At 38.4% G+C, this 58,279-nt stretch overlaps 3 protein-coding genes across 4 annotated transcripts; 2 read left to right on the forward strand and 1 right to left on the reverse strand.

The window, feature by feature from the left end:
- Nucleotides 1-9,527: 9,527 nt before the first annotated feature.
- On the reverse strand, nt 9,528-14,135 carry vgll4l (vestigial like 4 like). Its single transcript, XM_057356854.1, has 5 exons — nt 13,971-14,135; nt 11,728-11,851; nt 11,371-11,605; nt 10,523-10,604; nt 9,528-10,394 (listed from the first exon to the last, which is right to left on the reverse strand). Exons 1-5 carry the CDS (start codon nt 14,035-14,037, stop codon nt 10,084-10,086), a joined length of 819 nt encoding a protein of 272 aa, XP_057212837.1. The 5' UTR covers nt 14,038-14,135; the 3' UTR covers nt 9,528-10,083.
- A 5,208-nt stretch (nt 14,136-19,343) lies between these two features.
- On the forward strand, nt 19,344-36,429 carry syn1 (synapsin I). 2 transcript variants are annotated; one of them, XM_057356897.1, is made up of 13 exons: nt 19,344-20,372; nt 20,912-20,969; nt 21,905-21,996; nt 22,296-22,452; nt 23,119-23,208; nt 24,792-24,854; nt 25,022-25,164; nt 25,305-25,379; nt 26,296-26,398; nt 26,509-26,640; nt 31,139-31,211; nt 31,339-31,906; nt 32,795-36,429. In XM_057356897.1, exons 1-13 carry the CDS (start codon nt 20,065-20,067, stop codon nt 32,934-32,936), a joined length of 2,004 nt encoding a protein of 667 aa, XP_057212880.1. In that variant the 5' UTR covers nt 19,344-20,064; the 3' UTR covers nt 32,937-36,429. The 2 variants fall into 2 exon arrangements, with proteins under 2 accessions (XP_057212880.1, XP_057212881.1); XM_057356898.1 differs by having other exon boundaries at nt 19,345-20,372; nt 32,833-36,429.
- A 9,082-nt stretch (nt 36,430-45,511) lies between these two features.
- Nucleotides 45,512-55,414, forward strand: unm_hu7912 (un-named hu7912). Its single transcript, XM_057357485.1, has 2 exons — nt 45,512-45,740; nt 50,959-55,414. Exon 2 carries the CDS (start codon nt 51,004-51,006, stop codon nt 54,193-54,195), a length of 3,192 nt encoding a protein of 1,063 aa, XP_057213468.1. The 5' UTR covers nt 45,512-45,740; nt 50,959-51,003; the 3' UTR covers nt 54,196-55,414.
- Nucleotides 55,415-58,279: the final 2,865 nt, after the last annotated feature.

The following is a 58,279-nucleotide window of genomic DNA, read 5'->3' on the forward strand; positions in this document are numbered from 1 at the left end:
TGGCCCACTTCGACCCTGACAGTCTGCCTATTGTCACCTGTGATGCCTCCACACAGGCCCTGGGAGCAGTGTTGTCGCAGGAGCAGGACGGGGTGGAGAGACCAGTAGCATTCGCCTCCAGAGCTTTGACACCCACAGAACAGCGCTACTCTGTGGGTGAACGTGAGGCCCTCGCATGTGTGTGGGCAACAGAAAGATGGCATCTCTTCCTATATGGTCGATGTTTCACCCTCCGTACGGATCATCAGGCTCTGACCACGCTCTTGTCAGCCTCTGGCTCAGGACATAAGCCCTTGCGTCTGCACAGATGGAGTGAGCGTCTGAGGCAGTATGACTATCAACTCAAATTCATGCCAGGGAGGGACAATGTGGTTGCTGATCTCCTTTCTCGATCAATTGATGCACCTACACCAGTAGCCTCACCAGGCAGTGAGGAAATGGAGCCAGAGCTCATTCAAATGCTCCACGCACCTCTGCGGGCGTCGGTCTCCCTGGAAGAGCTGCAAAGGGAGTCTGAGTGTGACCCCACACTAACAACACTCCGCAAATATATACGCTCGGGCTGGCCAGCGCTTGTGTCTGAGGAGTTAAAACCTTTTGCTAAAATTCAAAACGAACTGTCATGTTGGGCCGATGTCTTTGTCTCAAGAGGCTGTTGTACCATTGTGCCTGGGAGCCTGCGCGCACGAGTCCTATCAATGGCACAAGAGGGGCACTTAGGCATTGTAAAGCTTAAGCAAAGATGCCGGGACCTGGTCTGGTGGCCGGGCATTGATCGCGACATTGAAGGACTGGTCAGAGACTGTGAACCGTGTCTCCTTAGTGGAAAGTCTGGACAACCTGTTCCAGCCCCTTTGCAGCCTGTTCCATGGCCATCTCGTCCATGGGAGCACCTTCAACTAGACATTTGAGGGGAAATTCATGGTCGCGGCATTCCCCATCACCAGCGCTTTCTGGTGGTTGTGTATGATCTCCACTCTGAATGGCCGGAGGTAGTACCAGCTGGAACGGTGAAATCACAGACCATCACACAGATACTGGAGAGTCTGTTTGCTCGCTGGGGCATGCCCCGTGCCATTACTACGGACAATGGCCCGCAGTTTACTTCTGCTGACTTCTCCACCTCCCTCTGCAGTAGAGGAATCAAGCATATCCGAGCTGCATTTTACCACCCCCAGGCAAACGGCGGGGTTGAAAGGTTCAATCAGAGTCTCAAGAATGGCATTCGTGCACACATGGTCCAGGGGTACACATTTCAGGCAGCACTCAATCTAACGGTGATGCATTACAGAGCTAGTCATCACACCACCACCCAGGCTTCTACTGTTTTGCTCATGCTTGGCCGAGAGATGGAATTTCCATTGAACAGACTCAGACCACAAGAACTGTTACCAGCAGAGGCAGGCAGCACCTGGGCAGCAGCCAAAGCTGCTGTAACTTCAAACCAGAGACAAATGAAGGACAACTTTGACAAGAGACATAAGGTCAGGCAGAGTGAGATAAGAGTTCTGGACTGGGTTCGGGTCCGGAGGCCCTGCCGTAGTAACAAAATGTCATCATTTTGGTCCACACCCCTCCAGGTGGTTCGTCAATTAGCGTCAGCTACATTCTTGTTGAGCGATGGCTCCCGCTGGCATGCTAGTAAACTAAGGAAGGTGGCAACCCCTTTCTCCCCATCTACGTGCTCACCGGCGAGGGAGCCTAGTGTTGGAGCCGCACAGAGCGGAGCTCTTCCGCCGCCACAGCCATTACCAATGGCAATGCGGCCATGGCCAGGCCTTGCGTTTCAAGGTTCCCCTGTCAGGGGGGTCCCACAACTATCTCCGCCAGCAGTAGGGTCCCGACCCCTTCGGCCACTGATTGCTGATACTCAGGATGCCCAGGATGGGCCACAGTCGGTACCATCGGAGGGTCAGCCGGTTCGAGCAAGAGCTCAACCTGCATATCTGAAGGACTTTGTTACTGACTTTCATGTTTAGGTGCTTCGCCATCTCTTTCTGCTTATAGTTCCTGTACACAGAGTTTGTTTAGTTCTAAAAAAGGGGGGGAATGTTATATCCTGCATGTCCTGTGTTCTGCCGCTAGGTTATGTGGTTATCTGATGTGCGTGTGCGTTGTGAGGGTGAGTGGCACAAGATAGTAAAAATGAGGTGATCCGTTCAAGCCGTGTGTGTGACCTTCAGAATCAGAATCAGAATCAGAATCAGAATCACTTGTTGTTTATATAACTCGCCTAAGAAAACACAACACCCGCATATCACCATCGCCACTGCAGATGGCTTGGCAGCCGCCACGGAACAGGAAGCAGACAATGTTGTGGCTGTGTCCAAAAAGAACACAGCCAACTGTGACCGCAATATTTTGATAGACATGTGCTCGCAGTGCGGACGTGCCGTATCCACGAACACTACTTCAGCATGCTGGCGACCCAGACATGTGATGCAGGTATCGTGCCTGTCAGGCTCGAGGACGAGGCGGTCACATCCAAGATTACAGCGGCGAGACATGACTGGCGACAAGTGCAAGCTGTAAGAAATTTCAGCTCTTTTAGAAATTTTCTCTAGTAGACACCTTTGGCTCGCTACCGAAATGCCCAGGGGAAGTCGCACGCACCAGGACGAATCCGCACCATCTTCCTTTTATACCTGTATGTACGGGGTGGAGACTGGCATGCCATGCCATTCGCCAAGTTCATTGGCCTTTTAAAAGTACAATCAGAGATGATAGGTTCTCAATCAAACCCCATTCTATCGACACAATGTCGAGAGACTGACAGAAAGGGAAACTGTATTATCTTAAAGCAAGAATATTTACTGATAAGACAGTTTACGAAACCTATAGACCACTGGTTTACAAACAGCAAACTACCAAAATCATCCCCCTCAAATATTGTTGCAATAAACAAAATAAATGAATAAATATTAGATTAATAGTAGCTCACAAGTACGAGCATAAATGTGGGAAGACAATAAATGTCCCATTAACGGAATGCATGGTTGAATTTAAATATAAGATGATCTGAGATCTGAAAAACATGATTCACATCATCACTATTAACTGGCTTTTTGAAGAATTACTATTAATAGTAATTTCAATTATGAATATTCATTAAAAAAAATATGTTTTTTTTAAATCACCTACATCTGGAGTGCTCGCCTTTGGCATTTTAATCATGCCTCATAAAGTAAGATTTCAGACCAAATCACAGAAGTGGTCTTTTGAGTAATGAATGTTTGCAACACTGTTCAATTGTCTAGCATTACTACAAAATACAATTTGTGTTTACAAGGTATTCCATATGCAAAGTGGTGAGGCCAACAGGAGGTCGGTTTATGACTCATAAAGCCTGATTATTTCCACAATGCAACGGCCCACAATGACATTGATACTGACTAAATAAATTGCCACTCCCGAAATAACCATCAATTACATGCAATTTTACAAAGCCTGTTAATTATATAAATAAAGTGCACAATAGGTACTGTAGCTAAAAATGAATTGGAAAAACTAAATAGCATGTAAAAATGTAAATAAGAGATTATGTTGAAATACCACCTTTACTAAAAACATCACTTATCAAAGATAATGACATGAGAATAGTTGTGGTAGGTCAGAACAACTGTAAACACAAAAGGAAAGAGAAGTTAAAACATCACTTCGGTGCCTAAATTATCTTCCAAGATTAATCTTTGCTGTAAAGGGTACAATACAAATGTACTATCCAATGCAGTAGGTTTAATTGTTCAACGTACTGTTGTATACATTTTTTCTTTGTTTTGACAGTGAAAAATTGTGGTGATTTCCCTGTGTGTAAACAAGTCTATTTAAACAACAGTTCACACAGGTTGGCAACTATAAGATGAGAACAGGTTTGTGCTTGCCTGAGGCAAAGCAACGCCATTCCCTAGAGTCACGACCCCTGTGAGCATCTCTCACCAATGACTCTTGTCAGAAACCTTTTCAAACAGACTCTCATTGATTTCAGAAAGTACTCAAGTTGTGCAACTATATAAATGCATTTGAAATCACTGGCTTAGCTTTTTTAAGTACTGTATTTTTTGCGCGTTTAATAGTGCACAAGTGTGTATAAAAAGAACCTTCCTAGTACTGCAGCAAATATAGGCTACATGCAGGTTACATGAACGCATTTGGTAAAACATTTTTTGAATGAATAAAAAACACGACCTTCATGTTACTAGCACAACGTTCAATCAGTTTAGCTACAATAGAGCCTTTTTAAACATATTTGGATCTTTTATTCACATTATAGGCCTAGCATTTAACAAAGGCAAGGTGCTGTCACAAACTATTAGATTGAGGGTGTGCAAAAGGCAGATGACAGTTAATGATTTAAATAGATGACCTATTGATTAGTCATGTTAATTGCTACTGATTTAAACTAGAATCCATTTATAAACGACTTACAATAGATGTACAACAGGCACAGTCTGCCTCGAGCAAACTGAAGTTAAGAAAGCTGTCATGCTTGAACTGAAGCTGCAAACTACAGGTTATTATTAGCCTGGACTTTTAACCACAACACCACGCTCGGAAACGTTACGTTTGATGATCAGCAACACAAGGCAATACGTACAATGCCCACTAGATGCCAGTAAAATACAAATTCATTCATTCTGTTAAGTTTGTTTTTTAGATCTACCTTGTGTGTGCGTGTGTGTGTGCGTGTGTGTGAAAGCGTGTGTGTTTTATTGCTGTCTTTCATCATTATCATCATCATCATTATTTAATACTATAATTACAAAAGAAGCTAAGAAAAAGTAGAAAGATGAAAGACTTCAATTTTTTGTCCTCTTATATTCTGTTATGCATTTACCTAGACTGACAGGTTAAAGAAAAGTGATCTATACATTACTATACGTTCAGTTATATTACATTCTCTAAATTTAAGTGACCACGGGTTGGAATTATATCTTTCTTAACCAACCCAGGCTAATCCGATTAGACTGTGTTTTGTGATAAACCATGTTCCTTCATCTTATTTGGTAGTGCATTGTGTTAAAGGGACAGTTCACGACAAAATACAAATCATGTTTTAAAAACAGAGAAAGATATTTGTAAAAATGCACAATTGACCACCATAGTATGAAAAATTACAATGGAAGTCAAAAGTGCCCCAGAACGGTTTGCTTTCCTACATTCTTCATAATATCTTCTTTTGTGTCCAAAACACAAGCAGTTTTCCCTACTATGGTAGTCCATGGGAACTGTTTGGTTACAAGCATTCTTCCAAATATCTTTCTCTGTGTTCATCAGAACAAAGTAATTTATACACATTTTGAACATTTTCAATTTTTTTATTTTGGGTGAACATTACATGGCAAAAGATTATGGGTTTGATTCCCATACTGATCAAATGAGCAGCCAGATGCTTTGAAAAAAACGTTTGCTGAAATGCATAAATGTAAGAACCATATCGTAATTCATAGGACTATTTCTTCATGTGGAAATATTTTCTTTGAGGTATGTTTAATAGTGGTCATATTATATTAAGTTTAGCACATTGAACATGCATTCATGCTTGTATGTGCTTATAAGTTTTTTTGCATTGGATTTTCAATGTTTCAGAATTATTTCCACATGCAGTTAACAAAAGACAAAGCAAACACAGTGACTGTTAAACTTGAGGCAGCATGCAAAAACCCCCTTTAAAAGCAGTTCACAAGAAACATTCTGTCAATCAATACATCTAATTTTTCCCTCCATATGCTGTTCCCTCATCCACCCCTTTCCTCCCTCCATTCTCTTGCCAAACAGGATCGGTAGGATCTCTCAAAGCAATTTTCTCAGAAGACTGGAATGTCTGTGTGTGTATGTGTGACCCAGTAGGCTTGCTATGGCCTGCAAGGTGCACTTCCTCAGTTATGTGCAACCCCCCAACCCTTGACTTGTGTTTTCTTTACTTAAGTGCCTTTAGGAAGGAAAGGTAGAGGAGTGATACAAAGAAATAATACCGAACCACAGAATGTTCTTTTGACAAAATGATTACAGTGTCCTGTGCTCATGTCAATTTATCACACAGATGTTCCCTGGTTTCCATGGCAACGCAGCCAAGCCTGAGGAGCAGCAGACAGTTGATGTGTCACCAGTGGAACAGACTGCGCTGGTGCTGACTTACCTGTCTGTCAGACTCATAAAGGTTAGGCTGAATGTCTTATTGAACCGTGATCCTCAGGAAGTGAGTCAGAAAACATGAGCACTTCATTAATGGAATCATGCTGGGTGTGCTAACACAACTTGTAATGGTAAAGTCTGCAGCAATCAGAAGCCTTCGACCATACATTTTTAGTCCTTACAGTAAATGAATAACAAAGGACATCCTTGCATATTACCTAGTCTGGTGAATTTTATGAAATTTTTTACTTTTTAATAACTTCATTTTATATTTATGTGTTTATTTATTTATATAAAATGTTCAAAATATAACAAATATCAATTATAATCGTATTTATATAATCGTCTACACTGTAAAAATATTCTGTAGAAATTACAGTATTGCTGGCAGCAGTTTGCCAGTAAATTACTGTAGATTTACATCAATGTAATTTACTGGCAACAGTTTTTCAAAGATAAATGAACATTAAACATTAACAAGTCTTTAACTTTACAGAAATAAACTGTAAAATAACAGCCTCATGCAACGCATTTTGCGAACCAAAATTAGAAAAAAAGGTTGATAAGGATTTCTCGTTCCCAGAATGCTTTGCATGAGGCTGTTATTTTATAGTTTTTTTTCTGTAAATATAAAGACTTGTTAATGTTTAATGTTCATTTATCTTTGAAAAAACTTTTGCCAGTAAATTAGATAAATATAAATTTACAGTAAGTTACTGGCAACTAGCTGCATAACTACAGCAAAAAATTTACAGTGTACATAAAACAAAGCCTCTACATTGCATTTTATTCTAACAAAATGTCCATTTAAAATAAAATGGCTAATTTATTCTCTCCTCATGGTTACACCCTAAATGTGAAAAGAAATCAAATTAAGGGCCGTGACTAAATGTCAGAAGGGATCTGTTTCAACACATGCTATTTAGACATGGAAAGGTAGGTGTGGCCCTTTTAAAACCTGCTTCTCCTCCGTTCGACACGTCTAAAATTCAAACGCTGAAAACTTTTAATCTACTTTATATGCCGATGTTATGCGTGATCGTCGTTGAGGGATCATATTCTGAATTTAGAGGAGCCCACTCATTCACCAGTCCTCCTTCCTTTGACTTGAGGAATTATAAATACACAGCACAACAAGCCACAGTATGTGTAGCCTGAGGGAAGTGGCTCAATTACAGCAGCGCTGACATGCAAGATAACAGAGGGAAAATGACAGCATATATGCATGCTTAGATCCTCACCTGCAGAAGAAGAAGCAGTGAAAATTGTTCTAGAGGGAAAAATTGATTTTAATGTCCAGATAGAATCGTGCAATGGAATGAATAAGAGTTAAAAGAAAAAGAGTTGTTCACAAATTAGAATGAATGGTAATACCTAAATGAAAGGAAACAATGGGGATTAATTGTTATTCAAAAACGTATTTAAACTATAATACATTGTTTACTGTGCTTATAAAGAAATGAGATCACTTTAATATCTCTGTTTATTCTATTCAACAATGTTTTGTTGTATTATTATTCTTAAAGGAACAGTTCACCCAAAAATGAAAATTCTGTCTTCATTTACTCCTCAAATTGTTCCTAATCTGTATAAATTTCTTTGTTCTCATGAACACAGAGAAAGATATTTAGAAGAATGCTTGTAACCAAAAAGTTCTTGGCCACCATTGACTACACAACAGAAAACATTTCTTTGTACATTTCTTTCTTCTGTTAAACATAAAAGAAGATATTTTGAATAATGTGGCAAGGTAAACAGTTCTGGGGAACATTTAGTTTGTAATTTTCCTATGGTAGTCAATAGTGGCCAAGAACTGTTTGGTTACAAGCATTCTTCCAAATATCTTTCTCTGTGTTCATCGGTTGTCAATTGTCTCATTTGAATGTGTTTTATTTCTCTCTAACATTTTAACTTTTTTGCATTTAAGTAGCATGAAGGAATGCAGAGTACTGTTAATCCTGTTAACAGCATCAATGTTTCCAGTGATAATATCTGTGGTTGCTCTCTGCTAGACAATGATGTCATCTATACTAACCTTTCATTTGTCTTAAAGCTGCCTTGAGGTGTCCACATTCCACCAGGACATCATGTTACTGCAACACCTCAAGATTTGAACCACTGAGCATGAGTCATTTTGTTCTCTGAGAAACATTAGACTCTCCCTTGGATGAGGCCGGTCAAGCCTTCAACGCAGTATAGAAGGCAGGGCTTTTGGCAACAACAAGACTCCTTTGAACTCTAGCTTCAATGGCTTTTACTCTGCCTGTGTGCCAGCAGAACTTCATTCAAACCAGTTCCTCGGCTTCATGAACCTGATCTTGTGATTGACAAGTTTTGCATTTAATCTTACTGGCAGTTGATTTCTTTCTAGAAAGCATGGAAGTTGTTTTCTATTCACTGTAAACAAAAGAGGTCAAATCTATCCGTGATTTAGCAGTTGGCACGGTAACTTAAGGTAGAAGCAAATGTAAACAGAACTTCTTTGTCAAAACAATCTCAAGGTCCCTTAAAATCCTCTAGTAAGGGTAATGAATAAAATTATTTTGTTCAATTGATTTCTGCAGTAGGCAAAGCAGCATATGACCTTATATAGCATGTTTGTAATCAGCATGAGGAGTAAATGTATAATAATCTAAGTACAAAGATATTTGAACTTGCTACTTTGGGTACTTTAAGATAAACTATTTATGAAAATAATGTTGTTTGCTTGTCCCACAGAATTTTTTTTAATTTTTTTTCTTCTAGTCAACATCATTTTCGGTTATGCTTTCATTACCAGTAAAACATGACATTCAATCAGAAAAAATGTTAGACAGGTTTTCGCTTGAATTTCGCGTCATTGAATATTGTGAAATGTGGTCTCTCCTGGATGTTTAAGGGAAAATAACATTAGCAGCAAGTTTATTTTAGTTTACTAAAATTGAAACTATAAAAACATATCCGTTTATTGAAGTGGAATAAAATATTGGCCTAAAATGATTTGAAAGTCTAAAACAAAATTGAAATGTTACCTCAGAATTAAACTGAAATAAGTTTAAGGCACTAAAATTATGATAATAAACCAAAACTAAAGTAAAATAAAAAGAATTTAATCTTATATACCAACACAAACAATAAAGAAATAAAAAATAAAATGACAAAGCATATAAAAATGATAAAATTGGACCTAAAATGAACATAAAAACAAAAATAAAAGCGAATTAAAAATATTAATAAAACTACAATAAAGTTAGAAACAAAACTTTAATAACTCTTACAAGCAATAAGGTTTCATCAGCCGAAGTTAACTTCTGGTCTGTGTTTCTGTGTATTGATTCTTTGCAGAGGTTGATTCTGAACGAGTTTGGTTTATTACGTTTGCTTTTGTTTAACAAAGGAACAAATTCTACAACAAATATGTTTAAAAAAATGCTTTTATTACAAATATTTACAAAAGTTGGCCTATAATACAACTTGAAATCTAAACAGGGTTTGAAATGAACAACAGCGTTTCCCCACCTTGTGTTAAGCATTTGTTCGCTATAAAACATGAAACTTTCCGACCTAGTAATTCTTTTTGGGTCACATGATCTCGGTATACCGTCTATTATAAATATACATACAGTATCAGAATAAAGGTTAAAGCAGACATGTGAAATGTAATTAAAATTCAGTGCAATCACAGTCAACGAATAAAAACCAACAACACCCACAAAACCAACAAAAATGAAAGCCACTTCCAACAGTGCTTTGTTACCATGAAATGATCAGATTTTATTTTCTGAAAGTCTAAAGCATTGAATAGCCTCATGTAAAATTCAAGACATCTACACTGACAGGAACTGTCCAGATCCTGTTAACAATCTGCTCTCTCCCTTTGTTTTTTTTTTTCAGCAGAAAGCGCACAGAGCTACACAACATGCCTTTTGAACACAAGTCCGTTCTGTCATATCTACATCTTTCCTCTTTTCTTCATTTATCAGACCACAGGTTGGATGTGGTCGTGGTAGGGCTAACGGTCTCTTTGCAGGTTGTCTTGGGGCTCTGGGCGTAGCCTGGCGAGTGGATGTAGGTTGGACTGCTGGGTGGAGATGAGGAAGACAGTGAAGAAGAGGACGAATTGCATGAGGAAGACGAAGCTTTGAGCTGGAGCCATTTATCGCCCAGCGCCTTGGCAAAGTGGTCGTCTACAGACACGCTGATGGGGGAAGCTCTGTGGTAGTTCAAGCCAAGACTTCTCTGGAAATGCTCCTCAACGTGGTCATAACTGTGCTGGCTAACAACTTTAGAGACACAAAAGAGACTGAGTCAGATAATGACACATGTAACTCTCATCGGGATGGAAAGATATCTGCACGGACTTGTTAAAGCAAGAGTAACTAGTTATTTCACTCCACAGCATTTAACTTACTTGTAGCATGATCACAGCAGTCTCCAGGTTTTTTTGTAGACCTTGTTGCCGAAGACACGCATGTGATAACAGAAGGTCGTACCTGTAAAGAAACACTGAAGGTTAGTAAATCTCATACAGTTGACCCACATGACAGATCTACACTTGAGTTATCTAAATTTTTTATGAATAAAACAAGACACATTAACCCTAACAGTTTATGAGGGGTTTTACACTGATGCCACTATCAGGTCAACAACAGTGCTGGTGCGTTGAGACTTGTTGACAACATTCCTCCACCCATTGCTCACATTTTCTCCTTGAATCCGGCTGGATTGCATATCTGAGACAGGCAGAGACCTGTCTGCACACTAAAGAGCCACTCTCTCAGAACAAAAAAGTGCCTTCCCGCATTCTGTTGTGCCTCATGGATAGTGGGGATCAATGCTACTGTGGCCTCAGGTTAGACTCTGAGAGGTGGATGGTATAATACACCAAACATGTTCGGTCGGCACGTACCGCTGAAAGAGCAGGTGAAGGGGCGCAGGCACAAATTGTTCCATTTATTATGTATTGAAATGTTGATCTAACTTTGTTTGTGGATAGACTGGGACTTCAGCAGGAATATTGTCTAGCGGCCAATGTCTAGCATTGTTGTCTCACAGTAATTTATGTATTTATTTAATAATATTGACAATAATATTAATAATAACCAACAAAGTTATTATGAATAATTACAATAGCTTTTAGATAAATATTATTTGATAAAATACTTATTTATTCAATGTTTATGAAATATTATATTGTGCATCACATATATCTCACATGCCCTCAAATAAAGCACACTTCAGTGCCAGTGGAAAAATCACCTGTATTTGTCTGACTGTCGTAGCTTTGCTCTGGCACTCTGTTTTCTCTGGTTCTGGGCGTGGCTTCTTGATCAGGGCCAGAGGCTCATCCATGACTGGGGTGGAGTACACTGGGCTTGGGATCAGGTGAGTTGGACTGGCTGTGGGGCTCCATGTGGATGTCGGGCTTTCTGGAATACTGAACACAGATGATCTGCGAACGTTGGCCAGGCTCTTGCTAAGGGCCCTCTCCCTTCTAAAACAGAAAGGAAAAAAAATGTGCGTTTTTGTTTCTGCACGGTGAGCTACTGTAATCTAAAACCAAATGACATTTATTTGACATTGACATTGCATTGAGATTGTTGGTAATAAAAGTACCTCTCTTCCAAAGTGTGCCCTCTCTCTGAACTGTATTTGCGCTTTACTGGATGCGCGGGACGCATCCGTACCCTGTCGCTTGTCATGTGGCGAAATCTGTCTTCGCTTCTCAGGTTGGGTTGACCTGTTAAAAAAAAAAGATATTATGAATGATATTGCCACAGGGCGCTCACACGGTCTGTGACAGTCGTTTATTCTTTTGCTTGTGAGAAAGGTGTGGCAAACAGGTAAACAAGTGAGTTAATCTTGAGAATTTCATCATTGCTGGTGTATCTTAATTGTGGGAAAAAACGTGGTCGAGCCACCGTTAAATGTAAACTCCGTTAAGTGGCAAAGCGGGATGAACCGGCTCTGTGGGTATTACTGTAGAACTACCCAGCTGATTCACTGCTAACGGTAAATGTCATTCAAATGTTGGAAAACATACAAGCCAAAAAAAAAACGACATTGATGAGCATATGAAGATATCATTGGCTTGTTGTTCATACCGCTTTTGGGGGGGATGGGAAACAGGCTTTGTGGGTTAAGGCATGTGAGTTGACTCACAGCATGTTTACCCAACACGACAATAGTAACAGACTATTCCAAACTGAAATACACACTACGATTCATATGCTAATATCCTTAACTGTGTCATGCAAGGATCTTGTTATTACAGTCACAGTGCACTGGCTACACTGTAAAAAGTAATACCTTAGATCTACTCAATAAAATTATGGCAACAGATTACAAGCATTTTTTTTAAATTAAATACAATTTATTAGAAATGAGTAAATTTCAATCAATTTCAATATTTAATAAAAAAAATTGCTTGTAATCTGTTGCCATAATTTTATTGAGTAGATCTAAGGTATTATTTTTTACAGTGTATGCTAAAATACATTTTTGCATTAGGACCTTGCTCGTAATTTATGATAGATTTTGGTGAATTTAAGTAAAATGGTACCCATGCTAAATTAAACAGTAAAGACACAAAATCTTTTATTTGGGGAGTTGTTGAGCTATGGGTTGTATGAATAATGTAGGCCTGTGTATAATCCCAATCCAACAGGATATATGAAACATTCATTCAAGTCATTGAGTCATGTGACTCAAGTGAATCATAATATTTAAACCGAGACTTTCTTTGTCTTTGCATTTTGACAAGCTTACTTTTTTATCTACAAGATTATAAGGCCTCAGTTTGAATCAAGATACAACAAAATGATTGTAATATTGACTTTGAAAATGTAGTTGTCTCTTAATCCTTGTTCTTATGATTTCACAACATCCTCTTGATTCATTTTGTAAAAGCACTACTGATTTTGATCACTCATGGTATATTGGTAAATCACTCTTGAGTCATTACCACAATATATGTGTAGAGTACACAGTAGAAAACATACCATCACTACTATATCTTGATTTGTACAACACTATTCATTCGACTAATGTAAACCACCAAACAAGACCATGGCCAATGGATATCAACTACTCCACATATTTGACCAGTAAAGGCCTGTTTTGGTTTGATTGTGGATTAACAGCACTGAAGCATGTGCGCAAATGAAGTTTAGTGATATGAGACGCTATCGGACTTCAAAAGGATAACTTTTTTCAGGTGGCCAGGATGATGAGAGGCCATTGTTGGCAGAACCCTTTGCACACATGCACATACTCAAAAGATCTCCAAAGCAGTGGACTGTGACAAGTTGACTCGGCATGACAGTGGATGGGGGATTGGGTGTAAACCACACCTTAAACCTTGACTGATGACTGATTTTTAATGCCTCGGGGAAGGATATTTTTCTAGGGGTTTTAAAGACAAAACAGCCCCACATCTGTTCAGCTTTCTTTCATTTGCAGTCTAACAATTATCAACTATGTCTTCAATTCAACTTAATGTTCAAAATACCAAAGCATTACAAATTATAACACATCATACGTTTTTACCAATAGGTCAGGTGTCATTTTTAGAGGAACTTATTACTGTTTTAGCCAATTAAGATGTTTGCAATTTAAAAAAATAAATAAACAACATGAATAATGTGAATAAAATGAATGGAAATGACATCACAAATGAACACACCACAAGGTGACTATGATATTCTGTATGAATTTTACACCACATTTTGCCTGTTACTATTTATAAATTAAATCTAACAATAGCTTATTATTAAATGCACATAATGCATTGTGGAATGCAGATGTCACCTGGCCTTAACTTTAATGTTTAGCTGGTAAGATAAAATGGTGATATTTACCCTCTAAGATGTATACTTTGAAGCCACTGCTCATCCGGGTAATGTAGTGGAAATTCGTAACCGCCATGATTCCAAATCTTCAGTGTTGTCTTAGTAAGCCGTGCAATGCTGCTATCACAACTTGAGGTCTGTTTCTCTCTGAGCTTTGTGTTTTCACTGAGCTCAAGTGCGCTGTGTTTTCAATGATAATCCCTCTCTGTCTTATTATTGGCTGCGTGGAGGCCAAGCCCCTCCCTGCTCTTTGTACACTTGGGTGAACCTACCACCACAGGTGGCTTATGGGAGGAGTCAAATAAAAAGCTGTGAATTGCTTGCTGTCTATCACCCCTCCCCACCATCCATAAATTAGACTATAAAGTATTTATAATTCATAATACATTATGTTTGTATTGGTGATGTACACACAATTATGACATTACAATCTGAGGGAGATGTTTCGATTTAAAGGGATACTTCACCAAAAAATTCTGTCATCATTTACTCACCTTCGAGTTGTTCCAAATTTGTATAAATTTCTTTGTTCTGATGAACACAGAGAAAGATATTTGGAATAATGCTTATAACCAAACAGATCTCGACATAGTAGGAAAAATGACAATGGTAGTCAAATGTGCCCCAGAACTGTTTGCTGTCCTGCATTCTTTAAAATGTCTTCTTTTGTGTTCAACACAACAACAACAAATGAAAAAGTTATTTTTCCTACTATGGGAGTCAATGGGGTCGAGATCTGTTTGGTTATAAGCATTCTTCCAAATATCTTTCTCTGTGGTCATCAGAACAAAGAAATTTATACACATTTGGAACAACTCGAAGGTGAGTAAATGATGACAGAATTTTTATTTTTGGGTGGGCAGCCTAGTTTTTCCATGATTTTCCAAAGTCCCTGCTTGCTCACGGTGTCAAACGCTTTTGTCAAGTCCACATTTTTGGGTGAAGTATCCCTTTAATAAAGGTGTGGATATTATATTATATATTTGTATGTATTTGTATATTTGTACACACAGTTGATGTAAAATTGAATTACAATTCAACACAAACACTTTGTAAGGTGGCTTTAACCTCCAAGTATCAACATGCCAGGGCAGCGGGGCAAAGAGATGAATGGTTTCCTTGTTGAAAGTTTCACTTTCTTAGGAAAGCCATTTCCTGGCTTTACAAACTTTGTTGACCTTCCCGGGCTACTAGACCATATCCACATCCATTAGTAGAAAAAAAAAGTTTTGTAGAAAATGTAATTGTACCCTATCGCTTTTAACAAAAACACACATTCATCCATAAATGCAGCGATATGAGTTAACTTTAATCTACATACTTTTTGATTTTCACCATCCAACTTTTCCTTTTCTGGATTCACTCAGAATCCACAAACAAGTTCTGCTCTGTCCTTTGTTTCCTTTCTTGGAGTCAGCACCTGTCGACAGCCCCTCCCCTGCTCTAATCTAAAATCTCACCCGACTGCATTTTTCAGAGTGTTTTGCCCACCTGAGCTCTACTCATTCCACTATCTTGCCCATACATGCAGTTATGCTGCGAGTTCCTAACCTTCATGCATCAGGCCTTTTCTTTCCACGGTTCTTTTCTTCTTAGTTCTTCTTTGGCTGAAAGACAAAGACTTCGGAGTACTGAAGACAGCTTTGTACTGTGCTATCCTGTCTGAGCATGCTAAAGCCACAAATGCTTACATACATGAGTGAAAAATACACTCCCTCTGGACATACACAGTTAAAGCCAATTGCATTACAAGTAGACCATTGTAATATATGTGTAAAGTGCCACTGTAGAAAATGAAGCTGTTGAATTTTAATAGATGATATGAGATAAAGGACTAAATACTCAAGGCTGGTTACTCACAGCTGGTTTATTTTGTGACATTATCTGTAATCTGACTGCCTCTCACAGTAGGCCTACCTGCAAATTAACATTGTTATCACTGCCTGTAAATATTGACACTGCTTACTAGCTATCATTATTAGATTGTCTTCTATTTTATAACAGGGTTTCACAGGAAGCCACACACGGTGAACATTCATCAAAATAGAGCAGCGCCTTAATGAGAAAGAATTATGATGCATATCAACGGCAGAGCATCATGTGGGAAACAGTGAACTCTTGTGGTAGAAAATATGACTAGCAAATATTCAAACAGTTCATTTCTTACCACCGCCATGTTATTTTTTCTATGCCTCAGATAGATAACTACATTTTTTTTTCACAGTGCATACTTCATACTTTTGATGGCTGTTTTTAAAAGAGATAGGGTATTTATATATATATATATATATATATAAAATGACAGCAGAATAATACTGTATAGTTAACTTATAGATTTATAGTTGTTATATACAGTAGTTGTAGATCCCTTATAATAACATGTAGTTTAAACAAAATGCAGCATGGGTGCACATTAAACTTGTATTTTACACTTAATCATACAACTTATCCAAAATTACTTACAAAATCAAGGGTCTAACAAAGCGATTCACCCAGAAAAGACATGAGAATTGCTAAAATACAAAGTTCAAACCATTGTTTAGAGAAGAACAAGCTAGAAGAGGGAAATTATACATTATATTTATATTCATTGTATATCATTTATTTTTTATAAAACAAAAGCCTCAGTCAAATGTTCAATTAATAACAGAAGATTATTCCTTTCAAGAGTAAAAGTTTCCATTGTACTTTCCACTTTAATGATGTTTGCATAAAGTATTAACAATGTAAAATCGATTACAAAACAACACACGTGTATTAAAAGTGTATATAAATATATAGTAAATGCTATTGCTCACATCAGTCTATAACGCCACTTTGCAACTTTGCAGTATAAGCATCAACATACAGTCAAGGATATGCAGTTTGATGGCTGTTTTAACATGTGTGTCAGGCTTACAGAAGGTGTAAATATCTTCTGTTGTTTTGAATGTCACTGACTGATTGTCTAAACTATTCATGTGTTTGCATATCAATGCTTCGGCGCAGTCACTAACAGAGCAGCATTGAAAAGGGCAAGCTTCCTATTTGAATGCAATGGCTTAGCACTGGGGTCAATGCCAGAATTCCCTTTAATTCAATGCATATTGTGCACTGGACCAAAGCTTGAGCAACAGGTTCCAGATGATGTCGAATAAATATATTTAGGGCAGTGGGACCTGTAAAAGCATTGTGTGATATTACTAGCAGAAAGTGTGTGGAGTTAAAATATAGATTAAGTGTGCACTTATTTTTGAGTGTGTGTTTCAGAAAACAGCACAGCATTAGGAAAACTTAAAAAGTACAACAAAAACAAGTGTCAGACACTTTAAGAGGGCTGTGTGGACCTTTTAAAATAAATATTTAAAATTGTAAATATTTTAAGAGGTTCATTTATTTCCCCTCTAACAATTCCCTTTATGTTTGCATTAGACCATTAGAGTGAAATATGGAAATTAAAAATCACTCATTGGTTAGTACTTATATGGTTGTGAGTTAGGAGTGGGGGTTATAAACTAGGAATTATAAACATCAGGCCCACTGTAAAGCTGTGAAATAACTCTTGGAAAGTCACATCTCAGATTGCATTGTGTGCCTGGAGGAGTCTGCTACCCACACCTTTATTTTGTGCTAATGTGGGCATAACACACTCACCACTCAACTAAAGCATGTTAATGATGTGTTGTTTATTGAAAGGGCCTGTCTGTCTTTATAAGACCCTTTACATAAATGTGTTGTTATAAGTGTTGTCATAAGTATTGTGTTGCATTAGGTGTTGTCTACAGACATCATGATGTTTCTGCATTTAAAAGTCTGACACATTTACTGATGAATTGCCTTATAGGGGAGACAGGGGATAGCTGTCACACAAGGTCACATGGGCTATATCTCAGTGACTATTAGTTCTGCCAGGACCACTGCCATCAAATATTTAAACAATATCAATATTTAAGGTTGGTGGAATTAAACTGTTTTGAACAAACTCTTCGCCGGAAGCGCAGCAATACATGTCCCCCCGCCTGGGGAATCAGAACAGTTCATGATGCGTAACAGGATTAAATTAAAATGATCCAACAGATAAAGGCAGATATGGAGGAGATGGGGATGGAGGTGGGTTTTGAGTGTGGCACGATTAAGCAGCTGATAAGGAGCAAAGAAAGGCAACTTAAATAGGATGCAGTCCAATATGTGTTGTATGAGGATTGGTTAACGTTGATAAGCTGCACCTGATGCAAGCTTGGGTCATATGACCTGCCAGAACTAACGCCATGCTTGATGTTTATGTCTACAAAAATCTACAAATATATGTTTTTGCCAAGAATGGTAGGGTATGTTGATTTCACACATTCAAAACATCAGTGCAAACATGGCTTATATAATTTACATAATAGATTCAGAGTGTACAAGTAAGCACTTATACAGGGCACGTTTTAACTAATACAAGGGTAAATATAAAAGTTTGAACTGGTTCTTATAACACTTTTTAAATAAATGTCAGGTTTCCTTAATCTGATATTAATTTTTTTTATTTCAAGCCAGTTTTAAGGGTCATAATTTTATACAAATGATCAATCAAAAAATATGTTTGTTTAAACAATGTTTAGATTTTTTTAGTAAGTCTATACCATTGTTTTTTAAATTAGATTTTACTTTCTTTTTAAGGGATATTTTGTCAAGAAATTTGTTCAAAGGAAATGTAATTTTTTCTAGGCAATAACAACAGACATGGTGTCAATACATTCTTTCTAGCCCACACTTCAAGGTATATGCCTTTACAGAAAAATATTATCATTTTTGAAAGTAAAAACTGCAAACAAATAGTCCAAAAGTCACCCTATTAACAACATTTAAGTTAATTTGCTGTCCGTGGTTCTGAAACCCTGATTATTATTGTTCTGGGTACTGTCCAGAGTGCTGAAAATCCTTCCTTCAAATTTAGTTTAGAAATTATAACAACAGCATTATACTGTAAAAATGTGCTTTATTTTCAGTATTTGAGTGCCCTAAATTGCTGTCATAAACAAACATTACAGTCGAAATTCAGTCTAATCAGGACAATTGTTAGTAAAACTAATTTAATATTTAAAACAATAACATTGGCGTAAAACTAATCCATTTACTAATTGTTATTTATCTTATTTTTATTTAAAGAGACATGAGATTAAGGAGGCCTAAACCGGTTCTCCTTGAGCAACCTGGGGTTAAAATTTCTTTCTCAAGGGCACCATGGTGATATCTCAGTGATCCTGCGCGGATTGAACCGACAACCTTTTATTTACCAGCTCACAATCTTCAATCTGTTAATTAGCCTGTGCTGCATCGATGTCTCTGTTTCACTTAAACGAACAGAAGCCAGTGAAAAAGCCCTCTTTCCTTCCCATTCATCACATTCACATCATATCATATGAACGAACACAGCACGGACCCGTCCCGTGCGTAAATAACGCAAACCAGTTGGGAAAACGACGAGGGTCAAAGTAAAACATTGGGTGGATAACCAGGATTGGATGGTACGAGTGACGCAATCACTGCATTTACCGATGTCAACCGCACCTCCGCCTCCAAGATCCCGGACCGGATGACAGAGATTCTGACCGGAGGACGACGGGAGGAAATTTTGCCTCACCGAGTTCCACTCATGACAATTACTACCTTCACGGAGCACACTTTCTACGAAGTGCCTCGTCGCTGTTTTCCTCCGTGTCCATCGAATAGGATCTTGCAACATCCTTAACATCAACGGAAGGAGTATAATGTGCGATTTATGCCAATTGTTGATCAAGCTTCTCAGTGCTGTAAGTCAATAAATCACAATAATTAAGAAAATATTTAACCACACGCGTCAATTTTCCAGCTGTTGCACCGCAGCTGTGCATGTTGTATAGACGACTGCGATGTTTTATAGCCAAACTCGACCTTTGCTTTGAGGTGCACCCTAGAGAATTGCGTATCGACTCGTTTTTTTCCGCGTTCTTTTTGCCGACTGCTGTTCAACTAAAACACACGGGTGCAATCTAGACATTGCTGACCAGATTCCCATTCGCCTTGGATTGACGCCGTGCAGAACCTATAGAGGGCTCATTTACCGTTTCTCGTATTCGACGCATCTTTTTTCATCCTTACTATGAATTACCTGCGACGTCGACTGTCGGACAGTAATTTTATGTCTAACTTGCCCAATGGCTACATGACCGACCTACAGCGGCCTGAACCGCCGCAGCAGAGCCCTGCCCCGGTGGTGTCGCCGGGATCTCAAGAGAGGCGTCAACCCCCTAGTCAGTCTACGGGCGCCGGCTTCTTTTCCTCCATTTCCAACGCTGTCAAACAGACCACCGCCGCTGCCGCTGCTACCTTTAACGAGGCAGCCGAGAGGGGACTCGGCTCGAGTGGTGCAAAGATTCTCCTAGTCATTGATGACCAACAGACGGATTGGTAAGATCAGCATGGGAAATATTCATGTGCTTGTATATGTTGCTCAAAGGTGTGTCGTGATGTAGAAATCTCAGCATCAGCGTAAATATGTTTTTAACACATATACCTGTTAAAATAAAAGATAAGTGTCAATGGTTTGATGCTGACGACCTTACGTTAAGCTTTTAAGAATGACCTGAAGTGATGCTTATACAGGCCGAAAGGAGTTATCTAAACGTCGTGACTCATGTGTCTATGGGCCTTTCTCAATCTCCCTCACTGTCACGCGCGTGTGTATGCATTTGTGGGTGTGCCTGCGCGTGTCTGTGCGCATTTCACAAATTTGGTTCAGTTAGTGGAGAAACTGAATTACATCAATGGTCTTCACCTTTTATTGAGTGTGTTTGGGACAGGCAGAGTAAATGCACGATCCTTGTGAATTACAAACCTGACGCGTAATTCACAAGAAGTCTAGTGACACATTTAATGAGAATGTTACACCCAAGCTTTGTCAAAAAGAGCTTAGGTAATGTCATTTGCAAATGTTCTTTCTTTTTTAGGGTGAAAGTGTTCAAAGGCAAGAAGGTTCATGGTGAATTTGACATCAAAGTAGAACAGGTGGGAAGTATTCACTTTTTCAGTAGTTCAGTATTAATATGGCAACACATCAGCAGGTTTTTTGTGTAATGACTACAATGCCCTTCAAAACATATAAGCCCATCTTTTAGCTGGCAGGTCTGAAATTAATTACTCTAGAGATGATAATGTAAGGCCTGTGTAATATCTTCACTGGCATTTGTTTGCGCTTTTGAATTGGATATTGAATGGTTTTTGTTTGTGTTTTGAACTGTGAAAAGCGGGAGAGGAAAATCATCCCAGCAGTAATGAAATGCAGGATCTAGAAGATAAAAGAAAAAAATATCTATTGTGTTGATGTATAATATCACTTATATAATTAATTACTCACAGTGGCATGGGTAATGCAATTTTGCTAGAAGCTTTACAATAAGCCAAAAGTAATTTCAAACAGAAGAAACAAATTGCTTCCATTTTTTGTTTGGTTATATATTTTTGTAGTTTTACTTGTTAGACTATTAATCAGCACACATGAGGGATTTTCAAGGGATATTTCACCCAAAAATGAAAATTCTGTCATCATTTACTTACTCTCTTGTCCATTCAAACCAGTAACTATGAGTTTCGTTCTTGTGCAAAACACAAAGATGATATTTTGAAAAAATGCTGGAAACCAAACAACAGTGGTACCCATTCACTTCTGGACACAAAACCAATAGAAGTAAATAGGTACCACCGTGGTTCGGTTACCAACATTCTTCAGAATATCATCTTTTGTGTTCTGCAGAAGAAAGAAAGCTATAAAGGTTTGAAATGACAAGAGGGTACATAAATAATGACAGAATTTTCATTTTTGGGTGAACAATCCCTTCAGGGCTCAGGTGCAGTTTTGTTGTATATATTCTGACAATGTAATTTGTCACATGTATTGATGCATTCATTGATCCAATTATTGGTCATTTTAATTGATTTTTAAGGCTGATTTCTCGGAGGTTAACTTGGTCGCTCATGCAACAGGAAGCTATAGCGTGGACATTGAGGCTATCCGCAATGGCAACAAAATCACAAAGTAGGTTTTAATAGACTTGAGCTTCATGAAGGTGCTTCATCACTCAACCTTAATAATTGTAACTACTAATTTGGTGGGTGGATTTTGTTGGTTAATTTAGCAAAAAAAGACAAAGATTTAAAGAAAAGTTTTTCTATGGCTCAACTAGAAATTTGTATTAGCAATATATTTTCGAGCTACAGTATAGTATTTTTAAAGCATTATTATAAGATGATTGAGATTAATTATACAATCTTACATAAATTATTTTGTATTTTTGTACATTAAAGATTTTGTTAAACATTTCTGTGGTCATTTAGGTGTTTTAAACCAGATTTTGTTCTGGTGCGACAGCATGCGTACAGCATGGCCAAAAATGGCGACCACAGGAACATTGTGATTGGTCTTCAGTATGCTGGGATTCCCAGTGTCAACTCTCTTCACTCTGTTTACAACTTCTGCGACAAACCATGGATGGTGAGCACTACAAATTACATTACAAATTACACTAAAGGCACCAGACAGAAGTGCAAAAATAGTGACTAGTTCCATTCAAGCTTCAAGCACCTCCTCCATGTTCTATGGATTGGACAAACAGATTCGTAACTATTTTTGTATAGTGTGGAAATCTCACATTTATCCTTTAAAGGTCCAGTGTATAAAATTTAGTGGCATCTAGTGGTGAGGTTGCAAATTGCAACTAATGGCTCACTCCACCCCTCATTTTTGAAGCACTATGGTGGCTGACACAGAACTAAGATGTCGTCACGTTTTAGCTTCTTTTCCAAAGGAGATAAAGTATTTTCGAAATGCACTCTGTAGAGCAGTTTGTCCATTAAGCGCTACTGTAGAAACAACATGGTGAATTCCATGTAAGGGGGCCCGCACTGTATGTAGATAGAAATAGCTCATTCTAAGGTAGTAAAAACATGACGCTTCATTATGTAAGGTCTAAGACAGAATGTATAATGTAATTTAAACAAATTGCGTGGCCTTTTAATTTACGCGTGTGGTCATGTCTCCAATTAGAAACTGAAAAAATGATCAAAATGGCATTTATATAGTATAACCTTTTACTATTTATGTCTAATTATGACTATTGCATAATATCGGTTTGTGTTTATTTATGTCTGCGCCTTGCAGTTCGCTCAGTTGTCCAGATTGTACAAGCAGTTGGGTCCAGAGGAGTTCCCACTGATTGACCAGGTTTATTACCCCAACCACAAGGAGATGGTGAGTGTTTAACCATCTGTCTCTGTACGTCTCCCGGCCCTCCACACTAGTAAACCTTACTGCTAGCCGAAGCTATCGGGCTTCAGATGGTCCCACTGGACTCAGCACAGAGTTCCCATCTGTGTGAGGGACAGTGGCGCTTAGAAGCAGTAAACAAGAAAATATAATAAGCTCATGCATATTCACCAGCCCACTTCAGCATTGCCCCACACAACCTAACACAGTCCTGTCTAGACTAAAAATGTAAATTCATACTTAGGACAGTAAGCCTAGTTTAAAGGTGCCATAGAATGGAAAACTGTATTTACCTAGGCATAGATGAATAATAAGAGGTCTGTACATGGAAATGACATATCGTGAGCCTCAAACGTTTCCTCCTGCTTATGTAAATCTTGTGCATGCAAAAGACCACTGAAAAAGAGGCCAATACCAGCATAACACCGACTGTGACGTTACAGTCGGGATGTACGCCCCCAATGTTGCATATACCTGCCCATGTTCTAGGGCAGGCCAACCGGACGTGCACAGCTGAATCATCGGAAGTTCTGCAGGTATTGTGAATAGGGTTGGGCGATGTCTACCAAATTGGGATCGGAAGGTGTCTACAATGAAACCTCATGACGGACGATGACATCGTTGTCTACTTTTAACAAGCCGCGACGTTATGAAGTGAGGCGCGTCTAGGCGTGAGGTGCGCAGAGACACGTCTTCTTTATACAGCGCGAGCTGGGCAGTTATCATGTCAGGCGTGTGTCATCTGTACAGTGCAAGCTTCTCAGTTATAAACTCATGCGTCTTCTTTATACAACGTGAGCTGCGCAGACACGCGTCTTCTTAAAGTCAGGCGGGTCTGATTTTATCCCCTTCTTCCATGCTGTATGAGCTAGTGGCATGAGCCGAGCAGCAAAACAGCCAATCAGAGCAGAGCTCAACATTAATATTCATGACCCTTCCAAACAAGGTAATAACAGACTTTTTCATTCTAGGGACAAATCCTAGGGTTGTAAATAGACATGTAAAACCGTATCTGAATCATTTTTGCACTTAATACAGCCACATACTTTCTATGTAGATATCAGAGAACAATTTAACATATTGTATCAATGAATTCTTTGGCACCTTTAAGTAAACTTCAGGCTGACATAATGTTGTGCTACACCAGAGTTCTTTTTAGCAGAGGTGCTATTAGATTTTAATGGGAGAGACATGCTGCAGTGCCACATTATCCCCTACCGCTCGACTACAGACACCGGCCTTGTTTTCCCTCATGCATAAAAAAACCCCAAACACACTCTGCCACAATGTTTTCTCACCCAGCCTTGCCTTTTTGAATGATAAAGAGTTGCATTCTCCGACGTAATTTCTTCGGGTTTATGTTGTGCCTGCGCAGGAAGATTTTGCTCTCGCATTTCTGCTGCTGCAGCGTTAACAAATAAGATGCCTATCAAGCAACACAGAGTCTGCAAATATTGCATTTTCTCTTAATAATTAAAGAGAGAGTGCAACACATAACTGTGTGTTAACATCTGAAAAGCCTGGTATTATTAAAATATAAATATTTCATATGTCTCATTTGTTATTAGATCACTACTTCCAGCTTTCCTGTGGTTGTGAAGATGGGTCATGCTCATTCTGGGATGGGAAAGGTATAACTGATACCCATTCACAAAATAAATGATCAAATTATTCCCTTTAATTTCCATTAAAATTTCTACACATCTCATTTAACAAAAAATCTGTTAATTTTATTGTACGGATTGTTTGGTCCTATTTTGAATTACAGATGTTACTGTTTTTAAAATTCTGTATTCAGGTGAAAGTGGACAATCAATATGATTTCCAAGACATTGCTAGTGTTGTGGCTCTGACGAAAACATATGCCACATCTGAGCCTTTTATCGATGCCAAGTATGACGTTCGAATCCAGAAAATTGGTGACAACTACAAGGCCTACATGTAAGAGCTTTTCTATCATGGTGTTGTATTGACGACATATGCCATGATTTTTTCATCTTAAGCTTTTGAAACTATGCTTTATCTGATTATATTGGTTGTGGGACATCATGTAATAAATCTTCTGTTTTGTTATTTGGCAGGAGAACATCTATATCTGGCAACTGGAAGACCAACACAGGATCGGCCATGTTAGAGCAGGTGGCCATGTCTGACAGGTAGACCTTTCTGTTTTAACACATGGCATATTATACAACAGCATATATAGCTTCAACAGCAGGACTAAATAACATAGAAACAGTATTAGATAATCTGCTTGTATGAAATACCAGAGGTTAATTTTAGTCCTAAAAGGGTTTCTTTCATATATCTGGGAGTCTTCAGTTTTCTATTACATATACAGTATAAGTATTACATTTGCCTCAGATTAAAACCACAAACTAGGTAAATTGTTGACATACAATAGGACCACCATAATGCTAAAAAAATGTGCACAGAATTGTGACATAATTTGATTTTAGAAGAATTTAATGAAAAAACTACGCGCTTGGTTGTTTTTGCCAGCAGCATATTACAACCCATAGTTATGTTTTAAAGTATAGCGCCCCTTAACTGTCGTAAAACATCGTCAGTCTCTGTTTTTTTTTTGACCGTTTGACTGTCGCAGTCAGTTGTTCGTTTATACGTAATGTATGAACTTTATACATAGTCCCTTACCACTGTGTTTACAATAATATATATTTTTAGCTTTTACACTTTTGCCTCTGCTTTTACCCCACAAAACATCAAGGCAAAATTTTCTTTAGAATTGCTTGCTGTCGGTAGAGACGGTAACTCAAAAAACGCTCCTATAGGTTGTATATGAAGGATGGGACAAATGACCTATGCAAATCAAAACCCTCTTTATTTTCAAATCTCTATTATTTCATTATAATTTGAAAAATCTTTTCTGTTATTATTTATATTTTCAAAACAATCTTCTGTTAAGCTTTTTATTCCAAACACCTTGTGTTAAATACTGGTGCCTTGAACGCAATACAGTAATCCGGATTTTCCTTGTTTGCTGTGGTGTTAGTGTGGGTGGATGCTTTTAGTGGAATGAGCAAGGTCATCATTATCACATTCTCCCTGCAGGTATCGTAAGTGGGTGGACGTCTGCTCTGAGGTTTTTGGAGGTCTTGATATATGCGCCGTTGAAGCACTACACGGTAAAGACGGTCAAGACTACATCATAGAGGTAAGAAATCACGGACTACATAACCGACATGTGCAGAAACAGTCACCCTTCGTAATATCTTTTTCAAAATATCCTCAGTGCCCTGAGCAAATACTGTGTGTGCCTACTAGGTTGTGGGTTGCTCAATGCCTCTCATAGGAGACCAACAGGATGAAGACCGGGCTTTGATTGCTGATCTCGTTGTGACCAAAATGAACCAGACTGTTCCACACACTTCAGCTCCCGCTCCGGTTCACTCTCAGGTTAACACACTTTTGAACACATCCTCGTATATTCTCCTCCTCCAAGAACACTACTCCAACAATAGATCTAATTTTAAAGAACCGTGGTTTTAGCCAGCCTGGTTGCTTAGGCACACAATGTGCACACTATTCTCCTTCTTGACAGCATATCTGACCTTTAAAACCAATGCACACTTATTGCTTATGCAGCATAGAGGAGTGCAATGCTGCTGAATATTACAGTAAAACAATAAAATGTTCTCCCACCAGTCAGTTTTTATAGTCAATTTAGATGTTCACCAGCAAAATTATGAATGCAAAAAGCTATAGTCACTATATGACTCCTTCCTCTTTCGGACCTTCTTCATTGCTCCCAAACATGTGATTGTTATGATTCATGCCTACACAGAAGGGATAGAGAGAAGGAGTGATTCTGGTGAAAAATGTCTGTAATGCTTGAGCTAGGGATTCTTAAGAACCCAAACATCATCCCTCATCTGTGCTCTGCCTGATTTAATTTCTTCGCTAGCAACGGAAGCCTACAAGAGGCTGATATGTAAAAAAATATTACTCAAACTCATACAACATTGCAGTAGATGTTATTAGCATACCTTTTATTTGCTGATAATTATGCCCCAGTAAAGAGATAATTTCTCCATTAATGCAGCTTTGGAATAATACAGTTTTGGAATAGTTCAACCAAAACATTTTCTCAATCACTTAGCCTCATACCATCCCAGGGCTTTCTGTAACACCACCAGACAGATGGACGATGCCACACGGGAATTGGAGTGAACAGGAGGTTTAATGGGGTGAAACAACTAGGGGTGCGTGTCAGGGGGACGGAGAAAGAGTGCGCAGGAAAAAAAGGTGAAAGGGACTTTTTGACTGTTTGAATGGTAAGATGCTTTATTGCATTCCTCCTTTACATGCGGTAAATAAAGTAACTTTATTGGTAGTTCATTGGTAATGAACGTGCTGTATTCCAGTTTGTAAAAAATAATTAATTATTATCGAGTAGTTTTAAAAATAGTTTTGAGGTGAGATCTGGTCGTATTGTATGGCACAGCATTGTTACGTGATGTTTAAGGAAAATGTCCATTAATTTTACTATTTGTAGCTTATGTTTTGAAAATTATGTTCCCCTGCATTTCAGACATTTTGCCTAAACACATTTATTTTGCACATTGTGACTTGATTCTGGCTTATTTCGTTTTTTATTTTTATTTATTATAAAGGTATATTCGGTTCTAAACCAATTCTGTAAATTAATGTGTGATTGTTAACATCCATGGGTACATAAAAACACAGGTAACATCCACGGGTAAGTAAACAATGGGTCTGAACTAGTGAACATAACGAAACAACTTAACAAGACCTGACAATGAACATAAAAAAGACAGGGTATATAGGTATAGCGTCCAAGGGAATGTAAGTTAGGTGCGGGTGTAATCATGGAGTGAATGGATGCAAAGGATCATGGGGTGTGTAGTCCATGAAATTAAAGGTCCAGTGAGAGGGAGCGGGTGACACTGGGAGAGAGCGCTGATGCGGGGGGCATGGCTGACAGTGGTGGAGTTGTTACACTTTCCTTGTTTAGCTGAATACTAACAGAATATTTTGAAAACATATACCAACTCCCCTACTTTATTATGTCATTGGATGGTCCTCAATTTTTGAAGTTCCATGAAGCACTACTTTTGCTAAATCAAAGTTATATACATTTTATTAGAGTAATCAAAAAGCTTTATTAATTTCTACAGGGTCAGTCAGGTTTGTCTGTTTGTCATCTAGCAAAAATGTGTTATAGCTGTCATTTTGTGTCATTTTCTAAAGCAATCGCTTTCCAGGTTACATATGACCTCAGTGGGTTAATAAATACCAATAAAAAAAGAAAAGTGATAGATAAGATCTCTTTAATATCTCAATGATTTATCCTAGACATGAATTAGATTAAATTTAGAGCAAAAGGAAACTTACTTATGTCTCATGTGTCTCATACATGTCTCCTGAACCCCCCCCCAAAAAAATTCACAAATCTTTCCATCAGAGATTGTTCCTCAATCAAAAACATGTTTTTTTTCATCAAATTTATTATAGTCACAGTAATTTTACTTATACAATGTACTTATTTTATATACCTAATGTATTTTAACAGTTGTCTCATTTGTTTCTTTTTTACTGCTCCTAAGCAGTTTTAGGAGACACTTAAAACATAAGTGAGAACTACATCAAATCTCCTGAGCTATGAAAGAGCAACATCTGAGCAATTAAAGTTTCCTCTGGGGGTCCTCCAAGGCAAACAGAAGAGTTTATATCCTTGTATAAAAAATGAATTCATATTTTTAAAATGATAAAACATTAGCTTGCAGATAATGAACATACAAACATTCACAAGAGCATACATTTTATTCTGCCTCCAACATGGCATTATCATATTAAGAAGTTTACGAGAAACAATGCCTTTCGATCTACAGACCACACTGTAAAAATTGCTGGTTCAACTTAAAGCCACTCTATAGAACTTTTGCTGACGGCTCCCCCGTGTGGTTGATAAGTGCAATTGTCCTGTACCAGTGTCGTAAATAATGTCGCTGTATAAGCTTCCCTGCGGGCAGCGCAATACACATGAAATTTGTTTATTAAAGGAGTCATATTGCACGGCTAAAACAAATATTATTGTTTGTTTTAGATGTAATGCAATGTGTATACACCATTTAAAGTTTAAAAAACGTTGTATTTTCCACATACTGTGCATGTTTGTATCTCCTCTTTGCCCCGCCTCTCTGAAACGCGCTGATTTTTTACAAAGCTCATCGCTCTGAAAAGCGAGGTGTGCTATGATTGGTCAGTTAACCAGTGCGTAGTGATTGGTCAAATACTGCAAGCATTTCACGGAAATGTAACGCCTCTAACCATATTCAGAACATCAGGTTCCAAAGCAATTGTACTGACAGGCGATACAATGAGATTTACAATTACACCCACCTTAACTACGTGTAGATTTGGGCGGTCTTAGTCAAATCATGTTACGAAGTTACGTAGATTCGCCGGGGTGTGGTTACACGAGGCGTTTCAGGCAAGGCTGGTTGAGCATTCGCTTTTAGATAGAATGCATCTTTTGTTCCCACACTTTCATTTGTGCAATTTTACGTGTCTAATACATGCATGGGCAACTTATAACACACCAAAAACACAGAAAAACACGTACTTCCGCCATATGACCCCTTTAAGCTGATGAAACAGGCGGATACAGAAACGTTGTTTGGAAACCATTTCGCTCTCTTCCGAAGGCACGATATGGTCAGGGCTGTGTGCAACGACCTGAACACTGAATTTACAGAGTGTGGTTGTAGCCGCTATGAGACTGCTCAGGTAGCAGTGGGAGTAGAATTTGTCCGGTTAAGAGTTGTTTTACCACTTAAATAATTTTAGAGACATTATTTTAAGGTCGAAAAAACTACAAAGTGTTGCTTTAAAAAAATAAGTTACCTGGTTGCCTTAAAATTTAGACCGATTCATCGTTTTTGCCGATAACGATAATTTAGCTGCGATAATCCCCACCAATAGTTTTTCCTGGTTGCGTTTGATCCAGACGCAGCACGGAAAGCTCTACTGATACGCAGGTAGAGAGTACAGAGTATAGAGTAAAAAGCGACTACTAGAGGCGGAAATAAAACTTATACTGACAGCCTGTTTGGATTGGAGACGTGAGACCACAGTCTGCACGGAGCGGAATACACCAGATGGGGGTTTAAAAGTTTCACAGTGACCAGGTAGAGCCAGTTGCAGTAAACATGACATGTTAAAAAGTAATTTATTTATTGACTATATGCTGCATTAATGGAGAACAGCCTGTTTTGCCGACAAGGCTGAGAGCGCGCTAACATTAGTAGCCTATTAGCTTAAGAAGTTATAACAGGGTGACACTATACAAATCTTGTAAAATATTACAATTTATCAGTCATTAATATATGCTAATTTGGTGCCAATAATTTTTTAAAATCATTATAAATGTAGAAATGACCTACTTATAATTTTATTTAAATCATGGAGTTTAATATTTATTAATATAGTTAATATTTATGTGTTTTATTTAAAAGTACAACACAGTTTTATGGTTCAAGCAATAGTGTTTATTGTTGTAATACACTTCATTGCTATTTTACTTTAAATGTTATTTTTTATTTGAATAAATCAATAAAAAAACTATTGGTAATTAATCGTTATTGGTAGGTACTGACCACCTTAGGGTTAGTTATCGTTATCGGCAAAATCCAAAATCGGTCCACCTCTAGTTAATTCAACTTAAAAAAATTAAGTCAACACAACAAGCTGCATCAAATTAATTGAGTTAAAGCAACTAATGTTATGTTCAAAAAATAATTTCCAAATTTTGAGACAGAACATTTGATTTCAGTTTGATTTGTTAGTTGCACTGAAAACTGTTTTGTGCATTGAATGGCTGTATCTGATATACTTTGATATCTTTCTTGCTATTTCACTTTTGCAACACTAGGGGCCAGCTGTTTCGCCTCAACCGATCTCTCAGTCTAGAGTGCCACAGGCACAACAGCGCCCTCCTCCACAGGGTAAGGAATTACAATACCACAAAACTGCCATCTAATTTGTTTTAGATCAAACAATTATCTCCTAAATTAATTACATTTGTTAAGTTTACCCAATAAAATCAGCTTTTATTTTACTCATCTGATTAAGGAGGTCCACAACAAGCCCCTGCCAGCACTACTACTGCTCGTCAAGGGACTCCACCACAGCAGCGTCCCTCTCCCCAGGGCCAGCCCCCGTCCCAACCCCAGTCTGTGACCAGTCCTAATGCCCAGGACCCTCCTGCTCAACAAACCAGGCCACCCAATCCAGCACCACACCGACAACTCAGTCAAGGGTCCGCAGCACCCCAGAGGCCTCCTCCAGCACAGGGTGCCGCCCAGCGTGGCCCGGGCGGCTCTCCTCAGTCACAGAGGCCTCAAACTGCCGGCCAGGGTCCCAAACCGTCTGGTCAACCCCAGCAGAGGGCCCAGCCACAAAAACAAGGCCAGCCAACTAGGCAGGCTACCCAGGGTGGGATGCAGCCAACCCAAGATGCCCCACAACCAGCCCCGCAACAGCAGGGGGGTCCTCGTGCCGCCACTACGCAGCAGCCGCGGCCCACTACACAGGGCCAGGGAGGGCCTGGAGGTGCACGACCTCCGTTGCAGCAGAAACCTCAACCTCCACAGAAACCGAATCCTGATCACCCAGCCCTGAGTGGATCCCCACAGCTTAAGTAAGAACTTAAGTTACCTTGATATTGATTTTCGTGTGGTTGACAAGTGATGTCAAAGACCCACCCTGGAATTCTGGATATTATGCAATGTGATATCCATTATTCCATTTTCAGTAAATGGACAAACACATCCAAATGCTCCTGACTATATTATACATACGTACCATGATGACCTCATAGACCTGATAATAGTAATGACAATGTTTGAATAATAATTTGATAACTATCAGTGCGGCTTATATGTATAGGCATATTTAAAATGGATATACAGAAGTATGCTCTCTAGACGATCTGGTATTTTGCATGCTGAAGACGGCTTTGGTCTTACTCTCAAACCATTCATGCACTTGATTGTGTAAATTGCATTTTTCTCTGTGGATATGTGCACTCGTATCTATTTTCACTGTCAAGCGTTAGTCAGCAAGTATGAATGTGATCATCCTCCCACTATTCCTCAATTCAGTTCAAAGGTGACACATCTGGCACTCTCTTCCGCTGAAGAGTGTAGGCTACTTGTCTGCGTGCACCCATTCTGTCTGGTTTACCGAGACGTGATTGTGTATGTGCCTCTGCACCTGGATCTTCATTTAGGAATAGTGGCCCAGAACAAATAAAGTGCATGTTTCTACATCCGGAGATTTCATTTGCCATAATACCCAAGCCTGATGTAAGCATTGCACTTAAGTCATGACTGCTTAAATGAATGACACGAGAGATAGCACATGAATTTCATTTCTCTCTCTCTCTCTCTCTCTCTCTCTCTCTCTCTCTCTGTCACATCTTATTTATTTTATCACTGGCATACTTTTATATGCCATCTCCATGGGTTTGCTGCATGACTTTAATAGCCTCTTCCTCTCCTCTATTGCCACTTCTTTCTCTTTATAGCAAATCCCAGTCTCTTACCAATACATTCAACATTCCAGAAACGCCGGCCGCCCAGCACCAAAGTCCTAGCCAGGACGAAGCCAAGGCTGAGACCATCCGCAACCTTCGGAAATCCTTTGCAAGCCTCTTCTCTGTGGAATAAGATACACACACACACACACACACCTACATACACACACAAATGCAAACGTTGAGATGGAGAGGTAACTATATCTGTTTCTCTAAAAAACACAAATGAAAACACTCGTCATATTATTATTCTGTGTAAAAAGGACCAATCGAATTGCACGTTGTGATGCACATCTGTGTACGTGTCAGATCTGTGCACGTCAATATGCAATGTGACGTTGATAAAGCACTGCCTACACTGCTTAAAGATTGAAACACAGAAATCGCAGCGCTGTTGCAGTTCAGTGTTACACAATTGAATCACATTTGAAACATTCCCTGTTGTATTTGAGTCAAGTCGAAGGAAGGAAGGTGTGAAATCACAACCACACGCACTTTTACACTACCTACACAGAGATTGAACGTAGATACACTAAACACACATGCTAATACTTGCCTGTTTGGTGCATACCAGGCTCCTATTATTATACCTTAAAACCGATTATACCACAGGGCGGTTGAATGCTTCAATCTGATTGGTTGACAAACGTTCTATGGGTATGCATTATGTTTCAGTAAATGCACACCTATGAAGGTGTTCCAGGTCTGCTGACTGCATTACAGTTCCATGTCACTTCACCAAGTTTAAACAAAAGAAAGGTTATAGTGTAGCCTACAGGCCATCACTGCACACAGCACCCTGCTCTTGATCTGACGTTTATAATGTCAAACTTTAATGTTATTGGAAACGTGTGCACTGCAGTTTCGTTTCAATAAACAAAGCATTTCAAAAACAATATAGAAATACATATACTGACATCGAATGAATAAAATAACTAAATAGAAAAACAAAATGCATCAATAAACCCCGATAGCCTACTGGTTCGTTTTCCTCTTCATGCTGCTTATAACTGATAACAAATATATTTTGATAGACCTACTCTTTCAAAAGTTTGCGTGATTTTACTGCTGATGGTAGAAACAATACGAGGAATAAATCATTTATTATCACTGGCTTTTCTGTCACATTACTGCAAATACGCAGCAGGTGTGCGCACGCAGTCTCTCGCTCTCTCTCACTAACACACACACCACGTACCATTGGCTCAAGCTTCCGAGTCCGTTCGTTCTAACGGACGCTTGAAATGAGATGCGCAAGAAAGTAGTCCTACCATCACGAGCATTTTAAAGGCGATAACATGACAAACGTTGAAATTAAACATTTGAACAGCGTCCTGTGGTGTGGTAACCGTGGTATAAGCGGAATAATTGACACAGGTCCGTTCAATACTTCGAAAGTTAATGCACACCCCGAGGTGGTAATGCGGCTACGATACGAAGTGGCTTTGATGGACACTTTGTGTTTCTTAAAATCATCCACCCTGAATCTCCGATATATGATCTAAAATACGTCTGCTAATTGTTTGAAGCATGTTTTGTTACGCTAAGGGTTCCCAACGAATGATTTTGACAGTGCACTCCATTGTATTGTTCCGAAATGATTTATCAATGTATTTGACATGCTCGAACAAAGTTTGGATCCTAAAACGATGACCCATAGTGATGTTGTTCAAATTTGCACAAGCTTCCATCGTCAAACTAACCTTGCGGCTGTTAGCGCTAGCCATTTGCGATAATGCATGACACTTGAGGAGAACGTAGTCGCACAATGTGGGTGATCTTGCTTTAGTAACTGTTGTGTCGTTGCACTTAGATAAGATAGTCGTAGTGAAAATGTTGTTTCATTTTTTGTGAGCAAGCTGTCTTCCCTAATGCCCCTTTCCCTGGCATGAAGAAATAATTTACACACAATTATGCCCTTAGATGTTTTCAATATGCCTTAGCCAGAGAGGCATATGTAGAGATTGAGAACGTTAGTTTTGGGATACCACATATGTCTCAGGGATCTCCCGGAGAGAAAGATACAATGACTTACCGTCATTGACCAGGTCTTCCAACCATTACTGTAGAAATTTACAGAAGGCCAGGGTTTGGTAGAATGTATTTGTTTGATATTTAAACACGTTTGCACACCAGTACTGTAACACTTGGGAATATTTGAGAAGGTTTGTTTCCATCATACGAAGAGAAGCTTTTCACAGCTATTTTGTATGCCCAGATGTAGATGAGAAAAGGAGACCATGTAGGTGTATGGAAATGCTTGCTTATTACACATTGGCCCATGAAAATGCAAAATACAAAGCCAAGGATGCCATCAACAGCAAATGTCTTCAGTTTCAAAAGATCATCACTGAATAAGATGCCTGTCACATGTCGAGTTTTAGATTAAACTGCTCTTAGTATGTCCAGGTGTGCCCGGTTACACAACTTGGATCCTTAAACCAGTTGCTCCTTAATCTTTCACCCAAGGAAAATCAAAAACCAGCGGCAGTGTCTTCCGCAAGTGAGGATATAACATCCCAACACTGGTGTGTTTCAGGCAATACAGTATATTTATGGCCACTCGACGCGTACCGCCCCCCACCCCTCGCTTCCCTCTCACCAGCCTGTTGTGTATTCACAGTGATCCTTTTGTGACAAATGGTGCGTTAGTGTGTGTATATATCTGTATAATGTAACGTTGTACCGTAAATTGTCAAAACCAAATAGAAGTGTTGTACAGATCTTAACTAAACAAACGATGCAAGTGTCCTGTAATTTATTTAATTCTTGAAGGTGATCATTGTTGATATGTTGTGGGTTTGTCTTAGACAGGATTTTACTTTAATCCGATGTTATTTAGGTTATTGTGTGATATCTTCTCTGTAAACTAATTAAACCTACCTGAAAGGTATGTGTTCTTTTTTACATATTTTGTGACACAGCTGCAGTTGTTATAAATCATCTTCAGTGTGTTCATTAATTGTTAGTAGTTTGTTTGGTTCACATATGTCGTAATCTAGGTAGTCCACCATTATATTATTGTGGCTCAGGCAAGATTTCAGTGCTCTTACGTGGTTCATTTTTACAAACTTGAATAGACATGTGCATTAAATAATGGCTTTAATGAATGTCAAATGAATAACAGATCTCTGATGCAATCAAATTTGGAGGCTAAAGAAATGTTTTCAATAACTTTTATCGAATGTCGCAGTAGGCTACCTATTGAACCCATGCCTGAGGTTGGTATAGTTCGGTTCTTATTTGGAATTTTTTTAATCATTTGCCATATTTTTGTGTAACTTTCTTATTTATAAAAGATGTGTAATTTCCTTTGAAAGAAAATGTATTCGAATATGTCATAATTTCTAAACAGAAAGTTTATCATATACTGACTGTTTGAATCTCAGTGAATTTTATTGTCTGTTCATGCCTGCCAATTGTATAAAGAAAGAAAGATATTATTAAAAATATATAGAATAATAGTCTTAAATACTGTTAAAAGGAGAACTATTGTTAATCATTGTGTAGTACACACAAAGACATGCAACTTTGATGTGATCTTTAATGTAGCTTCATAATGGTGTATAAATTATTATGCTAAAATATGTGCACCTATTCAATAAAGTCTATCAAATAAGTATGCATTACCATTTTCTCGCCTTATTTTAAGTCTCCAATCTCACTAAAAACAAAATAAAGCTTCAAAATTCATGTTGTTTTTGAAGCACGGCAACTTTTTCACCAATGATAACTTGACACCAAAAGTTATAAACCCCATGAACCACAGTTTGGCGCATTATCTGCGAAGTGAACTTTAAAGAGTATTCCGAATACAACCTTATGTTGACTTCTAAGTGAATATATCGCACAACGTAAACAATGGCTGCAATGGTTATGCAATGGTCGAAATGTTACACGAACATCTTACAGGCGTAAAAATGTAGTAAATATAAAAAATTGAAGTAATAAAGCAGGAAGTGAAGTGGAAATATTACACACATGAGCTGTGTCCCAATTCGGGGCTGCAACCTTCCAAGGTCGCGGACTTAAAAACGAGGACTTGTTCTTCAAAGCACGCAGCCTCAAAAGTCCAAAAATCAAACTGAAATGAGACGGTCTAGCCTCGCAGAGGATTTCCATATGGTATTGTCCCCGTTCGCGTACCATACCTAATTGCGTCACCTGCTGCTCATGTTGCGTGGTGACAGCACCAGGACACAGCAGAGACGTTTCTGACTTTTTTAAACAAATTCGGAGCCAGAAAAATGATATTTTATTTTAGAGAATATGACACGTTTATGTAGATTTAAACAGCCCAACAGTATATTAAATTAACCAACCTTAGAAATTTAAAACACAATAATGCATCAATAATGTTAATTAACAACATCACATATAATATTAAAACACTGAAATGGACCTTTTTTGTGAATTACATACTTTTATTTAACTAAAGTTTTGAATGATTATTTAAAAATTTCAAGCCGTTACAGGCGCGCAATGAATCTCGGGATAGCCTAAGCTGTGAAAGATACATTCGTTCTATCCTTAAAAACCCGCGGAAATAAGGTCGCATTTTGGGGCTGCATTTGAAGCAACCTTTGAATCGGGACAGCCCTTCAGTCGCGCTGCTGTGACGCAATCGGTCTTAAAATGCAGCATTCAAAGCACGCAGCCCCCGATTTGGGACACAGCCATGGTACGCCATAAAAATAATGACATAAATTACATCACGTTGATGCGCGGGATACAGCAGAGCACGTGACCGTTTACCTTCTAGCAGTCATTTGTAAGTTAACTCTTAGAACAATTAATGACTAATAACAAAATATTTGTCGTATAAATATCATAAATGACATGTTGTTTGATATCAAAGGCAGCAAAGTATGTCATCTTAAAAAAGGCATTTTAGAGATAAGAATTTTATAGAGATAACAATTCTGTCTTGCCTTGACGCCTTCCTGTCATTTTCCAAGCCCAAGAAGCTGTTACCGACTGTGGCCACAGCGTGGCACAAGACGTCAACATTAGTTACGTTGAAGTTAGCAAGCAACATGTCTACGTCAGTGTTTGATCGCGCCCATGGTTTACATACATAAAAGACAACAGGTTATTTATTAGCCTTTGAATATAACTGTTTTACACAGGGTGGTTTGATTCCTGTGCACCGAGGAGATTCAGTTCAACAGTGCAACTACTGTAGTGGGTGAGTTTGTCAGTTCTCAGCTATTAATAAACCTTACTGGGTCAGAGCACAGCAAGAAGGAGCTCTGCGTTGGTTGTTGGTGTTACAATATAACATTTCTATAAAACGGTGAAGCTTTCAGTACATGACTTATGTCAAAAGCATGGTGTACGTTTTTCATCTTTTAGATTTGGAAGTCATTTGTCATCATGCAGTATTTTTGCCTTTCATGCATAACGAGTCTTATATAAGAACTGCTTATATTTACTGAGTTTGATGATGGTTGTTTTACACAGAGAGATCAGTTTTGTTAAAATTGCAACTAGTGCTGAGTAAGCTGTTTTCTTTTTTACAATGTACTCATAATCAAGGCATTGATTGGGCTATAGAGGCGTGTAATTATTTTTATCGGCCTATGACTTTGTTCATTCATATTGAACCAAAGCTCTCTCTGTATTGCTGAAAGGCTCTTTATATGTATAAATACAAATCTTTTAATGTAATCAAACAGAGACATCTCACCCAGTGTCTGGCCTACTCTGATACTGCAATCCATTATGCACATAACTGTCAGGACTAACAGAACTATTCATGCTAACAGAATGAACCCAGGGGAAGGAGTTAGTCATGTTAATCATTGTTAACCAACCAATCAGCTAAACATATTGAAAAAATGATGATGTTATGCTTTTAGCATGCAAAGCTTTGTTGGAAACAGTGCTGCTAACAGAAAGATCCTCTGAAAACTATGGGACTCTAAATTCACTAGTTCAAGATCTCATTTAACTTCTTCGAGTCTTCATTGGCGGTGCTTATGTTTTTCACTTAAACAAATGACCATCTCTCATGCTTTACTTAAAAGAAACTGTTGTTTTAAACAGCAAGTTTAAATGCAGTCCAGTAATTCTTGTAAATCCTGAACAACAAATAGCCTTGCTCAATTCCAGGTCTCATAAATGACAATAAAATTAACATCATGGGCTCCAGGAACTATGAGGTGGATGAGGGGAAGAGGTCGATTTTAATTAAGCGGCAGATCAATTTTTGTTTCTGTGTACCCCTCCCATTCATTTGGACTATTAATTAAACCTTATGGCCCGGGTTCTCAGACAAGGCTTAGCTTAAGCCAGGACTATCCCTTAGTTGAATTAAGATATTTATGTCGCTTTTATAAAAATGCCTTAGAAGAAAACATTACTGGCGTGCATCTTGAGACAAAACAATGGCACTGATATATTTTAAGATATTTCTGGGCAAGTTATATTCAGTTAAGACATGTCACACATTCATTTTAGTCTGGGACTAGCTTTAAGCCTTGTCTGTGAAACCGGACCTATGTTGAATAAATTTGGGGACCTGATTATTCCCCAACTTGTAGAACGTATAAAATCTGGCCTAGTCTTCTACGGGGAGTTGCTACTCTAAGACACAGTCTTAAGTTTTCATTAAATCTTCATGTTGCAAGACTAGAAGCCTAGCAGTCAGACTTTAACTGAGTCAGAGCCCCAAATGAGCTAGAAAGTAAAAGTGTCCATGAAAACAAAACCCACAGCAGTAAAATATTGTAAAATCTAAGACACGTTTCATGTGTAAATCTACTGATAAATATGTGACCCAGTCTGTGAAAACCAGGCTAAAGTCCCAAAATCTAATCTTGAAATAGCGAGCGTTAAAGTTTGATTTCAACCATTAATTTTAATATTATTTCAATTTTTAACATGTGTTTCTTAGTCAATATTAAAGATATCAAGATTATATTTTCACAACAGTAAATCACAAAGAAAATTATACTTAGCTGGGTTTTCACAGACTGGATCACATTATGGATTTTCTAGAAGACAAGCCAGTCGTCGCACATTACACAATCACATCCTCACATGATGACCATGCAGAATGCTACTTGACATCCCATAAAAACAAACAGTGGGTATAATAATGAAATTATGCAGTCTCAGTTAATAATGTAAAAATACATTTTCAATAGTATTCTGTTGTTTGGACACAAAACCACTGAGACATTTCTCAAAATATCTTTTTTTCGTGTTTACAAAAGAGTCATATACATGTTTTGAACGGTATGAGGGTGAAATAAATAATGACAGAAATTTTGTTTTTGTGTGAACTAACAAGTCAAAATTGCAGTTTCAACAGCTATGGACTGTTTATTTCTTTGTGAAGTAAAAATGTTATATTGTGTACAGTCACATTTACAGAAATGCATGCTCTCTGGATCATGTAATGTGCCATGGTTAATAGGCACTGAAAGCTATCATCACTGTCTCTAATTACACATGCACACTGTTGTGTAATAGCACACTAGGAAACTCACTACTATCTGAACAGCCACATCCTGATTTCATCATGTTTTTACTGTGTGGCAAAAGTGTTTTAAAACTATTTATAACCACTGCAGCTGTGTTGGCACTAATGGCTATGGAAGAAAAAGCAAATTTCATTTGACTGTCTGTTTGCACTGAAGTCTAGTTTCCTAAATGACCTTTAGTTACTGAAACATTTAAAACTGTGTATTTGTGCGTTCATCTGCTATAACCAAACAACCTTTCAAACAAGGAGGCTATTGGGCATTCATCCATGTAGCATCCTAACAATAATACTTTCTGAGCGCTTGCAAATTTTCGATGAATTCCTTTTATAAGACTGCAACAGTTATGCATTTCTGCAGGTTTGCTGTTGAAAGTGACAGAATGATAAATGGGCGGTGGGATGTGAGTGGAAATGGTGCCTGTGTATGTTGCGCTGATAAGATGGGACAATTTCAGTAAAACCAATGCACTGCATTTGGGGTAATGTCCCAAAAATAGTAACTCTAGTCTTTAATGTGTGGGTCTTACAATATTTAAGCACCAGCATCACATTGATAATATAATTGAAATGTGATTTTAAGGACATTCATAGTAAACAATAATTTTGTTACAGGTACACAAAATAAGACTTAATGTCAATTTTTTTGTAATTGAATCCGTTGTCCTGAAAATGTGTGATCATAATGAATTGTATTGGGATGCAGTGGGTGGTTTACAGCGCAGGGGTTCATAACAATTTATGCAACTCTCTAATATGCAGCATCATTACGTTTCATAAATCCAGCGACTGCCAGCCAAACTCATCAGCCCTCCACGATGTACGGTGTGGGTGAGAGTGTGAGTAGAGGAGATAAATGGAGATTTTTCTCTCTCTGAAAGGCAGACGGGTCTGACAGTATTTCTCTGTATTTAAATGAATACTCACCGTACTTCCATGCTCTCACCACCCTGCGTTCATCCATAAACTGAGTTTACTTGGTCTCCATGGAGAGCTGCCCTCAGCATGCCATTTCTCAGCCCTCTGAAATAAAAAACACTATGAAAAATCTACACTGCAATTTTTGGCATTTGCGTAGATGAGGTAACCATGGCTACAGTCATCCAAGCCATGCTTCATCGGAAAGTGTGAGATTGTGTATTGTCTAGATTCAATTCATTTGATTGTTTTGACCCTTAAAGGCAGTAATGTAGAAAAATACATTGTCTAAAAATGTTATATAATTCATTAGCATCTTCAAAGGCCGGCTTTTCTTTCATCCTCTGCAGCTTAGTCAATATTACCCGGCTTAAATCAGATATGAGGTGCTTAAATCAGATTTGGCACAAAAGAGAACTCCAAAGGAGTAAGAGCAGGATGCCAAAAACACATGGCCAAGCTCTAGGTGGAAGAGAGGGAAGGGCTCTCACCACAGCCAGTTTTGCATGAACGGATGAAGGAATAAGAAAACAATCACAGCCTCTGTCCATGTGCCAAGAACCCTGGCAAGATATTTCACCAGGCATCACCAAGCATCACCAGAGACAGAGGTGGCTTTCATTAACACTGCTGCAAATTCTGAAGCTTCAGTAGCTCCTAAATCTTTCGGGGAAGGTTTATTGGCTAACCAAGTTTCCTGACAACCACAAAATAAAAAATAGGATCATTATGTGGATTCCTAACAAACGTTTTTGTATACACATTTTGATCTGATGTCCCAGGCTTTCTCTCACACGTTCCCACTTTACTCTGCTGTGGATTGGGGAAGTATCATCAAATTTAAATAAAACATGCTGTGTACAGCACGCTGCTTATTCAGCATGAACAGTAAATTGGGTTATTAAGCATAGCTTTATGATGTCAAATTGAACTACAATATAATCTTATTTAAAAAATAACTTTTTTGTAAAGAGGGAACTTAAGATTTGTTCTTTCACTGCATTTACAGAGGGTAGTCATTAGCAAATGCCCTTGTGATGTGGGCACCCATCAAGGGCTTTTCTTAAAGAAAAAGCTTAACATAAGGGTAACTAATAATAATGATTTATGTCAAAGAAAAATCACGAAATATGGAGATACGAGGTTTCAGAAGGACAGCAGAAATATGTAAAACTCATAATTAGACACTTTTCACAAAGCAAAACATTTATACAGGTCTGTTCTCTTGTACAGCTGTTATGCAACCAAGGGATTGCTTGTAAATGACTGTAATTACAGTTCTTGTAAGAAGAACAGAGCTGACGTCTGATTATTAGATCAAACAAATGCTGAATGTGTATTACATTATGAATCATGTTAAGGTTGTTTGAACGTACAGTAGGAGTACAAGTTTGATTAAACGCTACATGACCTACATACATATTCATCAGTATATAAAATGGAACAATGTATCAAAAAATCAAACTTTATAATATGGTGACTCACAATACAATGCCCACACATTTTGGATTATCAAAATAATGCACTTTTAGCTCCCAAACAGGTATCATTTACAATCAGATATTGTATTTACAAATAAGAATTATGTATCAATCAGTTCAGCTTAGTTCAAATAGCCATGCACTTTGTTTGCAACACTTTAATTGTGTTTACTTAATTGTTCCACTGGTGTACAGGACTCTTATCAATAAGAGCAGGATTTGCAGCCAAGCCATTGATCTCACTTTTCCTTATAAGAGTCTCTGGAGCAGCTGAGACACCTGCTAGCACACAGGGTCTAATGATGGACGGCCTCTAATGTCTGTGGGCTTCTTGGAAGGAGCTGCATCATTCATTGCCTTCAAAGATCAAAGTGCCGGGCCTGTAGCTGAGCCTCTCTTCATGGCTCTGTGGCTGGGCCCTGGGTTCCCACACCTTGTGGAAATGGCTCCTATCACGCTGCATCATTTCAAACCCATATGGGAGCAGACAGATGGTAGGCAGGCTAAACCAATGGGAAGCTGGGTTGCCATGCCAATAACATCGATGGGCTCTTACTAACAGAGGAGGACAGAGACACAGCTTGCAATATGTACGGTATAGTGTGCTTTATTATTCTGTATAAAATGTTATGAATATTTATATGGAGCGCAATAGTGGCTGTTTTCAGCAAACAGGTTTCCCAAATATTTTTCCATTTTAAATATTCTAAAATAAAGTCTTAAACCAAGCCTTTCAAATGAATCGCAGCATTCTAGCACAGCATTGCACTCTATGTACCTCTATCACAATCTACTGTTAAACAGGGTTAAAACAGTTTTAAAGATGTTAAAGAGTGATAGAGAAAGAACTAAGCTGATGACTCACAACTAGCTCAAGACAAGACAAAAGAAATGCAGACAATCATGCATTTTTCATTACGGACTATTGAAGCTATTCAAGCAACTTTGCCTCCCAATAAATTCTTCAGTCACCTTTAAAAGCCTTTAAATCTTCCATGACCTTTCCTACTATCTCTACTGCTATAGGCTGTGGTGAACATGGCAGTCCTGAGCTCAGCACTGTTCTCTCTGCCAATTCATCTTTCTTGCGCTACTCTAAAGATACCACTTCCACCGACACTGTCATGTGATCTTACTGGCGACACATTACTGTAATGAGTCTGCTATCAGCAGGACAGACATAAATTCAGCTTTGGACAAAGGGAAGAGGCCCACCAGTACGGCTCAGAGAGAGAGAGAGAGAGAGAGAGAGAGAGAGAGAGAGGATCTGGCTAAGGGCCTGATCATTCACTTGACTGAAGCAATGATATGAAGAGTTATATATCTCACTCAGATGTTATGGCCCTGCAGACCAGAAAGGTAAATGAACATACAAAACTGCAAAACAAAAGGAGCTGTGAGCAAGCACTGTGATTCTGTGAAGCATTATGAATCATGTTTCAGTCTTTTGCATATTGCAGCAAATCTTTTTTAAGCTATACCACAAATTTACTGTTGAACTGATTAGACTTGACAAAACTTGGAAAATGTTTTTATGCTGAATATTAAAACTCAAAGGACATATTTTAAAGGATCCCTTAATTGTAGTAACTGCTAACATGTCTAGATAGGAAATACAACAAGAAGCGTGGCAAATAAATACAACATCATCTTGCTACACAATGCTTTCTCTGTCCTCTTCTTTTATTATGTACACCCGAACGCAGCATAATGGTGACGCAGTCTTTTCATTGTACGACAGCGTCAGAAAGAACCTTTGAAACAGAACAGAGCTGAGTCACACATTAGTACACAAGCTCTACACAGCCTGGGAGATAAATAGATGACTAGAAACAAAATAATTATGTCAGCTGTCAGCATCACTGTAAATGCTATGACTGATAGTGCTCAGCAAATACAGAGTTGCTGTTGTCACAGCATTAGAAATAAATTGAGATGCTCTAGAAAGGCAGTTCTTTGCACTGCCGGTGCAATTACACGCATGTCAGTCAATTTAAAGTTGTAAGATGGACATAAGTGAGATATGAAGGTTGTGCTCTTTGGAAAATGAAGACATGGATTTACAGCTACAATAATCCTATTTAACTAACCTACAAGTCTAGGCTCGCATGATTTGTTCCCATGCCTCACACTACAAAAACATGTGATTTTACTAATAGTCTAGTGAGGTGGTCTCATACAGTGCCAGTGCCACTGATACAATACAAAATTCCGTTGTTGTCATGATTGATTAAATAGCTTGCAAAATCAGGCATTAATCAAACTTAATGAGAGATTGATTTCATGCATGTCTCATTTAATCTCATAATACTTTACTTTGGCATTTCACACTTCCATTTAGGCTGCAAGCAATGGGTTTTTAGAAAAGCCTAAGATCCAAAGTTGAAGTAAGGTTGCACTCTAAAATCATTATGAAACCATATGTCTTAAGGGTTCTTAGATAGCTTATTTTCAATGTAATCACTATCACAAGATTTGTTGTAAACAAGCTTTCCAAAGAAATCAACAATTCAAAAGCCTAATCACTTCAATAGTTCATTGTCCTGGAATAAATAATCAAAACCTGAAAACAATAGCATATTCATCCTCGAGTTGAGTGATCATAGAGCCGATCAGCACGATCTAACACCTCCATAATTAAAATCACATCTCGTGACCATCTCGGAACTGTGCCACCGCATATGCTCAACCAGCGCGGGTTTCGTGCGCATCACGAACACACACAAGCGCGCGCGCTCGTGGGCGGTTGAAGCGCGCGGCCGCGCGCACATGCACGCAAGAGCGCGGCAAAAGTCGCACGCATGCGCTGTCGTCCGCATCTCACGCAAAAAACGCAACGTAAGAGGGATGCGGTCACACCCCCTCGTCTTATCTCACTACGCCCCCGAGACCCGTGGGCGAAAAACAATATTAAAGGAGTTTGATGCAACCCTTCACACCAGCCAATATGAAATGGAGACCACATGATCTCTCAAACGATAAAACAGTTCGCGCCTTATGAACTCCCGTGTTATCAGCGGCTTCGGGATTTTAACTATGGATGAAGACGGTAAGATGAATGCGCACACTTTTTAAGGTGTCATACATATACACTAGTGTAACAAAACTTATGTCTTTCAGATGTGTATTAATTAGTTTAAAGACCGATAAGATTGTAGTGTTGCGTCTCATCGAGGAAGACATTAGGTCATTTTTACGCGGTGAGAGATGCGCGATAGTGCGGGGGTCGTGCCGCAGCAATAAATGAGAACGAAGTGTGCTTATGTGTGTGATGCTGCGATGTGCAAAGATTTCAGTTTGTACATCACTTTCGCAAGACTATACAACCACGGCGTTTAATAGGACTACGGCAGATATTTAAACGATCTAAAATCAGAGGATTTTGGCCACTATACTTGATACTGTATGGCGACCTTGTAAATCAGTAGGACCTTGTGGTTTGATAGGTATCCAGGCGACAGGGCATGTGGTATGTTGTTGTCCGGAGCTTCGTGGGGTGTAGTTTGGTTACAAGTCAATGTAAGTTACTTTGAGTAGCAATATGTTTCTTAGAATAAGAAGAAATCAGGATCTCACTGACAAAACTCAAAACTGTGCAAAGTGTTAGGGATTGGTAAATCCATAATGAAAACAAATTTTCTAGGTGATATTTTGTTTTAACAAGACTAGAATGCGTAGACCAACAAGACAGTAGGCTACATGGTCTTCAGTAATGCTTTAGTATAGCACAAGCATTCTGCACCTGTTGTTTGGTGGGAAAATGACTTGTAAAAAATAAGAAAAAATTAATGTAGCTCGTCTTTTTGTATAACATTGTCAAGTTTTGTTAAATAATGTTTTGTTAAAAAAAGTAATAATGTCAAACCGCAACAGGACTTATAAACATACTACAATATTAGTTTGTTGTACTACTGGGGTCACTTATCTGCATCCAAACGTCTAAATGATGCTCTTGATATAGGCTTGGCATATCAAGAAAAAATATTGTTTTTTCATTTAGTTTTCTGTTGTATAAAATGCATGAGCGCCTTAAAACGGACGTGCTGAGGACAACGACCCCCCCCCACCCCCCAAGGGCTTAGTAAATTGAGCTGTTGTTCTTATTGATTTAACTTTATAAGAGTGTAATTTTTAGTAATGTGTTGCTCGACTATTATTGTCTAAATCCATTACCCTTAGTACAATGTAAATGAGGTAAACCGAGATCAGTGACTCTCAAACTGTGGTATGCACAGCCATAATGCCTGAAAATCTGATACTTAAAACTATATAAATATATACATTAATTTTTCTTTCCATGTTTTATATATAATTTCTCATCTAATTACTAATTTAATGTATCTTTATGCATCTAATCTTTAAACCAAGGATGCAAATAAGTGAATAAAAGATGTCATTATATGATCATATATGTGGTCTGAAATTTCGCACTTAGTTTTATCCATGGTCTTATAAATTGGCTTAAGGACAGATATGATTTATAGGTACATACACAGTAACTGGGTCTCCCAGTTCCATTACCAAAATCCTCTGAGTCCTCCTGTTGGACAGGGAAAGAAATGTCATCTCCAATAAATCTGTTTAAATCTATAAAATCATCCAGCTGGGCTACATTCACTGAGACGAACAATATCCATTGTGTCTAAATATAGCCTCTTTGCCTCATATCGAGCCAAAAAAAGTGCGAACTCATTTTAGGAATGGCTTGTTTATTTAAGGAGATAAACCTCATGCGAGATTAACTGCTGTTGCTTATGATCTCTCAGAGTCACACTAAAACTGAGAGAAATCTTCTGTAATTGTGTAACTCATCTAATTATAAACGATTCAAAGATAAATTTACTCCAGATCTGATTTTTCCTGAGAGTTTTCAAGATCGAATGATGAGAGAAATGTAGTCTTGGACAGGTGGTGATTGATGGTGTGTGAGCAGTCGGCCTCAGTCGCAAGTACTAGCGCGAATGCTAGGTGTAAAGACGCCTACTGTTTAGCCACCTTGCGTAATGAAGAACACCGTGCCTAATATGGACATTACAAAGGTTTATTCCTTTGTAATGTTTGAATCTAAAATACAAATGACTCAACTTTTTTATTTGAAGGAAGATATTCTTCTCTTTCAGTGATTCAGTGAGTGTAATGTAATAGTGTACACAGCAGTAAGAAGTCAGATAAAAGTGACACTTGATGTAATCATATATGCAGTAATCTCTATATTTAATTTGCGTGAAGACCCAGCAGCAACAGCTTTTATATCTGACAGTGCTGCATTACGCTCTCCTTTTGTGACCTAGAATGTTGGGAGAAAAGATGTAAAGAGAGGGATTCTGGGTAAATATTGCCTCACCGAAAGGTCATCTACTGTATACCCTTAGTCAGCTAGAAACAGAACCATTGAAAACGGCAGCCGAAGGGAACCTGATTTGTAAGCATCCGACATGAGCGACAGCGTTTGAATAAATAGATTTTAAAATGTGCAATTCAGCTCTCTTTAACAGTTGTTAAATGGAGAGGTCCAGACGGCATTCAAGAATTGAAACAATCTTACGACAAGAAGTATAGTTATGGGGTATCAGCCATACACGGGACATCAACTTTGCACAGTCACTCCTGGCTGCAGAGACACAAGAGCCGATGCTTCTAAAAGGGGATAAAGTGCTTAGTGCTTATGCCCCAAAACTGCTCCCAGCAGAGATGTAATGCAATAAAGTAGTGCAAGTCATCCAATCCCGGCAACATTAATCACAGAACTGAACTAGATCTGATTTGTGATGGAGTTTTATTACCCTTCATTTCCAAGTTGTAATTTGTACCTGATACCTTTATGAGGAGATGCAACAGTCTACAGCTATTGTCTAAAGCTGTTGAATTCAGCAACACACTGTAAAATGTGTTATGTTGCCATTGTTTATACTTTATACAAAAATGTAGTAATCATCGGAAGGTACTGTATGATGATCTCTTATTGTATATGTAGATATAAATTAATGTTGATATACTGTATGATATCATTGATGAATCATATGGACATATAGTGTGCTCAATTGCCTGTGCTTTGACTTTGGGCTACAATATAAGTAAAAATAAAGTTTGGAACAGTACGTTTACCATTTAGTAATTATGGGTACAGAAGGTTGTATACTAGAGATGATGTACAGTAAGCCACAGAACAGAGTGAAGGTGTGTGTCTTCTCTGCAGGATGAACAGATGGTTTTAGGGTTGGCTGAAGAGAGCTCCCACTTGTTATTTAGAAATCACTGAAACACAAAACATTGAATAACCTTAAAATTATTTGATATTTTGGCAAATTACATGTGTGTTTATATTTATTGGTATATATGTGTAGACGTAAACAACATTTGTCCAGCCATTACGCAAAGAAGATATATTTTCCTGTATATTAACTTTAATATAAATAATTTAATAGTTAATATATTACGATAGAATAATACTTACAAATTTCTGCTTTTCATATAAGCTATTGAAAAATATATATAATATAAATTTGTAGTGATGCACCGAAATGAAAACTGTGAAACCGATACCGAATATTTTGGATGCACTCTGGCAAAAACCGATACCGAAAATTACTTAAAAAAACGTTTTGAAATAGTTTTTATTTAATTGTATTAATTACACACACTAAAACCACAAAACCACACAGAAGGGAGAGGATATTTCGGCTTTTAATTCAAATTTCTTTCTTTCCGGAGCATCACTATAAATTTGTATCTAATATATGGAAATGTATTATTTAATTTATTGAATTATATTTTCCAATATATTGTCACATATTTTTGTTTTGTAAGGGAGAACGTAAAAACCAACAGAACATTTAGCTGATTCAAAAAGTTAAACAAACATATTTAAGACCTGATTAAATATATTTGTTAAAATTATATTTCTGTGAAAAAAACAAAAAGCGCTTATTGTTTACATCTTGCAAAATGGTCTATACAATACATATGAGCCTAGACCACGGTGTACTATGTAGGCTAATACTAAATCAAGTCAGTTGGTTAAATAACTAGTCATGTAAACATTCATTAAAAAGTAGTTGAGGCTATATAGCACAAACTGAAATGACCCACAATTTCATTTTTATAAAATGCAAACAGGATCTAAACAGGATAAAGGAAAAATCAGAGCAGCCATAAATATAGTGCATGTGCACTGAGCATCACCTGTATCCATTACATGGTTGTTGTCATGAGCACTAAATCTGAATTCTGCTTCTTAATTTAGCAATGCATGCATCTTCCACGTTTGTAAAACTAATATCTGACATTTCATGGTTTATATGCTCCCTTTTTAGCCTCTTTTCTACTCTGTTCATTTTATTTCCCCATAGAGCAGAATGGCACTATTATTAATGGGCAAGGCTGTTGCAGTGCAATGCAGTAAAACTGCATGTATGTTTTGTAAGAAAACATCTTCGTGTCCTTTGGATAAGATAACATTTGTAATAAAAAAGTAATTTTGATTTTTAATTGAGAAGTTCATGCTGTTGTTATGGGCAACAGTTAAGTAAAATAACTTATTTTTGGGAGGTCCTGCAATATCTCTGCATCTTTGTAATTAATTCAGATTTCTCTATTCAGTCATTCAGTCAGTGTTACCTTCTGTACAGTATGTGTTTGTTTTCTGAGAGTTCTATCTAGCGACTGATGTTTACGCATGACATGACATTTAGCATGGGTAACACATTTATAGACTGAATATCTGAACACTTATTAAACATTCAGAACTCTTATCATTTTAAAGGACTTTTGCAATGGTTATATTATGTAAGTAAAATGTCTACTATTGTAACAACATACTAGATGTAATTTTAGATGTACATTTCCATAGCAACCAGAGTCTAGAGGGCTTGTTTTCTAGGCGTTTTGTAAAATAATAGAGAGGCCACAGGAAATAAAGGCGAGAAAACTGGGGGTGGGATAACCTGAGAAATAACTTGAAAAGAAATCAAAGTCAGGTCAGCACCAGGTCACATGGAGGTCTATGGAGGACTTGTTGGTTTAGCTGACTTTGACTCTCTGATTAGGCATATACTGTAGATAGATAGATAATATGTCATAATAGTGGATGTCTTGCAAATGAAATTCTCTGTTACTTTCTTTTTACGTTATTATTACATTTTTATGTATTTTTATTTTAAACAAAGGCCCTAATGTGCAATTTGTTTTATATATTTTATTATATTTTATGCAGATATTAAAACTGTTGGTATTGTGTATCTAATATGGCTGTTTTTAATTCTCTCTAGGAGACACCAACTGAGGGGATTTAAAAAAACGGGGGTCCCTTTAAGATGACACGTACAGATCCCCCTGATATATTAACATCTACCTTGTATCAAGACATAAAGCTTGGCCCTACCTCTGGGCTCTCACAGTATTCTAGATCTTCTAAACAATGTGATTCCCAAATGGTTGGCCCACTGGATCAGAACTTTGAAACCATAAACAAAAGACATTGCCGTAGCTTTGACTTCATTGAGTCATTGGATGACCCAAAGAACTTTTCCTCATCCATGGAGTATACCTACAGGTCTGACCAGCAAACAGTGAATAAGGATGCAGTCTGGAATGGCACTGGACAGCAGGGACACTTGCGTTTCTCCTCTCCAGATCTGTTCAACTCGAAACTCTCCCAGCACCAAGTCGGCACAGACAAAAGCAACGAGGCAGCAAGGACTAGTGTTCACGGTAAGCCTCGGTCAAAAAGTGCTCCACGGGTTCGAGCCACCCTGACCCCAGTACCCATCACAGTCTCCCCACCAGCAACCATGCGGCGTCGATCTCCGGTTGACCCCCAGAGGAGACCAGAAGTACTGCCAATTCGACAAGACTCCCATTCAACAACCAGGGCTTTAGTTAACGAAGTCCATCCTATCAAGCTACAACCCCATACTCCCCTGTATGTTTCTGATTGTTTTGAGGACAACAGACCAGATAAACAAGCTAACACTCCCCACGTCAGGTGCCGTGTTGACATTAAGCCAGATGCCTCAGTTCTCCAGCACACAACACGGAAGATGCCTAACCACAGAAGTAATGTTCCCTGGCAGCTTCCCTCTGCTCCAGGAATCAGGAGTCAGACATCCACTTCCAGAACATCTACTCCTAGTGAGTGTTACAGCATGGACTACAGGCAAGCATATCCATATCAAAACAGCATGTCCAGTATGTACATTAATTCTGGAGAGATCCCTTTAGGAAGGACTTCTCCCAGAGACCCAAGGGAGTACAGAACCCTGTCGAATCCGAACATTCCAACCAAGTTCTTCTACACCGACGATCCCTGCAGGTATCCAGTTCAGCCACCCAATAGAACATATTATCAAGACGACCAATACAGTATTAACAGCAGTGCCAGCCAAAATCCCTCCCTCAATAGTCAGTACGTACTTGACCCAGGAACTCGCTGGGTTCACACTTTGCCTGTGCGTTCATACTTTGCAGATCGCGAACCCACGGATGCTTTCTACGGTAGACCTTATTCAGTGAGTGAGCCAGGTCCGTACTTCATATCTACCCCTCCTTCTGAAACATACTATCAAGAAGATCCAAGAGCGTATGCATTTCCCTCAGACGCTTCAAGGATGTTCTACACCCGGCCTTATCATTACCCATCAGAGTTACACATTCCTATGAGAGCGTATCATACAGAGGGTCGACGACGGCCACGCTTGTCACAGGTCTTTTCAGATGACTGGCACCGGTCAAGCATAGCTACATATTCCAGTCAGTACGCATCCTCGCAGGCAACCCCTCAGCGGGCACCATCGATAAGTCCATGGTATCCTAATGACTTTACCGAACCAAGCCGTTTAGGAGCAGATGTCAGGAATTACTCGAAATCCTGGGACAACATTCTCATTCCACACATGGATAGAGAACAAGGCATTTCACGAGGCAGGAGTTACGAGAACCTTCTCCATCACGGGAGGCCAGGAGTTGCTCCTAATAACAATCAACAACCAGTTATTGTGAACCTTTCTAGTTCGCCTCGACGATATGCCGCTTTGTCTCTCTCTGAAAACTGTCTGGAGAAGTGTGCCGGTGAGAGACGAAACAGTTCGGGACAGCACTGGTTTGTAACCCCAGAGATTACAATTACCGACAATGACATCCGTGCAGCGAACAGCAGCAAGAGAGATGGAGGCCTTGGCGGCTGGAAAACGCAAAACGTGGGGCAATCTCCAACTGCAAACACACACAACGTACAGAGACCTACAAACCCACCAGAACCCACAGAGAGGAAGAACAATAATTACTCCCTGCAGCAAAGCCTGGAACAGCTCGACGAGTTGCTGGCTGACTTGGTCATTGATTATAAACCTCAAAATAGCAGACGACCGAGCAAGGACTTGATAGACCAGCTCAAGCAATTGATCAACGACGATGAGACAACAGAAGGGAAGAGAGAAATAGATCAAGAGGATTCGGGAGTTTTGAACACACAAACAAATTCTTCAAAGACCAGCCCAGACACATTTAAAGACCCGGACAGTGGTTGCGAGGGATTTCTGAGGAGCGTTGAGGATGTCTCTTTGAATCATAATACTGATGAGGATGACACTATGGTGTGCTCCAACAGGAGATGCTTGCGTAAAGACACGACTTTCAATGCTTGCTTGTATTTCAAGTCGTGCCACAGCTGTTATACATACTATTGCTCAAGGAACTGCAGACGTGGGGACTGGGACACACATAAAGAAAATTGTCTTTATGGCCGCACCAGCAGTGTTTGTAGGCATATATTAAAGCACTGTCGAGAGAACTCTGATGTTCACAAAGCCTTTTCACGCATTGCTCGTGTAGGGTATCTATCCCGAGGGAGAGGGGTCCTGTTCTTGGGTTTTCCAAACCCAGGGTCTGCAGATAACTTTCTTCACGTTGGTCTTGAGAGCCTTACCATCTCCCCAACATATCTGTCTCTTCGAGAATTGGACAGTTTCAAAGACAACCTCGGGGAATACTGCAAAGAGCTGCAGAACGAAGGCAAAGAGTATGACCCCACTGAATGTTTCCTCCTGAATGTATCCATAGCTGTTGGAGACCTAGTGCCTAAACTTCCTTCACCCAAATTACAAACGCAGACAGTTCGCAAATACGCCAAGGTCTCATTAGCCTCCTCGAGCCCAGATAAGAAAATCTTTAAGAAAGAATGTGAAATGGAGACGCTCATTCTCACGCCACCTCCCGGGACTTCTGACATCGACAAGGATGGCCAAGAGGGACGAAAAGCAAGAGAGATCTGTTTCATTAACATCCAAAGGGAACTTCGTACCAGAGGCGTCTTTCTTCGCCATGAGTTCCCACAAATATACAACCAGCTTTGCGAGTTTGTTGAAAGCAACAAAAGATTCACTCCCACCACCATCTACCCCATTGACAAGAGAACAGGGAAGCAGTTCATGTGTATGATCATGGCAGCATCTGAACCAAGAACGCTTGACTGGGTTGGTGCACCTCATCTTTTAGATGACATTATATAATCCTATGCATCCAGTATTATCAAGCAGTTGCTCTATAGAATTAAACTTAAACGACTAATGTTTTTAGATACGCATTTTAATAGTGAGGCATTATTTATGGTATTCTTGTCACTTTCTGCCACTAAGTACTAGAAATAATACAAGTTGCTTATTGGATAACAAGCCGGACAGCACTAAATAGTAGATTCGAGCACATTTACTTTGTCGTAAAATTGGTTTCTTGTTAACTATTACTGTATATTTCCAATATTTCTTGTAGTAGTATGTTTGCAGCGAGGATATAAAATCTAGGAAGCCTTTGCAGAGCCTACATTTCTCTTGCAATACTGAAAGTCTTTGTCTTTAGCCCGTTAAGAGAATGAAAGTGCACTTGCATGTAAAATGCATGCTGGCAAGGGAAATGCAATATTACTTAACATTTTAAGAGGGATGGTTATTTATCAAATAAATTGTACTGATAACCAGTGCAGCAGACAACATGTCAGGCCAGCTTTTTCATGGAGAAAGTAAAATAAATTGCTTGAACGATTCAGTGTATTGTACATGGCAACAGCTTTCTGTATTGTGTTCATTAAGTACTACAGTATATCTATTTAAATGGGTAAATCAGATTAATATAAACAACTGTTAACTTTACATTACAGGAAAACCTGAATTATGCTCATTTTCATTCTATATAAAACCTAACTTGTTTTTTCATCTGAAATGATGGTGGTTATTTGCCATATTCTTAAGTGGTTTGTTTTAAATTTTCATAGTATTCCAAAGTTCATAAACTGGAACATTCTTCTTTGGAAAGATGACTGTTGTTAAGTACTTGTACTGTATATAAAATAAGCTATTTGAATTTAAATAATTCGTAAGGATTGATTAAACTTAGAAACCTATATTTTAATGTAGAAACAATACATTTGTAAAATGATTAAAGCAGTGGTGTAAAACACACTTGTATGCAAGATTGTGTTAGAAATTGCACTTAAATAAACAAATGATGGAGAACATTCACAGACAGCCCACTTTGAAAATGTAATCAATAGCATGCACTGAACAAACTTTGCAGCGACTAGATAGTCTGTATAGTGCTGTCTTTATGTTACCATTGTTATGCCATTATTTATTTATTAACTTATTTATTTACACTGCTCACAAAATTGTGTTCTGTTGACAAGTGTGGCTTTATTTTCTGTACAATGGTCAATAAATGAAACACTCAAAGGTCTCTCTTGCCTCATGTCTTTGACTTAAAAAGAACTTTAAAGCTTTGCATGATTATTTTTTTTGTGTGAGAAAACAACACTACTCATTTTTATTGATAGAGTTATGTGGTAAGATGTGTTCCTGGATAAACATCTTTTGTTGGTCTTGTCAAAGAATCACAATGATAGCTTAAACGCCACCCACATAAAACAGGACAACAATTGGTTGACAAAAAATGGTATACAAGCCCTAACCCTAACATTCAGTTTAAACCCAGTCAAACACTCTGATTTGTTGATAGCTATAATGTTTATCCAGGATCACGTAGTAGTAGGTGAAATCACATTCACTGAATCAGATTGTTCTTACTGTTTGTTATCGACGTGAAGCTAACCGATACGATTGTGGCGACACCTGCAGGTTACAATAACTTACTGCCACTGAATAAAGCCTTCACAAGCATTACACATTTTCGATTTTGACGTACTTGTCACAGTTGTCAAGTTTTAATGTATGTACTTACTAGTTATGAAATGGACGAAAATACATTCATTTGTCAGCACAGCAAAAGAAGCATTGATATAAGTTACAAATAAACTACAAAGCTTAGCTGTAATGACTGAAAATGAATGATGCTTTTAATGAAATTGTCATTTATACCAGTAATTGTTAGCCTTTGTATTATCATTATGGAAAATTATCCATTAACATCCAGAATATGCTAAACAATAGACATTCGTTCATTTCCATTATAGGGATAGTTTACAAAAAAAATGCTTTCTGGGTGGTCGTGGCCTAATGGCTAGAGAGTCGGACTCGTGACCAGTTCAATTCTCAGGGCCGGCAGGTAACGACTGAGGTGCCTTTGAGCAAGGCACCTTACCCCTACTTGCTCCCCGGGCGCTGCAGTGATAGGAGCCGGGTGTACGTGTGTTCACTACTCACTGGATGGGTTAAATGCAGAAGTCACATTTCGGGTATGGGTCACCATATCTGACAAATAGGTCACTTTCACTTCTTCTGTGGAACACAAAAGAATATATTTTAAGAAATGTCTCAGTAGTTTTGTGTCCATACAATGGAGGACAATGGAGGGGGTCAATGTTGTTCTTCGAAATATCTTTTTTTGTGTTCTGCAGAAGAAAGAAAGCCATACAGGTTTGAAATGACGTGAGATTAGTAAGCGTTGAAACCATTTTTAATTTTAAGTGAACAGTACATCTGGTTTCAAACATATGCATTTAAAAGGCCAAATTAAGATAAGAAGCACTCAGTTCAAGATGTGAACGAATAAAAAGATCACCATTTATTGCTGCAATGAACTTGCTCTGAGGTCTTGTGAAGGTTTCTTGTTGAACTACCTCAGCCAACTCCAGCGAATCCACTGCAAGAAATTTATTCACAATGACCTTTCAGATAGTGATTAGCTTGAAAACATGTATTACACAAGAAAATAATGTAAGGCTTTTATAATGTCAAATTAAACTGCAAACCTTTTTCAGCATTTCTCAAGGTATATATTTCAACACATTTTTATTTAATCAGTGTAATTTAAAACGGGACCTCAATGATCATTATATGCAAGCAAACAAAAAAGATTGTAATTTTGTATTACCTCTCATTGGATATTATGAATGTTTTTGCATAAATATACACAAGTAGTATGATATAAGTGTAGACCATTTTTGTCTGACATCACATGTTCATGTTGGTGTGAAAACATACAATAAAATTGCTGAAGGCAGCGAGGAAGCTCAGAGCTAAGATGCAGGTTGCCGGGAAACAGGAAGCCGAGCGAACTTCCAGGCACTTTAGGCTGTGGGCAGGGTGATAAATGTAGGGCTGCTGGGAAAGCATATGAACAGTGAACTGATACAGCAGCCTTCAGGAAAAACTGCATAAACGGGAAGCCATCTACGTTTGTACAGTAACTGCCTGCAGTACCATTTCTCAATATCAGACCTCCTTTACGAAGGATACTTGTATAAATCCTAATGTTGATTTGTACTGCATTGTCATTTTGCGCCACCCAAATTCTCTGCCAAAAATAATAACAAAGCTGTTTTTGATTAGGTAGCATCACATTATAATGTTACATGCAATGCATAGTCAATTTAGTTGCCTTGCATAACATAACATGTAAATGCAACATATTTAAGCTTCTAAATGTTTATGCCTTATTTATAAACCCTTATGGACATTATCTCCGTACCCAGTAGAGGGCGGTAGATATCTATTCTAGTATGAGTCAGAATGAGTCACGGGTGATTCATCTGCTGTAAGGGGGAGATGAGCTGCTGTTGTGTTTGTAACCACCACATGCCCAAACACATCCCAGCCCACATGATCACCAGGTGCTGTCAGCATGGCCAAAGCACAAGTCATCCCACAACTTTAGTGAATGACTATAGAATCATGTCAGTATTACAATGGTCTGGTTTTCACACTGCCCTATAACCTTGCTTTCAAAATAAGATACAGATATTTACTTTATTACTCTTTCAGTCTTTTTAAGTAAGGGATAATATATCTATAATAAATAGAAATTGTATATAGAAATTATTGTGTTCTATTATTGAAAAATGTAAGGTATATCGTTTTTTCAGCACAATTTACAACAAATGGTTGTTGTGCATGCACGCTCACATCTCACAGTGTCACTTCACGAAGCCGATACCATTTCCAGCAACTCGCACGCTTCCTCTGAAGTCGATATTCTCGCTCTAGCAGTTTACATAAAATTGTGAAAATGGTTGGCCGTGCTGTTGTAAACCAGTCCCCTGGGTCAGCTTGTGGGAGGTTTGGCTGTTAGGCCAGCAATGCACAAATATACTTCCATGTACACGCACAGAGTGTCTTCTTCAAAATACTGGTATTGATTTGGTGA

The sequence above is a fragment of the Triplophysa rosa genome, linkage group LG17 (genome assembly GCF_024868665.1).
Source record: "Triplophysa rosa linkage group LG17, Trosa_1v2, whole genome shotgun sequence".
NCBI classification, from domain to species: domain Eukaryota; kingdom Metazoa; phylum Chordata; class Actinopteri; order Cypriniformes; family Nemacheilidae; genus Triplophysa; species Triplophysa rosa.

Excerpts from the sequence above, each read along its gene's own strand:
- vgll4l (XM_057356854.1), bottom strand. The coding sequence starts at position 14,037 with ATGGCGGTTACGAATTTCCACTACATTACCCGGATGAGCAGTGGCTTC. Across the intron at positions 11,852-13,970 it reads CAAAGTATACATCTTAGAGG|GTCAACCCAACCTGAGAAGC; the intron begins GTAAATATCACC and ends TTTTTTTAACAG. Across the intron at positions 10,395-10,522 it reads CTGCTGTGATCATGCTACAA|TTGTTAGCCAGCACAGTTAT; the intron begins GTAAGTTAAATG and ends GTGTCTCTAAAG.
- unm_hu7912 (XM_057357485.1), top strand. The coding sequence starts at position 51,004 with ATGACACGTACAGATCCCCCTGATATATTAACATCTACCTTGTATCAA.
- syn1 (XM_057356897.1), top strand. The coding sequence starts at position 20,065 with ATGAATTACCTGCGACGTCGACTGTCGGACAGTAATTTTATGTCTAAC. Across the intron at positions 24,855-25,021 it reads CTCATTCTGGGATGGGAAAG|GTGAAAGTGGACAATCAATA; the intron begins GTATAACTGATA and ends TTCTGTATTCAG. Across the intron at positions 25,165-25,304 it reads GACAACTACAAGGCCTACAT|GAGAACATCTATATCTGGCA; the intron begins GTAAGAGCTTTT and ends GTTATTTGGCAG.